The following is a 50,838-nucleotide window of genomic DNA, read 5'->3' on the forward strand; positions in this document are numbered from 1 at the left end:
AGGAGCTTATCTCCATGGAACAGCAGAGCATGCCCATGGTCTGTGACCTCACCAGGGAGGAAAGGGGGTGGTTCTCAAGCACCTTCGGTGGTGGGTGCCAGCTGCTATAGCTGGGCATGGGAAGAAAAGAGAACCTCTAGACATGAAGACCATGGGTATCTCATCACTGTGGAGGACAGAATCTAGATTCCAAGATCATAGCCTTTCCCTAGTTCAAGGAGAGACAGACAGGGATGCACAGGCATCGGTCCTAAATCACACTGCCCTGTGTTCCTGAGTCTTGTCAGACCAGGACAATTCTCTATGAATCTTCAGGGTGCTTGGGGAGGAATTTAGGGAAGCACCTGCTGGGTTTGTCCCCAGGATGCAACTGTTGAGTTCTCACTACTGCCTGGACAGGGAAACTGCACACTGAATTCCTGGCAGATGATCCTGGGTTCTTTTCACTGGTAGAGTTGGGCTATGTGTCCAGGTTCTGGCCCTCTCTTTTTCTCAGTGTCCAATTTTGGGACACTACCAAGGAGGGACGTGAATATTCCTACATTTATTGCAACTCAAAGTTCAGTCTCTGCCAACGTATTTACCAGCCTGACACCTGCCGTCCCACCCCAATAGCTGGATAGCAATGAGCCTCATGCAAGATGCAGAAATGGGATTTTATTATCAGAGGGAGAGGGAACAGCGTAGAGACTGTTGCTCCATACAGGAGAAGAAGGCTCCGGGAGGTTCTTCCAGCTGGGCTCAGGCTATCCCTCTGCATGAATGGCGGGGTGCCTTTCTACGAGGAAAAAAACCAGGAAGGAGTGAGGGGAAACACTGGGCACACACCTAGACTGAAATGTCTGAGGGGAGACATTTATAGCCATGGTAACATGGGAGCTGCAGGTGACTGGACATGCGATGGGACCCAACTGTCCTGGACACGATGCCCCTGATCTTTCCCTTATCACCCTGTGTGGCCTAAGGCCTTAGGATGGGGAAGTGACACCTAAGGTTTGATGGCTTTTCCTGACCTGTCACTGGTGCATCCTCATTCCCTCCCCTTCTTGGGAACAATGCCAGAGGGTAAAAACTCAGTAGAGCCACAGCTGGACCAGGGTCAGGGTGAAGAACCAGACTGAGATCCTGGATGAATCTAAGGTCACACTCAGAGTTCAGTGTCTGACTGCAGTTGGGTCTTAGGCTACAACTGGCATTTAATTCAGTCTACAACTTGGATCTGGACTCAGTCGAGGGGTAGATTCACAGCACGGTCTGGTTGTGTGATCCAGACTCACAAATCGGGGAGTAAGCAGAATCAGGCCTGAACCTGGAGACGAGGTCTTGGCTCACTCTGCTGCTGGAAAAACAAATGAGGCCCAGCCCCCTCCTCTTCCCTTCAGGTCCCTTGCACTGGCTAAGAGCCTGCCACTCACCACAAGGTGACATTACACAGGTGTCCCATCTCCATCGGATGTGAGCGAGGGCTGCAGACTAGCTGGTGACTGAAGTAGAGCTAAAGGAACAGAGTCAAGATCAGGCACTACTCTCTACCCCTGGAGAACGGAAAAGAAACCAACCCCAGCAACCACCTTCCCACAGCAGGTTAGTCTGGGAGTCAATGTCCTCAGACATGTCACACCATGTCTCTGAACCTCAGTTGTTCATCTGTGAAACTGTTACAAGTATAGTACCCACTCCATGGGGCTGCTGGGGGAAAGTGTACTCAGAGCACACAGTGAAGCCCTAGAGTCTGGATTCCTGGGCTTTTCATCTAAGAAACACCTAAGGGCCCTATTTCTATTGTCACAGCAACCCAGCACCTCAGTCTGGTCTGGGAAAGCCATGGAAAATCCCCAGGTGTCAGGAAAAAGTCTGTAGTCTTTCTGAGCAAGGTGGGTCGCTGTGCTTCCTCAGACCTCCCAAATACACCAGCTATCCATGTAACTGTCCATGGAAAGTACCCATTTCCCTTGTGACTTACAAGTGACTTCTGAAAGAGACTGGACTTCTAGGCCATTCAGTAGGATTCTGACCAGTGGGCATACCTGAGAGCCAGAGAGACAGGAGGGAGAAGAGATCAGGATACTAACAGCAGGTGCTTCTCAGATGGGGACACAGTGTATGCCACCCAGTCAGACTCCCTCCCAGGGTCCTGAGAGCGATTGCACCTTCAGATTTTAGCACAGTGGAATCCTACTGATCTTAAATCTGAGATTCCTAGGACCTGACATCAGAAATCTACAAACTCTGGACTCTGCTGTTAGCATCCCTAGGGACTTGGAAATGAATGTGGGCGCCTTGGAGCTTTAAAGTGTCTAGTGTTGCCCTCAACAACAGCAAGTAACTGTCTAAGGTCCCAGGTGCACACATTCCCTGCTGGACTCTGGTCATCAGGACTAGGATTGACCTAGGATTCTACATTTCTACAGAACACCTGGAAGGCCTGGAAGCTGATCCAGGGACTACACAGGAAACACAGGGGCTTTCAGTCAGCCAAGATGATTGCTTGTTTATATACCCAGGCTCCCCAGACTCTATGCATGTGGACTGAGTCAGGATCTATAGGCCTTTGGGCCCCAGCATCTACACACACAGGCCTATGGATTTGGGTGAGTCAGAGAGGGAGAAAAGTAACTTCCTGTTTATAGTTCTGACCTTCTCTCTTCTCTTAATTACATGATGTGATAAGTTATATTAGATTTCCATTTATAATAGTGATACAGTTGTTTATCAATGAATACATTTCAAATAAAAGTTACTTAAATGCTTAGGTACCTAAATCCTTACATGCTTTTAGGTAAAAACTACATGGATTAAAAAGAAAACGAGTTCAATGCCCATCGTGGCAGAGCACGGACATGGCAAAGGCCTCCAAAGTGGGACCTTGTAGTTTCGAATACTGTCGACTCCTTCGACCTTGCAGGCTGAGTTGTGGAGTAAGAAGAGTGGCCCTTTGGCCTCATAAAGGAAATTGGCACCTCACAAGGAAAGCTGCCCAGAGAACCCAGGTAGCCTGGAGAGCTCTCCCCAGCTGCCCACCAGGCTGACTCCGGGTCCAAGAAGTGGGAGACTCACTTGGTTCTGTATCAGCGAGGATAGGACATTATCCAGAGCACTCGTCACATAGTCTGCAAGACGGTTGATAGAGCTGACATTTCTGGAAGACAGGGGGAGATCTCCATGCAGTGGACTGGCTTAGGACAATACTGAATGACAGGTGACGCAAAACAGAGGGGACTTGCTCACTTCACACCCACCTCTGGATGGACCATCACCTACCATTCCACCTCTGACCAGTGGTTCATCCAGTGCCAAGGACAGTCTCTCCCACTCCTGATAACTCATCCATTCATTCTATCATTCAAGCCAAATTCCAGAGCACCAACTGCATGTCAAGGCCCAAGTTGGGCCCTGGGGTCAGTGGGATGAGCAAAGGACACGAAGCCTCAAGCATTGTCACTCATTATGAGACAAATTGTGCCAGGGCTGCTTCCTTCCACCTCCACTCACGGCATGAGCGTCACCTCCTGGGCAGAGCCCTGACGATTTCTCTCAGAGAGGATTTGATCATCAGAGTGCCCTGTTCAGTATCATACACTGCACACAATTCGCCTCTCTCTTAATGGATGTCATCAATGGATGGACTGATTATTCCTCTGCCTGCCTGCCCCTTGGGAGAAACTCCACAAGGAAGGAATCTTGTCCATCCTTACCAGTGAGCACCGCAGAGCTTCGAGCAGTGTTTTTCTGGCACAGAGCAGAGCTCAATACATTTTTAGACTAAAAGAATGACACAAGTAAATGTACGATTAAACATAAATGACAATCTTTGACAAGTACTCTGCAGGGGAAGAGTGAACTTTGGCATCAGTATTATCCCCAATTCACAGATGTTAAAAGGGAGGACAGGCAGATTAAGTTGTTCATAAATTCACAAGTTAGTGAAAGTGATACGTAAACCAAGTCCAGTCTGACTCCAGAGCCTGAACTGTCACACTACACTATTCCAGTTCTTGGGAACTGGAATGGGGCAGAAATTAGAGTCCTAATGCCTCTGAGACATCAGGTGCTCTGAGATGAACGAACCATACCTGTCTAGCACAGACAGTGAGATTGACGCTGAGTCAATGGCACAGGTATTCACAGCCACAGTACCGGTACTGGTATCAAGCCCAAGTCCAGACACCAGATCCACGCTCACATCCAGGTTTAAGAACTTCCCCAGCAAAGGCCTGCAGGAAACAGGGTTCATGGTGACCTAGGGCAAGAGGCTCACTGGGTTCCTGTACCTTTGTAGATGCTACCTGCATGTCCATGGTAAGGTCATCATTGCCTGGTGACTGAGAACATAGTCTATATTCATTAAGGGACTTACGTGTTTCTATTATGGCTTTTATCTGGACCACCCAATTTAGTTCATAGGAAATGTTTATTCAACATTATACTGCTGATTTAAGTAACTGTCAACATTTCCAACACTCAGCGTTTAGCCTGCTTCGGTTTCTTTAGCCATTACTGCTATGCAGTGAGGCGAATCATACTCTTGTTCTGAATGAGGAGATGTGAGAGCCAAGAATGTAAGTAGCTACTCCCAGATCTCACAGCTCGTGACATTATCAGAGCACTTCATTCAAGGATAATCTTGCTTCTATTTTTTTATATGTTCATGGTTGTGAAGATGGAACCCAGGTGCTCGGTCATGCTAGGCAAGCATCATACCACTGAGCTGCATTCACAGCCTTCCAGACTTTTTACACATGTCCTTTCCTGTCGCTTTCCTGTCTAAATTCATAAATTTAAAACACTTTAAGGTTATATTTCATGTGTCTTGTCTTTCTCCTATGATTCACATTGTTGTTTGCATTTGTCTTTGGCACTGCTAATTAGAGATAATTTTGAAAAACAGAAAAATGAAGAAATGTTACCAAAGAATTATGAATGTCCATGTCACCTCAATATGGCATATGCAATAATTAGATAAAAGTTACTATTTCAAAACTAAGCTGAATGCAGTAATCCTTTAAAAGAGACTGGGTTTTGGTGTAAGTTCACTAGAACATTTTAAAGACAGATACTAGACTTCGAAAAGTTCCCTCATTTACATATTGGATACTGAGGTCCCAGGCCACAAGACAGCCCGGGAAGATCTGGTTTCAGGGCTTGGGGGACCTTCTCACCCATGTGCACTGCCTGTTCTGTGTCTGATTCTTCAGATACTCACAGGTTCACAGTGGTATTGACTGGGAGCCTCAGCAAGGCGCTAGTGCCATCTTCTGCTGTTTGAAGTTCGACATTCGCAATGGCTGTCTGGCCTATTGTCACCCTGCTCAAAACCCAAAAAAAGCCACTTATGATTCCCCAAGTAGCCATCAGTTGAAACCTTCCCAGTGCCAGAGTCATGCTGTGCTTCGGCCCGCACAAGCCTTGCTCTCTTGGTCTCCCCTAGCCCAGGTCAGAACTGTGATGCTCCGCATTTTAGGGCTTAACAGACTGGGGTCCAACACATGTAACAGTTCCCAGTGAGCACAGAAAGCACCAGAGCCCAATTTCCACCCAATCCCATTCCAAATTTCCATGGGTCAAGCAAGAGCCTGGAGTTAAGTGGCATCGATTTTCCTTCCCTGCATAGGGATTTAACCTGTTATTCCCAGTGACATTTGGAGAAGACAGTTTTACTCTTTGAAAAGGGGTTTGAGACATGAGCAAAGAGTTACAGGTGAGAATGAACAGAACTTTCACTTTCATCCTAAAGTCACAGAATGTTAGACCTCAATCTACAAGATGCCCAGACTGGTCCTGGAGCCCTGTCTGTAATTTATTCAAGCTATGAGGAACGTGGCCTCAGACCACTTTGGCTCTTCAGATAGTAACAAGGATGGTCCATCTCTCTTTGACCTGCATGTTTTTGTTTTTTATTTTTAATTTTGTTTTGTTTCGTTTGTACCAGGGATCAAACTCACAACTTTGAACTTGCCAGGCAGGTGCTTAAGCCACTGAGCTAAATCCTCTCTCATTCTCTTTGACCTTCAACTAACCTCTTCTTTCTTTCTAAACACCCGCTTTTGTGGAGCAAAGATCACCAGTGAAGCACAAACGTACCCCAAAATACCACCCTGAGCTTGAGAAAAGAGACTGCTCAAGAAGTTTCTAGCTTCCAGGATCTTCTTTTGGGCCTGTTGAAAAACTTCGGAATCCTGAAGCACTCCCAGGTCTAAGTTCAGGTTCTGGAGGATATCTGCCAAAAACAATCCCATTTACTGTGTGCAGCACTTGAGAGAGAGTTTAAGCTCCATGCACCAGATGAAAGGGTTTGTCCAAGTTATTTCATTCAACCCCTAACAGCTCAGTGAGGCAGGAATTGTTTTCACCATCATTTACACTGATGAAACAAAAGTTGCAAAAGCTTAGGGAATGTGTCTAATCAACGAGGTCGGGAAAATGCCTTCCTTCCATGCGGTTCTAAACTCATAGAGACTAAAACTTATCAAAGTGATGTCGATTAGTCCAGTTGTCAAGAGCAATTCCAATGTCAGTTCATAGGAATCTTAAGGTCTATCGCTTGAAAAGAGAAGCTCACTTCAGTTTGAAGAACTTGGCCAAACAAATTTGGGAAAATAACCTTAAGAACTTGAAAGTCTAGAACCAAAGAAAGAAAACGATTCTAACTTATGAACATGGCAAACAAGAGTCCTGGAATGACAGCCAGGCAATAGGCCCAAAGAATAGTAATTTATGTGCTAGCAGGGGACAGTGTCCTAATAGTTGGTCTCAGGACAACAGCAGGATGAGAGAGAAGAAATGACACGGCAAATGTGAGGTGATACACAGGAATCATCAAGGATGTGTGGTGAGAAGTAACTCAAGTGAGACAACAAAACAACGACCACCCCGAGGTAAAACAGAAAACGTGTAAGAAATGAGATGAAATTTTACAATGCAACTTGTCTGTGCAATGGACAGTATACACCTAGGTACAAAGGTGCAGGGAACATCAACTGAAAGAAGATTGAAGGCATAACTGCATCTGGTCATAGAAATCACTAGCTGTTCCGGATGCTGATATTTTCTTCTCAAAGTTTCATTTTCCTAGCTGAGTCCTTTCTGCCTCTTTGCAAGCTGCCTAAAACTAGCATTTTTTAACAGAGAGAACGTAGTTACAGAAATACGGAATGAAAGAAGTTGTAGTCTTTGATCCATGAGACTGGGAAAGCATTGAAAGCTGTCCAGACAGTGCTGGTAATGGGGAGAGGAGGAAGCTGCTCCCCTAGACTGTGTGGGAGAGTGCCGACATGGGGGAGCTTGTCAACACCCCTGTAGTATCACATGTGTACTTCTTGACTTTTGAAAACATCTACTTTTGGACATTGATTCTACACATATATTGTAACATTGCTTGTTTCAAGAAAAAGTAGAGAAAGAACCCGGAATTGGAGACCCCCTTCCTCATAAAGCACTCCCGAAGGGCAGCTCCTGGAGGAAGCCCTGGGACTGCAGGCACGGGGATGGGGAGGGAACTCCAGGATCACCCCACCACCCACCATGGACTCACCCTTAACAGGAGCCAGAATTCTATTCTCGAGAAAGGGATTTGCCTGGCTCAAAATATTGTTCACCTGACTGGTAATGTCAGATATAACATCGCCAGAGGTGCCAGTGAGCAGGCCGCACAGGAAAAGAAGCTTCCAGAACTGAAACATCTTTTTTCCTGATACCTGCACAGGTGTGGGGAGAATAAGAATGAGACACCCAGAGGGGAGAGGAGGCTCCCCTTCGCACTGTCACCCTCCCTCTGTCCTCCCTACCTGACCTCTAAGAGCACATGGCCCACAAGGAGAATGAAAAAGTCAGCCTCGCCCCGCATCCATGCTCTTCACCCGAAGGCGCTTCCCACACACTGCCTGCTCTGCCCAGACTCTGTCACCTCAGTCAGGGCCTCCTAATTCTGCTTCAGCAAGACATTGCCTCCTCTGAGAGGAGGTGCTACCATAGAGCCTTCCCCAGTATCTAATTGAGGGAGCCACACGCAATTGGCAGCCTTTGTTTTATGATTAAGGCCCTGGGTGCCAATGACTTTTCTTCCTTTTGGAAATGTGAGCTCCTTAAGGGAAGAACTATGACTTATTTCACTGTTGAAGTGCCTGACTCCAATAAAAATCTCCACCTCTCAGTAAAAAGCCATGATAAAAAGACCCTCGTATAATAAAATAAAGTATGAACAAATCTGTACATGTCTTCTCCTGACCTGGCTTTGTGTATTTCTTTGATAGCTCTCATAATATAATCTACATATTTCTAAACTGGTCATATGTGGCTAACTTGAGCATCTTATCCCTCTGCTCTTGCCCACAATGCCTTCCAGGGCACCTGATGGGGCAGGGGAAAGCCCACTACTCACAGGTCTGGTGGAAGATCTTCACGAATGCCTAGCTTCTGACACAGTCCTCTGGGATTCTGCAGGTGGCGGTGGCCTTTATATATGCTGCTGAAGGGCTAAGAGGTACGCCCTCTTCCGGGACCATCCAAGGACACTCCAAAGAAAATAACCTAGGATGAGCTAAAAGACTTCCACCTCAAAGGTCACTGAGGATGCTTGAGTTGTAATGATTTGACATGGCAGGACATTGTGCCAAGGCTGAGACAAGGTCCCCATGGAGCAGTCAGGTGGAGTTGGGGAGAAGCCTGGGAATGGATGGATCAGACAGTGTTCTGGTGGGAGGACCAAGTGGTCATGCAGTCTAACTCTGCCATCATTTGGAATGGAGGCTCAGAAAGGGGAACCACCAGCCCGAGGTCATGCACCAAGACAGGGGTACAGTAGTGGCTTCTGCATCTCAGAGAGAGAGAGAGAGAGAGAGAGAGAGAGAGAGAGAGAGAGAGAGAGAGGAGCGAGCCAGCCTTGGTGAAAATCTTTGCAGCAGTGAAGTGCTCACTGCTCCCCAAGCCTGCTTGTTCCATCTGGCTGGCAGATAGTTTTCCTGAGCATGCATGAGTTCTGCTCCCCTGTCCCCCAGGTGTGGCCAAGTGAAATTCAGGGAGGTTAAGTGCCTTGCCTGAGAGTACAGGGAAACCCAGGAAATGTGCACCCCTGCCTTATCCAGGCCTCACTCTATGACCTCGCCCCCACTCTACCATCAGTACAGCTGGTGGAGGGGCTCTGAGGGCCTGGGTCATCTGCTCACTGCCTCTCCACACTCCTGTCTCACCTCCCTTGGGCCCTGATCTCCTGTTGACCTTTTTGCCACTCCAGAAAATGTCAGTCTCTCTTTCTCCCTGGACCCTGTGAGTTGCAACTCTCGGCCTGTACAGCTTTCCTCCTCACTGTGTCTGGCTCTCACGCCCTTCCTGCCTGCCCACTTGAGGTGGCACGTCCCCAGCATCCCTGACCTCATCACCTTGCTGACTTCTTTCACAGCTCGACTGTAACTGGACCTCTTGATTCTGCCCTCAGCAGAAGTCAGGTCCCATAACTTGGGTTGCTCCTTCTTAGAGGGCCCTGAGATGCTGGCCTGTCCCTACAGTCACCAGGCACTCTCTCTCCTTACTGAGAAAAGGAGGTGAGACCTATTCTCAGTTGCTCAGAACCTGGCCCAGATGTCATCAGGCTTCCAAACCATTGCACTCGGCGTTCCCGTGAGCTCTGAGTGCCGTTGTCAGAGTTCCCAGGTGTGCTCTTCTATGGCTCTGTCCTCACATTTCACTTTCTCCTTCCCCTCAATGCCCTGTCTCTTCCATTCGGCAACTTCTCTACCTCTCAAGAAAGGGCCGAGATGGAGTGAGAATAGCCTTTCAGGGCACAGGCTCGTCGGGAAAGCAGCCAGTCTTGTGCTTCTGCCGCTGGGCCCAGGTCTCAGGGGGTGCAGGTGGGTGCCTAGCAGCTGCTTTGTGTCTGATGCTTGCCCTGGTGTTTTGGGTACATGTTTGCCTGCTAGCTCTCAAGGGGACTCTAGGAAGCCGATTTGGGAAGCATCGTTGTCCAGCTGAGGAAACAGGTTCCGCGAGGAAGGTGGGTTGTAAGGGCCTCAAAGGACAGAAGCTGGGCATTTGTGTCCTCAGGAAAGGCCATTTCACCCACATCAGACTGAGGCCAGCTGGCAGGACTTGGATATCCTGTTTTGCTCAAGGCTGATGTTGTTTGAGTTGGTTGTCATGCCTGGTACGTTTGGCTTCTGTCAATCCGGGACAGCAAGACACTAATAGGTGCCCACAGGAGAGGGCAGCAGAGTCCTTGGGCCCCTGAGTCTCTGCCTCTTCTGCTTGTCCCTTCCAGCTCAGCAAGGGCTTGCTATGAGGTAGCAGGGCCCTGATGTCTGGGAGCAAACTAAAGGCTCCACCACTCAAGCACAAAGCAGATAGCTTGTGACACCCAGGTTGCAGAGCTCCATGTGGTAGGGCCCTGCTGCAGCCTTGCTGTGGCTTGGCCTGATCCTCAGAGTCTCTCCCCGGCTGCCTGAACCAGGTGCAGCAAATGTGTAAACCCCTCTTCCCAAGTTGTGGAAGACAGAGCCAAGGGCTGAGCCCAAACCTTGTGAAGACAGTTTTTATTTTGTTTATTTTTCAGTACTATAGATTGAACCCGGGGTCTTCTCACTGAGGTACACCTCCAGCCCATTTTTATCTTTCGATTTTCAGACAGGTATTACTAAGTTGCTAAGTTGCCCAGGCTGAGTTTGAAGTTTTAATTCTCCTGCCTCAACCTCCGAGAGTGCTGGGGTTACAGGCATGTACCACCAGCCTAATACAAGTATATTCTTATTGTCCTCCTAGCTTCTGGCTGTGAAAAACAGCCCTGAGACCTAAACTGGGTATGGTGAAGTCATGTCCAGGCTCAGTTGCTCACCTGTAAAATGGAATCTGTCTCTGGGTTTCAGTGGCCTCATGGTGGTCAAAAAACTTGGAAAATCAAAGGGGCACTGAGGGGATTGAGAGATCCTGGCCCTGTGTTCAAATCCTCACCGTGCTGGGTGCTGGCTGTGACTGTTTCCTTCTCTGTGAAGTGCACTGATGACTGCACTGGCCTCTGGGCTCTGCATGCAATGTGGACAAGTTGGAGAACATACAAGAAAGGCTCAGCACGAGGCAGGCCCTCCATTCTCTGTGACCGTGGTGGCAACAAGGACTATGCTACTATTACAAAACACACATAAAGAGATCTTGATGGTGAGTGGGGAGGTTGGTACTGTCATCTGAGTTCTGGTACGACTACTGTCAGTCAACTCAGATAGAAGAGCAGTGATAGCTCTGTGTTCGTCCTCCCCTTTCTTTTCCTCCTCTTCCTCTACGCATATAGGATGCCACGTTGCATGGAAGCACTTGTCTTTCCCAGAGGCCATAGGCAGCAGGGTCCTGGGATGAGCTAAAAATTATTGAAAATCTTCAGTGAGGCATTAAGGATTATGTGTCCAAGTCCAGGACATCCTCTTCCCCAGTGTGACTGCTAATCCCCAGCCACAGTGGCTTCCTGGTGTCATGGACCCAGCCCTTAAGCAACCAGCTGGTGTCTTTCTCTCCAAGTTCTTGGCTCCCTGACTAGGAACAGCCTAGGAAGGCATCTAAACTCTTGAGACCAGAGGAGGCACATGGTGCAGCTAGGGCTGGGGTGGGATGAGGTTCAGGGCTCCTGACTATGATTCTGAGGTTTGGCTCCCCTGGTTGCCAAGGGACTTTAAACATCTCAGGTTATAAGTTTACACTTCAAGGCCATCAGTTAAACAAGCATGGCTTACACAAAGAGACGAATGTTCTTTTATCAGGCTTGCTCAGAAGTGTTTGGTTTGGGCAGGCATTCTTGGTGGACTTTTATTTTTAAAACTTAAATTTTGTCTTCATTTCCCCCTCTTTCAGTTAGTCAGGAGAATCATTTTCAGAAATGTTGGTATTTAAGGTTGTATAGGAAGTACCAGACCTGAAGGTCACCCGGAAGCTGACACTGTTTATTTGTTTTGGAATGAAGCAGGTAAGCCAGTTTAATAGACAAGGTCTTACCATGCGTATAAGTAGTAGCACTGAGCTTCCCAATAGTGTCCCCAACCACATACTGCAATTTCCTACGGAGTTCCACCAATAAGTGTTTTTCTGCCTGTCTCAGAATGCTGGCTAATGTGTACCTGCAATGGTGAGCAGTCCTCTTGACCATGGGCATAATAGCAACATTGCCCCTCTAAGAACAGGCAAGTGCCTCCTTGTATAGTGGCAAGCCTAAAGTTCTGTAATTTTGGAGGTCCCCTGCAGCTAAGGAGTCAATTTGATCTTGCAGTAGGTGGTGTGATCCCTGCACTACTGTAAAGTCATCTTCGATTTGGGTACCTAATTGTGAATACTGTCATTGGCCCACACCTGAAACTGTAGCACTGAGGGCCACATTTGCTGCTATGGCCTCCCCTGCCAAGATTGATAATATCACCAAATCTTGCTTCCAGCAGGAATTGTGGGTATGAGTAGGCTCTTGTTGGACTGAGTAAACAGAGAGGTCAGGTACTAATGTACATAAGGACACAGAGACCCATTTTTGAACCCGAGAACATCCAGGGGACCCCATCCAAGCAAATAATGAAAGTTCCATGAGAGGTCACCAAGGAGCCTAAGCTGACAGCCAGAATGAGTACACAAGTCAACTGAGGTGTTTGGCTTTGTAGAGGTACCTAGAAGTCATGAGCATTTCCCCATACCTCCATGGGATGTGACTGGAATAACCAACCAAGGTTAGAGGTAGATTTTAGAAACTTTTATCACTTTGGGAGTGGTCAAAATACTTACATGGGAGCCTTTCCAGGTGGATATAAGGGTTAGGCCCAGGACGCAGTAGGAAAGAGTTACAAGGGATACACAGAGCCACCAGTCATTCCCTAGTTCAGGATCTAATATCTAGAAGATCCGGTGGGTGTTGTTAATTAGGCATCATAGATGGGTGTTGGCAGACCAGTAAGATTTGCTTTGGGCTCAGGGGCCAATAGTGGTGTACGTCAAGTAGTGAATAGTGGTGACGTCAAGGTAGAAATTTGGTGTGGGATGAAAGGACCTATATCTTTTCAATTGTCAAGACAGTTGTTGGGTCTTTTCCTCTTCCATCTACCTGGTCACTCATCTGGCAACCAAACACCCATTCCTGATGAATGGGGTCTCTAATATTACAGCCAATGAGACTATAGGCTCCCTGTCTACAGTTTGGGTCAGATGGTTACTGGGTCATCTGATTACCCAGTTACCTTTTGGCATATTCCCAGTGCGGACAGAACCATTTTCCCAACAAGTGCCCTGCCAAGGGACCTTTAAATGCAGGGTTGTCAATGATGCAGCAGAGATAATCTGATGGGGATAACCTGGACTTCTGATGCCACTCAGGGCAGGTATATTTGTTATTGGTACAATACTCTCCTTCCCATTTTAAGCCTTTGAATCCTGGGAAATAGGAATCCCAACTTGGGTTTTTGGTTTGAATCGGACATTCATCATAATACAGATTTACATTAGGTTGGTAATGATCCATTTAGTCCAACTGAGGACTGGGCATGTGCCACGAAATTGAGTTAGGAATTCCCAGCGCCCCGAATATGTCTGGCAGATGTGTAGAACAAGAAGCCTAACAGGAACAAATGCAGGTTACTAATGGCAATCATGTTGACCTTTCAGCTAAGAAAGGCAGTTTAGAGTTCACAATCTAACAGATACACCAATGTGAAAAAGAATGAAAGTGACCTTCTGGGGAAGTTTCCAGTCCTCTAAGGACACAGCGTAGAGCTCTAGGGAAAACACTGAGACTAACAAGAGGAGAGGGTTAGAAACCAAACTGGGTAGCAGAACATGGGCTAAGCAGGGCAGAGGCTCCAGTGTACGGTGTCTCTGGCTTCTACCATTTGTAGACCTGTCAGCTTGCAGAGTAACAGCAGCAGGGCTTTCACACATTGTTTCCTCAGAATTGTCTTCAGGGAGTTGTCTCATCTGAATGCGCTTTCCAGCAGTCTTCTGGCTGAGCTCTCTTGGTCTGAGAATGATGGATCCACTGCTGGACTGCAGAAACTTTTATCACTGTGGGTGCAGTCCAAATAATTACATGGGAGCCACTCCACGTGGATTGCAGGGGCTCATGTTTCCAACCTTTTACCCACACTAGGCTCCAGCGTTGAAAGTGCATGTGGAGCAGGAGAGTGTCCCTGTAGAGGTGCCTGGCCTTTCAGCTATATTCTCATGTATTTGAGAAAAGGTTTTTCCCAACAGAGATATTCTTGTAGTGTCTTGGTTACTTCTCTCTCATTGTTGAGCCAAAAATACCTCATACCCAAAATTAAGGAAAGAAGATTCACTTATCTTACAATTTTTGGACGTTTCAATCTATATTCAGCTGGCTCCAAAGCAGGGTGGCTTGGCTGAAGGGCAATTGTTCATGGTGGCTGCAAAGAGCAAAAGCAAAAAGGGAAAAAATAGGAAAAACAAGCCTTCTTCTCCCCTTTATATTGCATGCTGACTCTGCCCCCAGGTGGGTGCAGTCCTTAGTGCTAGACAACAAACCAATCACAAATGCTAGATTCAGCTGCCTCCATGACTGCCTGAAGCTTCGGGGGCCAGTTAGACCGAAACTGTGACATGTAGGGATATGTTTCCTAACTGGTGTAAGTCTCCCTGGAGATTCCCACTTATGGGAGGGAATCCCCCATATAAAACTTCAAAGGGTGTATATCCTGTAGGTTTTGGAAAATTTTGGATCTTGAGAAGGGCCATAGGGAATAAATCTACCCATGATGCCTGTGTCTTTTGATGATAGTTAGCATTGATCTTAGAGTTCTGATCATCCTTTTAACCTTTTCAGGACTTGTGCCTGCATGCCATAAGTATATTCCATCTGATCTTAAGTTTTTTAGTCAGATCTTGGGTTATTTCTGCCACAAATGTGCTCCCACTGTTGCTCCCTATGATGGGGGCAGCCCATATCTAGAATTAATTTTCCCAGTAGTGCACTACCAGATTCAGTGGCTTTTTCTGTTCTAGTGGGTAATGCTTTCCGACATCCAGAATAAGTAAAAACAAGCACCAGGAGGTATTTATAACCTCTGCATAGTTTTATCTCTGTCAAGTCTATTTGTAAGTCTTTGAAAGGGAAAGTTCAGCATGTCGAATACCTGGTGGAGGTTTTGGTCCAGATGTGGTTTCAGTCTTTGCACAGATGTGACATTGTACAGAATTGACAGATTGAGGCCAACTTAACGATGTAAAAATAGGGATTTAAAAGTTGATTCATAGCAGTTCTCCCCCCATTGATGATGTTGTGATGATACTGGACCAAAGCATAGGCCACACTCAAAGGGGTGATCATCCAATCATCTAGTAAAGTCCACACACCATTTGCTTCTTTCTGTTGTGCCCATGTGTTTTCTTCCTTTGATTATCAGAGGGGCTCACTCTGAAGGCTGAGGACAGTATCTGCGGATATTTCATGTCAGGTTTCCAGACTCTGTTTTAAATCCTCTGTCCCCCAGATGGAGCCCTCTGCTGCCAATTTGGCATCTTTCACTGAGAGTAACAGTGTCTTTTACTTTCTGGTGCACTTTACAATGGTAGACAGTGGCAGCCATTTTAGGCTTCCACATTGCCATCAGGAGTTGAAAATTTATATCTTTGTTTTCCTGCCACAGTGAGGAGTCCATTGTCCTTATTTAGCATTCAGTGAACATGAATAATGGTAGACACATACCTAGAGTCAATATAGAGGTTTACTTTTTTTTCTTTGCCCTGCTGAGAGCTTGTACTAAAGCCCACAGTTTAGCCCATTGAGCAGACTAGTTCTGCAGGACTCGCCTGGTTAGGGGCACCTCCTCTATGGTAAAAATAACGTATCTAGCCTGATGCTTTCCATCTTTAGCCAAGCTACTTTCATCAGGAAACAGGAGGTACTCTGTGTCTGTCAAAGTTTCACCATAGATCTGGTCATTTTATAAGGCAGTTCATCAGTAAAGGTTAGGCAGTCATGATCAGGAAGTCCAAACTCAGTGAGCAGGAAGGTGACAGTGTTTAGAGGTTTGATCTCTAAAGGAGAGTCAGGAATTTCCACAAAGTAGTCCTTGATAGTGAGTGATGCAGCTGTTCAAGTCATCAATGTCTTCAGTTGCTGAATAATTCTAAGATAGCGTGTAGCACTTGGACTGTTAGGTTTTGTCCCAAGGTCAGTTTGTCAGCTTCTTTGATCAAGAGCACAGTTGCCAGCAGGCCAGCCTTTAATAACCGAGTCCAGGTTCTTTGAAAAATATGCAGTGGGTCTCTCCCAAGGGCCAGTCTTCTGGGTTAGAACACATGATGCTTTGTGTCTTGGATCATCATCAACAAACAGGTTAAAGGGCCTAGTTACATCAGGAATGCCTAGTGCTGGGGCTGCTGATGGCTCCTGTTTTATGGTTTGGAAGGATTTAGTTTGTTATAAAGTTGAATTTAAGTTGTCTTGCATTTCCTTTTCCTGCGTACATATCATATAGAGGTTCAGTGAATTGAGATATCCAAATTCAACAGAAGCCTGCAACACCCAGGAGTTCTCCAAGTTGTTTTGTTTTGTTTTTTTTTTTCAGGCCTCTAGATGAAACAGACAACTTCTTTTCTTTCAGGACCAAGGCATCTGAGTTCTTTCTCTAAGTTAAACCTCAACTAGCACAATTTTTTTGCATATTTGGGCATTTTTCTAGAAAATCTTAAAACTGGCAGCCAGCAGACGGTGGAGAAAGGCCTGTGTTACCTTCCAACAGTCTACTTTACTTGAGCTGCTGATCATTATGTCATCAACATACTGTATGAAAGTACATTTAAAGTCTGCATGTGGAAATCTGGTCAGGTTTGCAACCAATGCTTCCCCAAGAGTGGAGGGGGTAGCTCTTGAAACCTCGTGTCAAACAAGTCCCGGTGAGTTGGCTTTTGTCCTGTTTCTGGGTCTTGCCATTCAAAGGCATATATTAACTGGCTGACAGGTACAACTCATAAAAGAAAGCATCTTTAAGGTCTAGACAAGTGAACCAGGCAACATCTGGGGAAAGAAGTCCCAGTACGGTATATGGGTTAGGGACTGCAGGGTTGTGGTAGCAGAGTTGACGGCACAGAGGTCTTGCACTGGCTGGTAGTCCCCACTGGGTTTTTCACCAGGCGTAGGGGAGTATTACAAGGTGATTTTCAGTCTGTCAGGACTCCAAACTGTTTCAGGTGAGAGGTGTGAGACTGGATGCCAAGTGAAGCCTCTAGTGGGATTGGGTACTGTTTAATAGTGATACGGTTTGTATTGGGGCAGAGCTCAACTGCCAAAGAGCCATGATTGGTGGTGAGCCCCGGGGGTGTGGCCTCTGTCCATACTTCTGGGTACAGGTTTCTTACAACCTCAGTGATAGTTATCGGGGTGTTTTAGGCTGGTATAGTCATCATACTTATTCTTGGGGTACAGTCGGAGTCAATATCAAGTCTAGGACAGTGGATCCAAGGATGAAGGAAGCAGGTTAATTCCCAATTTAGAGAGGAGACCATAGCCCAGGGAGGAATGGGGCACTCGGGCATGTATAGGAACTCATATTTGATAAAATGTCCACAAATCTCATACAACCTGCTCTGGCAGAACTTCATTTCAGTGGGGGCTCATGTGGCACACACTAGTTGGATCTTTTGAGAGGTTAAAGGAGAAACTGGCTGGGTCACAACTGAGCATTTGACCCCACTCTCTACCTTGATAGTTATAGGTTTCCCCCCATTTTGGCAATGACTGTGACATAGAGCCTGTGTGTGTCCTATTTGTTATTGTAGAGAACCCTTTCCTATCCTTTGGACATAAGAAAGGTTTTTATTTGTAATCCCAAAGGAGAAGTCCAAAAAGGTTTATATTTGTAATCCCAAGGGGAAGTTATTGGAATTCTAGTGAATTGATTCCAATCTCCCACTTCTAGTGCAACCCATGGTGAAAATAACATACTAAGACATATATACAGTTGTGGGGAGTTAAGGAATCCTTAGTCCAGCCAAGATGGTGGTTCACCAGAACAAAGGCCCTAATCCAGAGCCCAACCCAGGTTTTATCAATACTCCAGAGGACAGTGACTTTGGGATTAGTGACAGTGAGCGTGGCAGGAAATACATGACTGCCCTGACTACTGTGAGCTGGGCTAGGTAGGAGGTCTGAGAGCACCTCTACCACATGCAGAGGGCAAGAAATGCAGAGAATAATCTGCATAACACAACTGAGGCACTACCTGATAATTTTGGGCCCTTGCTTCAGTTCTGATGTATAATCCTTTTTGCCCTGGAAAGTCATATCCTCTTTCTTGAGGCTCAGTCCCAGCTGACAGTGTGAAGTATGGCTCTCCAACCTGCCTAGCTCAACTATGTATTTGAGGAGTCCCTGGGTGGGGTTACACTGACCTGTCACTTTGCTTCAGAGATGACACAATGGCTCCTCAGCCAGCCCCATTTACATTCTTCAAGCCAATTGAAGGGACAAAGAAATACCCTAGCCAGCTTTGTACATATCAATACATGGAGATAGGGACAAGTTTATCCAAATGGGGGTAGTTGCCCTTCTTTTCAAGAAGAGTCAAGGAGAGCCCTCTGCGTGGTTCCCCAAAATTATCATCAAAGAGAGGGAGGAGAGGGTCAGACCACGGTGGCAGTCCTAGTTTGTATGTACTTGGGGGAGGACTGTTTTTACCCAAATGTCAGAATCAACCTGAGTGGTGGGGACTTTTGACTTCAGCCAAGCTTGGGCCACAGTGAGGGCATCAAGGCTGGCTGGCAGCTTGGGATCCTTATATATAAGGAGGAAGCATGTCAGACTTGGGTTAGGGTTAGCTTAGGTAGGAGAGGATAAAGTTTTTTTGGTTTAGAGCAGACATGAGAGAGTTTCGGATGGTCTTAGGAATTTGTTTTGGTAAGCAAGATGGTCTTTTTCTTATGTCGTGCAGAGCCAAAGCAGCAGGCTTTGACATAGGTTAAGCTGGCAATTAATGTAAGGGAACTGATCAGGGCAGCAGGTCTTGGTGTCTGTTATATCATTCTGGATATGCCAGATGGTCTTTGGACAGCCAGTCTGGGCACAAGTTTGGCCAGTCAATCTCACAGAAAGTTTAGAGCCTCTGGAGTTTCATTGTTACTCTGTAGTCATCAAGGAATCCTCTTTTGAAGTTTTTCAGCACACAAGCAAGGATCATGGGTTTACTCTAGCTTACACCCGTTCTATTTCCCTGTAGTGTATGTGGTGTATCCTTGAACAGTGGCACAACAGACAAGCAGTCCTTTGGGTGAGGAACCAAATGCTAATCAGTTTTGGTCATTCCCCTCATGAGGACAAATGTCCATCTGGGCTTTGCTGTGTGTGTATAATCCCTGTACCAGATCAATCTTGAGCATTTCTGCCAAGTTAGACCCCATTACAGACTCACCTGTAATCACTTAGACATGACCATGGAACTACAGAGATCTGACCCACTTAAATTCTGTAGCTCTGAGGTCCCAGAGGGGACTTCACCATGGAGCACAGACAGAATGGCTTCCTGCTTTTTCCATTCACTACAACACTCAGCAAGCACTCAGAATTTAAGTATTTTAGCCTCTGCCCTCATGGGTGACCTTAAACTAACAAGAGGTGATCAGGCTCTCTGGCTCAAATCTGGGCAGGATTGACCAACAAACTGATTGGGGTGCCCCTGAGGATCTCCCCTCATCCGATGACCCTCCCTAACTGCATCTTTTCCCCCTCTGTTTGGGTCCAATGAGGGCCGTTATCACCAAGCATGGGCCTTTGGTATGGGCCTGTGAAAGGATTCCAAGAAGATCTGGAGGGTGTTCTTTTCCATCAGGGCATCTGGAGAGGTCCCTGCTTTGGCTGCCAGGCCTGAGCCAGTGACCTAAGCAATCAGCATGGCCTTCCAGGTCAGGAAACCAAGAAATGTTATGGGAAATGAACTGAATGCTGGAAGGAGTGGCACTGAAGAGGTTTTAGGAGGTAGCAGAGTATCACACCAGTGGGAACACTTTCCGAGAGTCCGAGTCCCACCTGGTGGGGTTTTGGGTTTTTTATGGAGAAAACGAACAGAAGGGAGAAGCAAATTTGGTGCATTCTGATTGGAGGATTAGGTGACATCATAGGTTTCCAAGGGAGTTTAAACATCTCAGTTACAAAGTTACATTCCAAGGCCATCGGTTAAACAAACATGGCTTACACAAAGGGAGAAATGTTCTGTTATCAGGCTTGCCCAGATATGTCCTTTTGGTTTGGGCAACAATTCTTGGTGGGTTTTTATATTTAAAACTTAAATTTCTTCTTCAATAGTAGCTACCATGAGAAAGAGCTCTGTGGCTTTACTGGAGACCCCTGTGATCTCTGGCCTTGACCTTTCCTCATTTCCCTCACACTGATTATTTTTAAAAGGCCTTTTAGATAAGAGATCCCAGAGAAAGGATGGGACTGGTAGAAGGTCTAAAGATAAAGTGGTTAAACTGGGATTTGAATCCAGGTTTCAGGACACCCAGCTAGGTGTCTATCTATCTCTTCTCTTTTTTCTGGCTTCACCATAACTGTGGGGAACTCCCAGGGAAACAGCAGAGGGCCTGAGATAATAAATCAGGTTCTTCTTGGCTCCCCCAGAAGACAATAGGCTACCTCCTCCTGTGTGAGGGAGCTCCATGGCTGATTGATGCTTTAGTGGAACTATTTTCTTTCTAAAGAGCTCAGGCTTATCATCTGTCAAGTTTCCTAACCTAAACATTCCTCTGAACATCACCAAGGGCAACAAGACCACCATGGCCACAGAGGCCTCCAGAGAACCCTTACAGAGCACCATCCGGGGCCAGGGAGCCCTGTCTTCAGGTCATCTTTACTATCAGGTGGTGTTTTGCTGCCCAAGGGGATGCTAAGAAGTCTGTCCTTGCTGTGGTTCATGCCTAGATGTCTCCTTAAAGCCTCACACAGTCATAGGTGGGGTTTTTTTCAGAGGTGACTGGATCTAGAGAGTGTGTGTGTGGTGCTGGATTGATTCATAGTGCAATGCTAGGAACAAGGCACTAGGATTAAAGGTATAAGTGCTATCCATCTTCAATACCCTGGGTAAGATATAAGGTACAGAAAAAGCTGTGGTTGTCCTTTTTTGCTTTGCTATCTTCTGCCCACCATGAACTGTTTCTCCTCTTCAAAACTCCTCTGCCACTCTGCCTTAGAGGCAGTTAACTATGAACTGAAACCTCTACAAACTGTGAGCTAAATAAAACTTTCCTCCTTTAACTTAAGGTGTCAGGTATCTGGTCTCACCAGTGAGAGAAAGGTAGCTAACACAGTCTCCCTCCCTAATAAGTTTCTGGCTATTGGGAATAATGGTCCCAGCAGTTTTCTTGAATCAGAAGGCCATTGTTGAGACAATTATTGACAACTATAGTGAGCCCTTCCCTGGATCTTTCACCAGTCCAGAAAGTTTATATTTGTAATCCCATGGAAAAGCTATTGGAATTCTAGCAAGCTAATTCCAACCTACCACTCCCAGTGCAACCCAGAGTGAAAATAAAAACTCTAAGACATATACACAGTTGTGGAGAGCCAAGAGGTCCTAAGTCCAGCCAAGATGGTGGTTCACAGGAACATGCCATGACTCAGAGCCCAACCTGGCTTTTATTAAATATCCATGAGGCAAGTGGCTTAGGGATTGCTGACAGTATGCCCTGGGGAGTCGCACCCTCTTATCTCTAGGCTCAGTGCCAGAAAACAGCATGGAGCATGGCTCTTCATCCCACCTGGCTCAACCATATATTTGTTTTTTTTTTTATTATTTAAGAGGAAAAAGAGAAAAACACAAAACAAACCAAAGCGGCGTAAGGGTACACGCAATACAGAACTACAAACAAAACAAAACAAAACAAAAAAACATAACAGTAAGAAATCACCTGCTAGTAGATTACACACTATCTTCTTGAAAATAGTTCCTCAAATCACAGTATCAAAGAACACAAGGTGGACATTCAAACAGGGAGACTGCAAACAGCTGTGTTCAATGTTCCAAAAACATTGATAAATCAACCATATATTTGAGAGTCACAGGGTGAGGAAACAGAGACTGTCACCTTGCTTTCAAGATTACACATTCAGCTCCTCAGCTAGCCCAATTTACATTGCTTAAAGCCAACTGAAGAACCAAGAAATGGCCTAGCCAGCTCTGTACTTAATGGTGCATGGAGATAGGGACAAGTTTATCTAAAACAAAGATGACTGCTCTTCTTACAAGAAGAGTCTTCCAAGTGGTTCCCCACAGGCGACCATCGATTTAGGGGCTTTTCCAGCTCCCTCTTTGACACCTTCATCTGAACTGTGATGAATCTGGGGAAGCAGAGTACTGTTGTCAAATGGACTTCTCTACAGGGAAATCCTGCCTTTCAGTGGGGTGCCTGTGAGCCCAGGATGCCCAGATGATGCTTGCCAAGTGGGACCCAAGGAGTCAGGGATGTCACTCCCAGGCTGGCCATGACCAAAGAATGACCTGATCTCTGACTTGCCACAGTATGACCAGAGATTCAGACTGATCACAACCTCTAGATGGCTAAGATCCAAAGTGACCATGACTGTGAGATGCACTATACCTGTTTTCCTAACCAGATGTCTGGAGATCCCCATTTGAGAGAGGGCTTGGCTGAGGACTGATGGTGCCACATGGGCTGCTGACTCTCAGCCTCAGGAACCTGCTCTTTTGGCCATTAAGACTCCACATTCAGGAGTGGGGAGGAGGCTCAGTGGAAAAGCACAAGTTTAGCATATACAGACCCTCGGTTCAATCCCCATCACCACAACAGTTATGCTACAATATTTAAGGGCCCATATTCACGTGGGTTTTAATTCCACTACCACCACCCCAATCTCTATGGTTTAAATTAGGAGCAAATGCTCTAAATTCAGGACAACCTGTTTCAAGTCTTAGCTCTGCTCCTCATAGATTGAGGGGCCTTGGAGCCTCTCTCTCAGAACACAGATAAGCTATCCTGATTTATAGAATCTGTAAGGAAGCTAAACTGTTCGATGCCACCGAGTTCTCAGATGGTTTGTCATCATTCTTAGCAGCAGAAACATTTGCTAGGTGCACTCTTTTGGAACTACTAGTTACTTGTCAACTACAATGGGAGTTAGGGCACTAGTAGAGGCAGATGCAAATTCTCATTGCCCATTTGCTGCTGCATAGAACTTCAAGTGGCAGGTCAATGGTAATTTCATCTATTTTGTCATAAGTAATAGGAGACAGCAGTGTGATCAGGGGCCTAAACTCTCTAGTCAGGCACTAATCCCTTCATGCCTCATGCCTCTTCCCCAAAGTCCAGCTTCTCAGACCATCTACATGTCTCAGACCCTCAAACCCATGCTGCTCTGCCCAGATTATAATCTGATCCATCTCTTCCTCTTTCCCTATTCTCTCCAATTCTTTGATTTCCCACTATTTAGGAATGCCGGGGCATGAGCTTTGACTTCAAAGAAATCATAACCAATGGGAAACTAAATGAATTTTTAATATATGTGCTGCTAAAGCAAGCATTTAAGGGAATTTTTATAACTCAAAATTGTTATCGAACATTGAAAGTTACTCTCAGACACTGACTAGCAAAATAAATGAATCTCATTAAAGAATGTGCATGAGCTTCAATGTGGCCAACAGGAGTTGATACTGGACCTGGGAAGAACCCCCTCCAGCAGAAGACCAGAGCAAAGTGGGGTTGCAGAAGGAAGGAGGGGAGACCCTGCGGGGTCCTATGGGCAACAGTGAAGCATCTGGATTTTGCTGAGTGTCATGAAATACCCATAGAAGAACTCCAAGCAGAGGAGAGAGGTGCCTAGATTTGATTTAATATCCCAACCTCTAGACACTAAGTGGGGAGTTGATAGTAGAGGTAGGCAGTGAAGAGGTTGGAGAACAGATCCAAAAGAGTGATGGTGGGTCAGGAACAGAATAGAGAAGAGACAGAAACAGATAGGCGAATTCATGACTTACGGAGGCGATTCTAACTGACAGGAAGGAGGAGGAAGAGAGGGCAGCCATGAAAGGGACCTTGGTCCTCTCCCTAACCCACCTTCTATGGCGGGGCTTCCTCCCCTCTAGCCCTTCCCCGTAAGCTGAACAGGATTCCAGCTGTACCTCTCTCTTAGCTCAGAAACTAGAGTTTAGGTTCAAACCATGACCTGGGATCCTGGGAGGGGAAGGGTAGGATGTGAAGGCCTCCAGAGACCACTCTGACATTCTATTTACTCCCCAAAGCAGAGCTCAGTGACCACCCATTTGTGGCTCTTCAAACCCTCTTCCTTCCCTTGACATGTGCTCCTGTTTACTCCCTGTACAGCCCTCAAAACAATCTCAAAATCACCTCTATATTTATTTATCAATGCTTTCTTAGACTTCAGTATTCAAGATATGTCTTGTGGGTTAGATCAACACTTCACAAGGTTAGAAACTCAATCATTTTTGTCAAGAGCAGAATTCCCAGTGCCACTCAGCGAATGAATGAATAATGTAAGCAGGAGTCAAATATTAAATCAGACAACTCTCTAGTTTAGCTTCCTGTTATTTTAAGCCAAAGAAAATATACAAGACAGTGGGGGAAGTACCTTTTTAAAGGACACCAAGAGGGGAAACTATCTTTGTTTTTGTTGTTTTTATGGTGCTAGGGATTGAACCTGGGGCTTTTGGCATGCTAGGCAAATGCTCTACCACTGAACTATTCCTCCAGCCTGGAAAAAAAATAATTATATGAAACAGACTTCAACATTTCTGCATTCCCTCGAGGCTGGAAATTGGGGTCTAAAAACTCCCCCAACTGCATTCTGTGCATCCCGCTTCTGCAGTGAACACGGAACTGTCTGGAGCGACTGTGTCGGGCTCTGGGAGGGTCCTCTGGGAACTGTGTTGGCCAAAAGACCTATCAGGTGCCCCCTGTGCTCAGCTCAGCTCTGCTCGAAGGCAAAGGCTCTCAGGACTTAGAACCCTAGGCTTAACCGATGCTGTTGCACATACTGAGCACCTGCTGTGCGGCAGCCTCAGAGCTAAGCAGAATCTCAGAAAGCAGAATCTCAGAAAGCAGAATCTCACTAAATATTGTCACATTCATCGTAGAGAGTAGTTATTATTGTCTACTTTGCAGATGGGGAGATTGAGGTTCTGAAAGGCTAAAGGCCCCATCAAGTCACCCACCAAAGTAACAGATGCAATTTGAACCCATCTTGCTAACGTCAAAGTTCTTGCTCCTCATTGACCTCCTGATGTCTCAGTTGACATCAGGGACTCTCTGTAGAATACTGCATGCTTGTTTTTAATGTGAAGAGACCGCTGCTCCCCTCCCTGCCCCATGGATGGGGTTCCTGAAAGCCTTGGGTGGGTTCCTAGGGGACATTAATGAGGCCAGGACCTGCTTTTCCTTGAATATACAGACATTGGGCTTTTCGTCTGAAAGCCAAGGACTGCTTTGGGAGCCTCTTTGCCCATTTTCTTGGCTGTGGCTGTATCAGTGCTCCATTGGCGTGAATTCAAAAGCAAGAGGCGTGTTGTGTTTTTGTGTTCACATTTCCCCTCGGCCGCCTCCCCCTCCCAGGAGAACCTGTGAGAGAGGCAGGAGGGGTGCAGCATCCCTGAGGTCCCCAGTGTGTCTATCTGTCTCTCCTCCCTGCCTAGGCAGGTCACGAGGACCCATAGCTTGCTTTGCCCAGCGAAATGTGCTTCTCAGTGTTGGATTCCTTGTGCTCTGTTTGCTTTCCTCTCCAAACTGTACAACTTTGGTGTCAAAGTCAGCCTATGGTGGCCCTGCAACACACAATGCTTGTGTGTGGTGAGCACTGGGCCATAGGTCTCTGAGCTGAATCACTGAGTGCAAACCTCAGCTGTGTGGTCCTGTGTCAGTGCACATCTAGTTCCTTAATTTTCCCATCTGTGAGACTGGGGCCATGCTGATAGGTTCCTTGTGGTGCTCTTGTGAGATTAAGTAAGGCTACGCCCCAAAGTCACAGTCCAGGCTTCAGTAGGTGCTGAGCACTCACCAAATAGGAGCTCGAGGGAGGAAGTGGCAGAAGACCCCTTTACCCCTCCTCTGGGGCCTGATATGTACCTATCCACCCTCCTAGATCTCAGCAAGTGGGGACACAAGAGAGGAAAAGAAAAGGGCAACTGAGAGCTGTGAAGGAAAGGGGACCCAGTCACAGTAGCACAAGGAGTTGGGCTCCGACAACTCCTTGCAGTGTGATCGTTTTGAATTTAGTGCCCAGAGTCCTGGTCCTCTCCATATATGAGTTATGGTGGGAACTGAGACAAGAGGGTCAGCCAAGGTAAGTGTAGAAGGAAGCCACCAAGAGCTGAATTAAAGCCCTCCTGCATCTCAGCAGGCTCCTGGGATGCGCCTGACACTTTTCGGTCACAGGCTGGACCATCCCCAGCTGCCAGACACTCCTGGCTCAGACACAGAGGACAGAAAACACCCAGACCCTGGAGGGTACTTCACAGAGACTCGCCCCAGCTGCAGGGAAGGTGGAATCTTTATTGAAGGCGTAATAGACTCAGCATAGATTCTACCTGGGTCCTGCAGCTCGGTTCCCAAGGTCACTTCTCCCACTGCAGGGGCTGATGCATTGTTCACCAAGGCAGTGGCTGGAACAATTTTCAGAGTGGGGACAGGTGGAGAAGAGGGCTGGCAGGGGCCTGTCATGGGCACCGAAGAGACCTAGGCCCGAAGACTGTGTGCAGGCCAGGCCTCTCCAGGGCTGGTTCTGGTTCCTTCTGACTGCATCTCTGCCTCCGTCACTCATGTGCTCAGCACCAGAAGGTCCTTGGAGGGTAGAACAGAGAATGACGTGAGCAGGCAGAGTGGCTCTGGGACATCCTTGGCCAGATACTGGCCAATGGGGTGTGTGTATCTCTGGGCAGCAGACCTCTGAACAGCCATGATGAATGGGCTCACATGGGCCTGCAGATCCCTGGCTGAGCCATTATCTTGCCCAGTACAGAGGACTTTGGGCAGAACCCTTCTCTCTTTACCCCTCATCTTCTTCGTCCCCATATAAGAGTAAGGCTCTAATCTCCTCTCTCCGGTCTTCCAAAAACCCAGTTCACATGATTTTTAAAACCTCTACAATAATGAAAGTAATAAACCCATAGAACAAAATAAATATCCATGAGTCCATATAGATATAAATGATTGACTGAATATAGAAATAAATGGAGGTCAGCTCTTCCTCACAGAATTCCAACCAACTGTAAAAGAATTACAGAAACAGAAATTCCTCATTATGTATGTCGTGGGCAAGAACTATTGGAGTGCACCATACACAGTGCAAGCAGGTCTGGTGAGAAGCAGAACCTGCGCGTGAACTCAGCGCACCTCCTCGCAAGACACTTACTAGTGACAAAGGGAAAATAATGCCTTTATGGTGGAGAAACAGGGCAGGAACCACCTTAAGCAAGTGACAACCGTCAGGACTATGTCACATGGACATTATGCCCTGGATATAGTATGTGGAGAAAGGCACACACCCCACTCTTTTGGTATTCTTGCCAAAAAAAATGCTATGTCAATTAAATCATGAGAAAACATCAGTCAAATCTACCTTGAGAGGCATCCCACAAACAGGCCAGGCTTTTTGGAAATGTCAAGGTCATAAAGCACAAGGAAAAGGTGAGGAGCTGCCCAGATGAGAGAACTCTAAGGAGATGTGACAATGAGATGCAAGACAGAAGCCTGCTCGAGACCCTGAACTGAACACAGGACATGGTGGGAGAGGCTGGCAAAGTTGTGTGGATTCATGGCCATGGCTCAGTGTCTGGCTTTTAGGGCCTGCACTCTGGTTACAGAAGATGCTACCATTAGAGTATACTGGGAAAAGAATATTTAGAACAAGCTGTTCTGTTATATTTTTTGCAGCTTTTCCCTAAATTTGAAATCATATAAAAATAAAAAATAAATGGCTAGATCCATATAAAAATGACAAGATGAACAGCCACCATTCACAGGGCCTACAAGGCCAGGCCCAGGGCTGAGGTTGCGAGAACTTCAGACCCAAGCCTGTCTTACATCTTCTTACAGGTACTTGTGTCATCTCCTTTACTGTTCTGAAATAAAACTCATAGGTTATATAACCTATTCATACAGATATATTTTAAACCAGTATGAGCTCTTGCCAGACTGTAATGGGGAAATTTTAAAAAATCATTTATAATAAAATACTAGTAAGTTTGAAAATAAAACTCCAGAAAGATTGGACTAAATAACTACCACAGTGCCCCAAGGTAGAATTGCTGAGATGCACATGTATCTAGGAGGATACCCATGTGTTTCTCTGACCTTTCCTGTGTTTTTCAACTTTCAGATGCTGAGCACGTGTGGTTTTTATAATGGAAACAAGCAACACTGCATATGAATTTCAAGGCACCTGCCATCATCATAATGAGTCAATTATTTCGAGAATATTTACCCAAAATCCTGTGTCCCCAGTGGGCTGGGGAAACTTCACAAGGGCCAGGACTGTACCTATTCATTTCTGTATCCCCAGTTCTTTTGGCACAGATATAGTAGGTGCTCAGCAAAAGTTCATTCACTGTACTATGTTGCATTTCCACCTTAGATAAGCCCATTACTGCTCTGAGCCTCAATTGTCCCCTCTAGAAGATGGGGACAGTGACATCTGTGATGAGCTCTCAGTAAGACTGTGGATGTGAGAGCTTGCTTTAAGGCTTCTTACCAACTTTGTTCCTATTCCTGGCCCTGTGCTTCAAAGAGAGAGGCTCTGGTCCTTCCCTTTCTCTTCTTCCCAATTGTTGGTCTGATCTTTTGCAGTGACCAAAGGTGAAAGGAAAGGGCAGAAGATGAGGACAGCATTCTGTCTTCCCTTACCTCCAAGACATCAATGTCTGCTTTGCTGAAGTCGATGCTGAGGATTTTGGGGAGAGGGATCCCAGAGCCCAACACAGCTGTTTAAAAAATAAAAGGCAATCAGGCACAGTCGACTCAGTGGAGAAGGGTCTGCCCAGCCAGAAGACCCCTGTATTTGCAAGAAGACCGGCCACCTCTGTCCCTGCTTAGAAAGCATGCTCTTGCCCTAGCCTTCCTAGTGAGCACTGAGCTGTCCCTTCCCTGAGACTCCTACGTCACCTCCTTATCAGGCTTCCTGGACCCCAACCCTTAGTATCTACTCCACCCCACCCTGACTTGGCCACGAGGGAAATAAATCAGAATGTATGAGCTTCCTGTTTCTGCATCTGCTGCTCCTAATCCATGGTTCCTTGCAGGTAAGGCTGTCTTCGCAGCACGGAGGAGAAGACAAAGGTTTTCTGAGTGAAGGAGACAAAGATGCATGGGAGGCCCCAACACATGGCTGCCATGGATTTGCCATTTGGTTTCAGGCTGAGCCTAAGTAGACCTGCTGACTAATGCTCTACAAAGAAGGAAGCAAGGAATGGAGGATGGGGGGGAGTTGATCGAGTGAAGTTAAACAGACTTCTTGACCCCTCAAGAACATTTTAGAGAGCAAACGGCATTGTGAATCTACCCTATAAGATTATCTTCAGCGTTTCCCAAGTCTTGATTGGCCAAGGAACTCTTGCTTCAGAGTACTGGTTGGCCAACGTTTTATAGAACTCAGTTTGGGAACCACAGATCTAGCCTAGTCTCTCACTTTTGAAAGTGATGGACTGCATTTTAGTGAGATGGGAGAACTTTCCCCAAGTTCATGCCACATCTTAGTGACTAAGCCACGTCAAGAGTCTCAATCTCTTTCCATCCAGGTCCACTAGCCCAGCTCATGGCACCATGTCACTCCTGGAGAACATGCACGGGCTTTGTGACCAGCCCTTTCTCTGCCATTGAGACTCAGCATCCCTTGGTGGTGAGTCTCACAATAAGAGTCTGTCTGACATTCATGTCTCTCCAAAGGTATGACTGGTGCTGTCAGTTAAGAGCACCAGCCTTCTCTGTCCCCTCTTTTGTGAAGCGGGAGAGGAGAGAAGGAATTTGGGGCTGACGTCACTAATCATAACAAGGTTGGCCAGCTGCTCAAGCAGCAGTCCCAGCCTCCAGATGACCCCCTTACTTCAACAAGAAGCTCTGAGATCACACTCGTGAGACACCAAAGAGATAATAAAGCACACCAGTCTGGACCACTTGGAAAGTTGACAAGGACATCTTCTCACCCAATAATGTAACTACCAAAGGGGCAGATTCTGGTTAGGAAGTGGGGGATATTAGTCAAGTCAACTTTAGTTTTATCTGCAGATTGAACTTTTTATAGTAAGATGAAGTCCCTGGATAATTAAAAGTAAATTTATGGTTTTAAAGGAGCGAGGAAATATCTGGACCATAAGAAAAAATGGAGAAACAGAAGGAAATACACCCAAACATTCAGATCAATTGCCTCTGAGGGGTGAGGCATTTTAAAAATTGCTCCAGACTTTCTAAGATTTGTACACATAGCCTTTTCTTAAATAATCAGGAAAGAAAGCAAAACAATTAGCTAAACAAGAGACAAAGAAGCAAATACAGGAGCTGGTCAACACCTGGAGGCCAACATCAGACTATGCTCCATAAATACACACAAGCATTATACCTTAATTAAAAATAATTTTTAAAAACAGGAAGTACTTAGATCAATAAGCTTCAAATGAAGTTCTCAGGAATGGTATTGAGGTAACATTCTCAAAAGATACGGTCAAACATACCCAGCAAACCTGATCCCTAAGCCATGTGCCCTCAAAAAGCCAAGGATGTCCACACTCACTATTCATCGCAGGCATAAAGGCCAAGTCAAAAATCTTCTCAACCAGCACCACCAAAAGGCTCACCTGTAGAGAAAGAATGAAGGTTGAATCCAGGAAGGGGGTTCACTCATCTGGAAAGGGGCTCTTGGGACCTGTACTTGTGGGAGTGTCTAAGATCTCTGGCCAGCAGAGCCTGAGCCCTAAAACCTCTCAGCTGACAACCAGTGGCACCTCGTCCACCTGGCACTGTACAGGTGGGGAAGCTAAGGTTCAGAGGGGTGTGGCACTGGCGCCAACCCTTTGGAATTCATGCTGTGACTAACGCAGCCAGCCTTCTATGGGGGTCCCATTCCCAGTAGATCTTCCTGGCCTCTGTTCCAAAGGGAGTTTTCCCTATGGCCTGAGAGTGGTACTTACATCAAAGTTGCCTACATTTGAGGTTCTGAGGTTGAGGTTGGCCCTATAGAGAAAGAAAACAGCCCTTTAGAAGCAGTGATTTCTTGGAATCACAAAGCATTTGTATTTCAGCAAACTATCAGAAGCTGTCTACCAACATCTTCTGGAAGACCCACGTCCGGGGAGAATTCATGGAACAATGCTGGTTGCCATCTACTGAGCACTAAATACATGACAGACAGGATGCTAAAGGCTTTCTATGTAGGTAAGGCTGAAATTGTAACCACTAGCTGTGTGGCCTGCCTGGAGTCAACAGTCTCTGCTGCCATGCTATTCCCAGAGGGGAGGCCTGACCCTGATGTCTTGTGGCAGTCTCACTGTGACGTCTCAGGCTCACTGCACTTGGACCTCACCAAGATGCCTACCTGAGAGGCAGGACCAGACTCAGCGAGGGTAGAAAGCTATTGGGGTCATGCAAAAGGATCAGTTCAGTGTCCAGCCAGGAGGACACAAAGGAGCCTCCATTTCACATGTATTTCACTCCTTCCTGAATTCTCATTCCTTTTCCAAGCTCCTTCCATCTCTGCTAACTCTGTTCACACCGTTCTCCCTGCCAGAAACCACAGCTCTTCCTGTGGTTGCTCCTTCTCCTCTAGGCCTCAAGCTGTACACTGCTACCACAGAACCACCACCTCCTCTTCCTCCTCCTCCTCCTCCTCCTCCTCCTCCTCCTCCTCCTCCTCCTCTTCTTCCTCCTCCTCCTGTGACAAATACCATCTCATGAGTCTCCTCACTGTTGGGCTTAATAAACATTTGTTGTGAAAAGAAGATCTCACAATCCCTTAAGAACATGCCAAATATTTGACACATGGTCTCATTAACTGTGAAATGGAAATAATAATAGCACTTCTTTCCACAGTCTAACGTCAAGAATTGAAGCAACATCTGGAACGCAGCTCCTCCGTGCCTGGCACATAGAAGGCATCTAATAAATAGTAGCTATTATTTTTATGATTCTTATGAAATAGGAGGTTTTGTCCCCATTTGTCCCTATATTATCTCTCAGATGAGTCAGCCAGAAAGTCACTTGGGCAACATCACACAGCCAGTTGGTGGCCACATCAGGTTTGAACTCATACTGCCAGACTCTAAAGCCAGTGCTGGTAGGCATTCAGTGCAGCACCCAGACCCGGATCAGCTCCCAGCCCCTGTCTGTGCTCGCTGTGTGGCCTGAGTAAGTAAACCCACCTCCCTAAGTCATCTATTCTGCGTCTTCAAAAAGACAGCAAAATAGCCCTGACTTACAGGTCTTCGGGCAGACACAACATATGACCAAGACGGAGAAAAGTATCTGGTAAAGCAGTGTCACCAGCATCACAATTATTGTTGATGCCACTGCTGCTGGCAGGAAATTCTTTCTGTTCAGTCCGCAGCTTGACCGCGGTGGCTGGCTCCTGGTGCGGTGTTAGCAGGCACAGGTCATTTTCATCTTTGCAGCCCTGACAGCCTTTCAGGAGGCCTCTCATACCTCCCTGATGGCCCTCTAACCCTGCCCTGGGTGTGAGCCAGCTACAGCCACAACAGGACCCAAGACACCTTTCTAAGGACCCTAAGGCAGGAACCCAAGGCAGAAAAGCCCTTACTTGTCCAGCTTGGTATCGATCAAGAGCTTATCCCCTTCCACAGAAAATGAGGCCAAGAGGTCCGTGTCCTGTACGGAAGAAGAAGGAGAAGGAAATGTCATTGCCACCACCCAAGGTCATTTCTGCTGAGCCTGTTGCTGTGTGCCTGTTGCTGAGCCTGAGTCTAGAAAGATGTCCCTTGAGGCATTGGTCACCCCTCCTTATACTTGTATTAAGCAAGGGGCTTTCAATAGCACTCGCCATGTGCCATATCTCTCCACCATGGGAAGCAGTCAACAATAAGAAGCAGCCAACATTAACCACTGTTTGCAAGTAAATCACAGAATAGGGTGGGTAAATAAACATTGCTCAGGAAGACAAATGCTGCAGGACTCCCATGCTTGGTACTGGTGATGTTTACTAAGACTCTCTGAGATGCCTTAGAGAAGACAGGAAGGTATCTTGCAGTCTATGAAACTTTCTCTAAGTAAACCATTGAAGGTGGAATTGGACATCATAGCTGCCAATCATAACTGCCCCACCTCCTAGGAAAAGACATAAAAAAATCTAGACTCATTCTTGTCTTCCAGCAGAAATTTTGTAGGAAAATTCTTTTTGTTTCCTTGGTCCAAATTTTGTGAATTTAATTTAAAAGCCTTATGAAAATAAAACCAAGCTCCCAACAAATTCAAAAGTGGTATTAGTAACAACAATAACAAAGATTGGTGTGGTACAGAAGAGCTGGGCTTCTGGGTGCCTGTGACAAGAATCTAAACTGGTATTGGAAATCATCTTTAGGAAATAGTGCTGAATAGAAGATAGAAGGATGTGTAGGAGTTGACCAAATTAAAAAAAAAAGGGGGGGAAGCAGTAACAGGACAGGACAGAAGAGGCCAGAGAGCGGACTGTATGACACTACAGTGTAATGGAGCCAAACCATGCAGAGATGTGGGCTCTGTTGCCCTGGGCCAATGGGAAGTTCTGATGACAGGCTATCAGCTGGCTCAGAGCTTGGGCTGTTGATGGAAAGACACACAAAGGGGCTGATGGATGGTTACAGAATGAATAAGAATTGGCCCTTCTGTTCTCTCAACTGATGGTGCAAAAAAACCAAACACACACACACACACACACACACACACACACACACACACACACACCCACACACACACACACCCACACACACCATGGCTAGCCAAGAATACCCACTTCAAGCCAGAAGTCACTCATTTCATCTCAGCAGGGATGGGAAAGACACAGGAGATGAGAGGAGAGCCTCAAGCATCTGGCCCTGTAGACTTACACAGAAGAAGATGGCACTTACCGCTTAACACATGATAACGTATCACTTAACACATGACATGTGTAGTGAGCCCTACCACATCCTGGACCCTGTGCTACGTTCTGAGGAGCCCACAGTGAGGAAGATCGTCCAAGGCTGGCCAGCAATGAACTAACAAATGTGTTTGATAATGTCCGATCAAGCAAAGTAAAAGAGAAAGAGACAGACAGACAGAGACAGAAGAGTAAAAGACTAAGAATATTTTAGACAAGGGACCTGAGAGGGTCTCTCTAAAGAGGGACTTTTGAGAAGAGGTCCAAAGGAAATGAGGGAGTGAGCCTTGCAGGTGTAGGGGGAAGAGCATTCCACACCTAGCAAGTGTGAAGACTCTGGAGTCAGATCATGCCTGACACAGTGAGGGAACATTCAAGAGCTGAGAAGTGAGCTGAAGATGATCTTGTGGGATTTATGGGACATTTTCAAGAGATCATCGCTATTTGAGAACTGAAGGAAAGTAGGGAAGTAACAATTCACATTTTAAATGGATCCCTCTAGAATAACTTCTACTGTGCTGTAGCATAGTTGACTATAATATGTTATATATTTCAAAACACCTAAAAGAAAGAACTTTGAATGTTTTCACCACACAGAAAAATGTCTGAGGGGATGGATACTGCTAATTAACCTGATTGAGTCACTACACATTGTACAAATGTTCTGAAAAATCTCATTGTATTCCAAATCTAGGGACAGTTAAGAGGCATCAATTAAAAATGTAAAGAAAGAAGATCCTTCTCCATGAAACAATTGTGGAAATTGATGTGTCTGTGTCTGTTCCCTGTTAAGTACCATGGACAAGGGAGCAAGTACCACGTGTCTTGTTTCTCTTTTCCTTGCATCCCGTAGGAAGTGCAATCCTAGTAGGAAGTTGTTATCCAGTAAATATTGCTGAATGAATGACCCAAGTCAACTCTGCCAGGCACCACAGTATATAACCCATGAAAATGACAACAACCAACACATGGGGAGCCTTTATAGAACATTTGAGCATCTTATTAACACAGATGACCTGCTGCCAAGCCCAGGTAGTAGAGCAAAGAGCAGGTCCAGAGATGGGAAGTGACCTGTCAAGGTCACACAGCTAGAAATGGTAAAGCCTGGGTGTGAATTATCCTGTGGCCCTGAAGATGGACAAGCATCACTACAGTGGAGACAATGGGGGCCTGGGGTTTTCAGGAGAGAACATGACTTTGTCTTGAGGCCCAACTGGGGGCCAACAGCACCCCACTTACCACATCAATAAGGCAGATGGTGGTCTCAACATCATTGGGCTGAGAGACCACAACCTCAGAGGTGGCAAAAACCTTCACCAGTGCCTGGTCCTTCTGCAGTGTCACCGTTGGGGGGTTGGGGACCTGGATCTTGATGGTGAGTGGGCGGGACTCAGGGTACTGCTGGAACACCTATGGGCAGGCATTGGGCCATGTAAGTGAGGTTGTTGGCAACAGGGGACTAGGATGCTCTCAACCAATCTCAGGGAGGCCCAGAGCCCAGGGCCTCTCTGAGTTGCTTCAGAACCAACATTTCCAGAGGACACAGGCAAAGCCACCATCCACTGTGGTACCAGAGAAGAGGATGTAATATCTGAGCCACTCACAGGGCTGTTGTAAGATTGAATGTGACAGTGCTGACAGAGCTCTGGGCTCAATCCTTGACACTTAAAAGCCCAACTAGGATCTCACAGGCTGCTGACCCAGGACCTGAGCATCAATCTTGACAAATTTGGAGATATTGTTTCTCCAGGCTACTGATGGGAAGACTGAGGCTCAGAGGGGAATGTCAGGGAGCCTGTGCATCTAGCCAAGTCTGTACGACACAGAGCCCCAACCCTCTCCACCCTCCCTGGAGAAAGTCCATGCTTCTGGGCATCTCGCTGTGATGTCCCCAGCCAAAGCTCGAGTCACCCATTCTGCTTGAATTTACCCATTTCCTGAGACCCACGGGGAAGGGAGTGGAGCCTGTTTGCTGCAGACCAGGCCCCAAAGCTAGATCGCTAAAGATACCAAATGGCCAGTTTGTCATATTTACTGATAACTGATTTACCACACAACTGAGTAGAAAGAAACAATTCTACATGGAAACTCCACCTTGGACAGCAGTGCTGCAGAACAGGGCCTGGCCCTGAGACTCTGTTCACTTTCCTGAATTCTTTGGCTCAAGCTCTTGGCCAGAGTAAAAATCTTGTAATTCAGTCATTCGATCACTCCATGAATTTACTCTTTAGCAGATTAGCTTTCAACAAGTCAGTTATTTGATAAATTGTTTTTTTCTAAGGTGATTTTCAGTACTTCCTGGGAGGTGCCCAGTGTCCCAACCATGGCAACCAGAGCGAGCAGTCTCGCCTTCTTCACGGAGATCCCCATCACCGAAACTGTCCGCATAGCAATCACCCCATCAGCCCCAGAGCTGATCAGGCCTCTCTGGGTGACTCTCCCTGGCCTGACTCCCCAGCAGACACACCTCTGTGTGTAGCCCAAATCTCCTGAGGCTGACATACAGCTGTCCCAAGGCCTAAGTCCCTGCTCTAGCCCAGCTCTGCTACTGCCTCTGAGCCTCTGCTTCCCCATTTATTTTATACTTTAATAAAATGGAGTGCTTATCTCTCCTTGCCCTGTGAGAGGAGCTATCAGGAACAAATGAAAGGGTGGATTCTAAGAAAATTTTATAAGCTGTAAAATGTAGTGTGCACAGGAAGCGATCCAATAAATAAAAAGTTCAGTGAGCAAGGGATCCCTTGGCCTCCTGGAGCGAACCCTGCTTAAAATAGCGGAGAACGGTGCACCTGCCATTCCGCTCTTGGACACATGAGGGCGATAATGACCACTTGTTGAATTTGACTTTGCTCCTTCAGACTTTGAGACAGGAAGCTGGAGACAGGGCAGGTAGAAAGAAGGCAGAAACACCCAAACCATCTGTGGATGTGGCTGTCCTTCACTCTGAGACTACTTCTTGCATGAAAAGCTCTGGCACAGGGCACAGGACCACAGGCCTGGAACAGGTGCTGGCATCAAAAAGGCGTTTGTTCCATCTCTATGTGGCCACTAACTAAGAGTGTGCTTGTTCCAGCACTTTAAAAATTTTTGTAAATAACAACAATAATATAATTAAATCTGACAAATGTCTGTTCGGTGCCTAGATTCCAGTCTCCAGGTCCACAGCTACCCTGAAGACTGACCATTTTGCAGATGAGAAATCAGAGGCTCAGAGTGATAAGGTCGTTTGAACATGGTAATGTGACTGGGAAGGGCAGGGCCTTACCTGTCATCTCCAAGGTCTAGCTCCACCCCTGAAAAGTCCCACAGGTCCGTGTGCGGCTCTTTTCCTACATCATCCCCTCCACCCTCCCACACTGTCTGAGCCCGAGGGACCACGTTAGCGTGGTTTCATTGACCAACAAGGACACTAGGAGGACTCAGAGGTGTTAGGACTTGTGTCAAAGTCACCAGCAAAGGAGTGGCCAGGCTGGTCCACTGCCTCCCCCCGTGGGCCCCTCCCATGCGGGCTCTGTTCTCCATGCCTTTGTCACTGCACTGGGTGGGAAGCAGGTGAGAGCCACTGCCCTAGAGCTGAGCATCTTTCCTTCCAGCCAGGTCAGGGGAGGGAGACCGCGGACAGTGGCGCTGCCCATCTTACTTACGCACCTTGGGAATCAGGGCCCCCAGAGTGGACGTGGTGAGTGGAGGAAGCTCATCAAACTGTGGGATGAGGACAAAGGTCATATGAGTGCTGGGGTGACAGGGGCATGGCCATCAGACTCCTGCCTGCTCTGAGGCATCAGTGGGGCATCTTCTTTCCCTGAATGACCCCCAGGGAACTTCCACCTCCCAAAAGCGGCCACTGTGCAGTCATAGAGTAGTCCACTGCCAAGTGGGCACCAGCAGCTTAAGCTCACCACAGACCTGACTTGAAGAACAGGAGGTGAGGTGAGTGTGATTCTTTGTTAAAGCAAAGTGCATACCATGAGTCCATGCACAACCCAGTGTCCACCAAACCCTTGACTTCTACCATGGCCCCAAACCACTTGTCCTGTTACTTGGTTTTGGCTGATTCAGTTTTAAGACCTAAGACACTAAAACAATGGAAAGCCAGTTCCACTCGGCAACCATAAAATCAGTGTGATGTAATGAAGCGTGGCCGCTACCTCCTTCCTGGCTGTGGAAGCGCTGGCTGACAAATGTTGCTCTCCCGCGAATAAAATGGGGATGCACAGCAAAAACAACAGCTAACAATGCCTATTGTTGTCTTCAAAGTAGGTATCCATTTTGTTTTGTTTTTTCCATAAAATAAAAATTTTTAAAAGAGAGATGCTTCAAACTGCAAGAGAGTTAACTAAATCCTGGCACTAAATGGACACATTCTCCGTGGAATCGAAGATTGACACAATTTGTAAATGCTCTTTTGAGAACACTTTGTTCTTACGGGAAACAAAATGAAGTAAGAAGGACAAAACAACAGGAGCAAACTGTCAGGTGGGAGGGAGGGAGGGAGATGAATAGATAAGCAGATAGAGGGGGGAGGGAGAGGGAGGGAGGGGGAGGGAGGGATCAGTGAATGAACAGCTTGATGGAGGTGCAGGTGACCAAATGACGGATAAATGGACGGTGGAGGCTGGGTATATGATGGATGGATGGATGGATGGATGGATGGATGGATGGATGTGTAGATTGGTAAGAAGATGGATAGATAGACAGATAGATAGGAACTAGTGAATCTGGGTAAAGGATATGTGTGCATGAGCTGTGCTATTTGGCAACTTTTCTGAAGGCTTGAAAGTTTTCAAAAGAGTTCAGAGAGAAAATGACTCTAGAGCACATATGAAGACAAAGTTATGTTCTTAAGTTACCTTTTTATATGGGTGGCATTGGGGAACGAACCCAGGGCCTTCGCAGTGAACTTACATCCACTCAGCCCTTTTTATTATTTTATACTTTAAAACAGGGTCTCTCTAAGTGACTAAGTTGCTCGGGTTGGGCTCAGACTCACAATCCTCCTGCCTCAGCCTCCTGTATATGCACCACCATGCCTAGTTTCTTGTCTATCTTTTAATTACTTATGTCCTTAATATAAATGGAAGAATTCTAAATACTTATACTGAGGTACATATAAGCGAACATATGTTATAACACTTTTATTAAAAGATTGAGGTGAAATCCAACAGACTTGAATAAGAGCAACATGTGCCTTGCAATGGGACAAGGTCAAGTCTGTGAGCCAGTGGAAGCCCTTGAGCACAAGCTTTGGGCAATTGCATGATACTGGCGCACAGCTGGGACCTGGAGATGAGCCAAGGGGTGGCCTGTCCACAGCTGGGGACTGACCGGGATTAGTGGAGGCCCAGGACTCACCATGCCGTCACTGATGTCAATGTTCAGCGCCCCTTCCTTCTGCAGCATAGTCAGCACCTTGCCCAGGAAGTTAGCCGAGATGCCCAGCTGGGAGTTGGTGTTGTCGCCCATGGGGGGCAGCTCCGGCATAGGTGGCCTGGGCGAGATCTCAGGCCGGCCCAGGGGGTAGTCAATGAGATCTCCTCCTGCTTCCGAGACCAGTGTCTGCAGTGGCAGAAGAAGGGGACACGGGGTGCAGGGAGGAGGGAGGCGGAGGCTGAAGTGAGGCCAGAGTGAGGGCCTGGGTGTCTCTTTTTTATGGCCCCAGCTCCACTTCAGGCTGTGACAGATGGGACAGAAGGGACCTCTTACACCTCCTGTGCATCCATGGCACAGCTTCTCTGATGTCCAGCACTGCCATCTGACAGCATGCGGGTGCTGCTGTGTGGTACACACTGGCACCTCCCCTCTGTCAGGGCCACAGTCCTAGTGACAGCCCACAAAGCTCTGTGGGGCTCATCACGGCCCCTCAGCTGGCACCTGCCCTCTGCAATATGGCTATTAAGACTGTGTCAGTCCTCACCCCTCACCCCCTCGCCCTGGCCCTTTCCCAAAGCTGCTGTGCCCTGCCAAGCGCAGTAGTCACCCCCTCCAGGAAGCCCTCCTGAACCAGGGGATCCCATCCCTGTGATTCCGGCTCTCATACAGCGCTGGGTTGATCACTGTGTATTTATTCCAGTGACGCTTCGTGGCCTGGTCCCTCCAGGAGATCGCCATCTCCCAGGACTGACTGTCTTGCTTATTGCTACTCTCCGAGTTCCCAGCCCAGGCAGGGCAGCCAGCAGGACCAGCAAGTGTCTGCTGTGCAGAGTGGGTGATTGTGAACACATTACATGTGCACACACATAGGCAAGGTGTGTTCAGCCCCTAGCCGCAGGTCCCCAGGGGCCTTGGAGAGTTCATTCCAACTCATATGTCTCTTCCCAAGTTCATTTTCAGTGATGTTGCACTGATGGGTAGAAATTGCCCTTGACAGGAGTGTTTATGCCATGGAAATCAGCAAATGTTGCTAATCATGACTTTATTTTTAGTTGTAGAGACCCAGTTGTTAAATGCATCCAGCGAAACCGGCCTCTAGCAGCAGTTTCAGAAAAGGAAGCTGGATTGTCTGGGTTCAGAGTCTGCGTCCACATTTACTAGATCTGGGAGAGTGGTTTAGCACCTCTGTGCCTCTGTTTTCTCAATAAGTGCGCCCCTCATGCTGTAGTTTTGAGGACAGACTGACTGAATCTCCAGGAAGCCCTTACAGTGCCTGGTGCACACTGAGCATTGGTGCGTGTCAGCTAGGACCATATTTCTTGGCATGATTCCTAGTGCTCTTAGTCTAGTAGCAAAACGGCCCTGTTCCCATATTGCAGGGGCCACCCTCATCACTCCCAGGCCAAGATGCAGGACTCACATTGAGGTCCAGCTCCAGGAACTCGCCGGTCACCAGCGGGAGGCTGGAGAACGTATACTGAACGCTTCCCAGAATGCCCAGCGGAATCAGAGCTGTGGGCAAAGGAGAGGTTGCAGGCTGTGTCCTCGGCTGCCCAGGCACCTTCCCTCTGTGCCATCTCAGAGGAGAGGAAGCTTCGAGGCTCTGAGTGCACAGCTGTGCGGGCGGAGCCAGCTCACACTGTCCTTCCCCAGGCCAGGGTGGATGTTTAGGGGCAGAAGGAGAGGACAGGTGGGCACATCTCCCCCCGCCACCACACAGGGCCCTCCTCCCAGACGTAGCATGTCCCCAAGCCTGGCCCTGAGCAGCCATTAGCAATATCAGCCCAGTGCTGCCAATCAGGAAGGACTTACAGTCCACGAGACCCAGCTGGTCATTGACGAGACCCAGCACCACATCCACAATGGGGCAGAGCTGTGGGAGAAACATCACGAGTCAGGCGACACTGCAGCCAGCAGGAAAGTGAGGCGCCCTTAGCAACAAAGGCAGCTCAAGTCTGATGCCTCTAGGCCTGGCTCTGTCCTCACCGTGTCCCCATGGGGAGCCTCTGTCACAATTCCCATCCTAGAGACAGGGACCCTAAGATACAGGTGATGTGACTTGTCACGTGACCTGGAAGAGTCCAAGCTGAGAGTGGAACCCAGAGCTGTGTGAATCTCAGGCACCTTCCCCTTTCCATCTTTGCACCGGTCCCTCCGTGTCCCCAAGTCATTCCCAGACCCCAAGAACCTGTCCTGACCCTGACCCCCTCCACCCTTCTAGGACAACTGCGTGCCTCTGGGGATAAATGTGGGACTGTGGTCCCTCCCACCTGCTCTTACCAGGTCAGGGAGCACATTGGCCAGGACTCGATTAACTAAGTTGTCCACGAGGTTGGGGAGAAGCCTGGGGAGAGAGGGGCAGACTGAGGAGCAGATCTGTAGCCAGGGAGGGCTCCCGGCAGCTTGCCCCAGGGGCGCCCGCCCAGGCCAGACGCTGCTGGTTCTTAGTGAGGAAGGTTGCTTCCTCCTTCCCGTTTCACCCTCGTTAGGGCTGTTGTGCCACCTGCAACTGCAAGAAACCTTCCCTAAGGGTGAGGGAGCTGCTGTTTTATCCAAGCACACAACACAGTACCCAGACCAAGCCAGGGTAATGGATCTTTGTACGCAACAGAAGGAAAAATACTGGCCAAAACATGTGTTCTCATGGCCCATATTAAAGGATAGTTTATTGCTACTGAAATGATTGGAAGATGTGATCCGTTTTATAGGCAAAGATGCTGAGGTTCAGAGCAGTGACTGAGCAGGTTCTAACTAGCACCCACTCCCAACTACCCCGCCTATCCAGCTAAGGAGGGGTCAGTCACTGATGCACAGAAAGACACAGAGGTGGACAGACAGACAGGCTTGGATGCGAGGGTTTGTTTTCAGGGCCCTGAAGCATTGGGCAGGTGAGGGGAAATGTGACCGTCCTAACACAGTGTCCCTGGTGAACTCGGCCCTTGCAAACTTTTCCCCGTCCCTGTCAAAAACATCTGGGTTCCTGCTCTGAGGTGGCAGCTGCTGCACTGTGCCAGGTTGGCAGAGCAAAGAATTCCTCCAGGCAAAGTCCTGACTGGAAATTCTCCCCTGGAGTTTACCACACATCATGGGCCCCTTTAGGAAGACTCACACTGGATCTGGTTCCCCTAGGCTGGTGAGGCCCCAAGAACTCACGCACAGATATATTCTGTGTGTGTGTGTGTGTGTGTGTGTTGAACAGCTTGCCATTAACCTGTGATTTGTGGGGTTTTTTTTGGTACCAGGGATCAAACTCATGACTTTATGCTTGCCAGGCAGGCGCTTGTGCTGCTGAGCTAATGACATCTATTAAAAACAAAACAACTTGTTGCCACAGCAGCAGGAAGCTGGGCGCATAAATGATGGTTCATCCAGAAGATGGAACATAATGCAGCTGTAAACAAAAAACAAAGGTGTGTTCGGTATTTGGACACAGAATTCTCTGATAGAGTAAAAAGCAAAGTACAAAGTGAGCTGAGAGCAGGCGCCCATTTGCAATAAAGGGAATGGGACTGAGAACTGGGGTTCATATTTGCTGCATTTAAACAGGGAAATTGGAGATTTAAGAACTGAATAACCAAAAAAATAAATTCATTAACTAGTTAATTAATTTTTAAAAAAGAACTGAATAACCACAGCTGCTTAAAGGCAAGGGGCAGAAAGACAGGGTAGAAAGGACCTCACTCTGTGTCTTTTTGTCATTTTACATTTTAAAATCATACTACTGTCAAATATATTCCCCAGTGAAAAGATGTGAATTGAAAAGTCCGTGAGACTTTTACATTTTGAACCCCAGGACCCAATTTTCTTTGCCCTCATTCACCCTGACACAGAAACAAAGACAGGGAGAAGCCCACAAGAATCAGAAGGTTGGGTTCATATATCCAAGGAGTTTTTCTGCTCCCCAAGTCTTGATAAGAGGAGGGTGGGTGCAGCGCTGGGCTGAGGGGTTGGTAAGACAGGAAAGGCGAGGAAGCGACCCCAAGGGGCTGGAGAAGCTCCTGCCTGCTGGGAGAGAGGGACTTGACTCTGTTCTGAACGTGTGTTTATCCCGACTACCACACGGGGACAGGGGGCTGGCAGTGCACAGACACTTGAAATCTCTCTGGACAGAGGTGGGGTCTTGGTCACTTTGTGGGGAGCACACAGTAGGGGTGCATTGGACAGAACAGCTGACAAATGTCCCCATGGAGTGGGACACTGGGGGACAGATAACCGTTCTGGGACGTGTGCTTTGGTTTAGATCTAGAATGTTCCCCCAGTGTGTCACGTGTTCGGGGGATGGTTAGGAAGGTGACCAGATTTTGGGGCACAATACTCAGCACTGGATTCATCTGCCAGGAGCTCAGGGCCTTAATGCACTGTTCAGAGGTGGGGTCAGAAAGCCTTTGTTCTCCTGGCTCCCCCTCCTCTCTCCCTGCTTCCTGGATGCTAGACAGCTTTCCTCCACCACGCTGCTTCCGCCTTGGAGTCAGTCCACCAGAGACTGAATCCCTAAATCCTGAGCCTCCTTTAAATGGTGAGTTTTGGGTTTTTTATCCCGGTTACATCAAAGTTGACTAATGCACCATATATTTAGAAACTCTTAAATCATGGCAGTTTATGCACGTAGAGCTTTACATTCATCATCTCAGTTACCAAGGAAACAAGAATTTATCTTCATCTCACAGATGGGGAAACTGGAGCCCAAAGAGGTCAACAGAGTTGCCCAAAATGAAGAACAATAAAGAGTAAAACCGAGCCCTAAATCTTCCTGGCCACGTGGATAAAGTCCTGTTCAAAGGCCCAGAGCTGTGGATTATAATCATTCCCCAAGTTGGCTGAAGCCTACTTTCTGGGTTCAAAGCACAACCCTTGAATTCCCATCAGGTAAGTGCCAGGCCAGGGCATGGGGAGAGTGTAAATAATTCTGTGTGAGTCTTCGCTACTCCTGGGTAGCATGGCTCTGCCTGCCCCCGGTCACAGGGAGAGGAGAGGCACCATTTTGTTTGCCAAAGGCAGACGTCTGCCAAGGCACTCCAGCACTTGCTGGACTCACCCTCGCAGCAGCTTGACTTTGATGCCCCCAAGCAGGGTGTCACACCTCTCGATGACCAATCGTGGATAACCGGTGCGGTCCATAGTCAGCCGGACCTTGGCTGAGATGTTCACCTCCACTGAGATGTCCAGGAAGCCAATGAGACTGAAGGAGACCAAGGGACCATGGGAACAGTGAGTCACACTCCAGCCACCTGCTGGCATCATTCAGCTCAGGCTTTAGCTCTGGTCTTCCCTGTCAGGCATCATGCCCCTCGCTCATCTCTAAGAAGGCCAGGAACAGAGAACAGTATAAATCCTGGCTTCCAAGGTAACCACCCAGTCACCTAACTTTGGAGATGTGACTTCATCCTTGGGATTGACTGCTGGAAAAATTCACCTCTGGGGTCCTGTAGGAAGCACCTACTGCATGGAAGGACTCTCTGAGGGTGGCCACATCCAGCTGGGAGGGGAGGTGGCCTTATAGCCCAGGGCAGATGAAGACACTAAAACTCAGCAGCAGTGTGACCCGAGGTCTTTCGCTTATAAGAGTCAGGAATCCAACCCAGGCTCTCCCTTGACTCCAACCTCCCAACATGCTAAGTGGATGCAGAGACCAGGTATGGTGAGGGGCAGGGACTCGCCAAGCTCCCCCTGTGGGGACACAGTGGCAAGGGCACGCACCTCTTCCCACTGATGGCCACGCGGGTGTACAGGTTCAGGTAAACACCCACGCCAGGCAGGAGCCGCACGGACACCCGGGGCAGGGTCAGCTCCATGATGCGCAGCCTGCACGGGGTGACAGCTGTGTGACCTGAGGCACTGCCTGTCACAGCCCCCCACAGTGCCCTACCGCTCTGCTCCTCCCCATGCCCCAACTCTAAAGAGACGTGCAGTTCACAGACAGCTCATGGAATCGGGGGAGAAGTTCAGACCCAGCAGCCGGGAGCCCGCTGTGCCTTTCTGTGTATTTCTGCGCCAAGGTGCCATTCTCTCTGCCTCGTGTGAGGCTCCTCCTGTCCAAGCTTCAGGCTCCAGCTGAGCTCCCCTCCAGGAAGCCCCTCAGCCTCTGGCAGGTGAGCTTGCTTAGCCCCCTAGTCTCTATGCCTGCTCTAACTGGCAGCTTTCTGCAGACTGTTACCCAAGCGCACATAACCTACCAGTTCACAAGCCCCTCTGGCCAGAACTGACCACTACTGTCCTTCATGTAGTACAGGTTCTACACATTTGTTGAATTAAAAGACTATGAGAAGGAGCCTGGGCGTGGTCGCATATATCACATATGCATTACACTTCCACCTAACTATATTACTATGACCATTATACAGATGAGGAAACTGAGGCTGCAGAAATGGAAAAGCTAGCACCAAGTCATACACAACTGCTTAAGACAGAGCTGAGCTCAGACGCACTATTTCCTGCCAAGACCCCAAACTATGTAAAATGGGTCTCTGCGACATCCTGTTCCAAGATCCCTCCCTGAGGACACCTCCCCCGTTGATTGGTTCATGGGGAACTTGATAGGAAACCCAGCAACCTTACCCTGTGATGCCCTGCACGGTGCTGAGGAGGCCGCCTTCACCAAACATCCCCAGGACGCCACCACCTCCGAGCAGGCCTTGCTCGCCAAGGAGACCACCTCCGCCGAGCAGGCCACCTTGGCCCGCCAGAATGCCCTCATTGGCCAGTAGGCCCCCAGAGCCCAGCAAGCCGCCTGGGCCCAGTGCCCCAGTGGCCACACCAGGAGGAATCTGCCCTGGCTGCAGCTCACGCCGCCCCCGGAGCCTGCCCTCCTCCGCAGACCGGTACCGGCCCCGGTGGCCGTGGGCAGTACTGTCCTCTCCACGGGGCAGGTCCCTGATGCTGCCGTCGGACTCCAGGATCTCACCATAGCGATATTTGCCCCCCAGCTGAGCAGTGTTGTCATTGGTCTCAATGTGACCATATCTGTAATTTCCACCAAGTTGTTTGCCATTGGTGTATTGGAGGGGGCGCTCCCGGACATGGAAGTCATTGTAGGGGACACCACCAACACCTCGAGGGAATTCAGCACTTCTGTAGTCATTATCCCGGTGCCGACCACCACCCAAAACGCCACCACCACTACCACCAAGCAGCCCCATACCATTGCCACCCAGCAGCCCCACACCACTGCCACCCAGAAGCCCCCCACCACTGCCACCCGGGTGCCTCGAACCATGGTTCCCTCCACCACCCAGCAGCCTCTCACCACTGCTTCCTCCATCACCCAGCAGCCCCCCACCACCCCCAAGTAAGTTTCCACCTAACAGGTCACTGCCACCCCCTCCACTCCCACCACCAAGCAGGCCTCCCAGAAGACCACCGCCCCCACCACCACTGTTCCCACCACCAAGCAGCCCTCCTAGGAGAGGCCCGCCACCATCAGCACCGGCTTTACCCATGGGCACCTCTCTCAGGGCCGAGCGGAAGGCATCACTCTGCTGCATTGTGCCCGAGATGGCTGTGGAGAGACACGGGGTCAGTCGGGGTCTGCACTGTCCCTGCCCAGCACTCCTCAGAGTGCAGTGTGGCCAGCTCTCTGGACCTCTGCACTCCCACCCGGCAGGGGTAGGGCAGAAAGATCCTTATGGCTGGGTCATTCTCTGCTGGGCTATGCCTGTCCTCACATTAACTAGATTTCGACCCGTCCAGCCACACCTAGCTTGATTTCCATTGTCACTGTCCCATTCCAAGTCCCCTACACTTTGCAGCTTTAAAAAAAATGTTTTTCACCCATCATCTATTCTGGGAAAATAGGAGCAGAATAACTGTCCTTGTTTGCCAAATACTCTGGGGTCTGTGCGGTGCCAGAAACCACTCAGATTGGAGATGATGGGGTCTTTACTCCTGTGATGGCTGGCAAGGACTGGGGTAGGGGGCGGGGCCCTCATTTGCCAGATGAGACAGGGATAATTACATCCACTTTTCAGATGAGGAAAGTGAGGCCCGCAGGACTCAGACCAAGAGTTTAAGATCATGGAAAGCAGGATTTGAATCGCAGGAAGGCTGATTCGAAGGCCCCAATTCTTAAACACTGCTCTCTGCTGCCTCAAGAAAATGAGAATACAGTCTCCAGCACAGTGCCGGGCACATAGTAGGTGCCTGGGTAGATGTAGCGCTCCCCAAGAAAGGGAAAGTTAAGGCCTGAGGAGGAGAAGTCACCCAACCACTTGAGGTGGACTCTGCCAGGGGGATCCTTGGGCGCTTGAGTTGGCTGGCCCAACCTGCCAGCTCTGTGCCACCTCAACCCCTTTCTGGACTGGACTCACCTTTGGTCAGCACATCCTTGGTAACCCGGAGGACAGTGTTTGTCTCTTGCAGGCTGCTACACACAGCCGCCATGCACAGAGCAGCCATACACCATGCCGTCCACATGCTGCTGCTGCTTCCCTGCTGAGAAGACAGTGAACTGGATGACTGTGGCCAGGCATGACCATCCCACCAGGCAGAGCTAAGGACCCTCAGCAAGAACCATATCAGAACTCTGAGACATCCAGGCATGGTGGAAGCTGTGATTGCAGCTACTCAGGAGGCTGAGGCAGGAGGATTTCAAGTTTGAAGTCAATCAGACCTACATAACTAGACTTTGTTTCAAAATAAAACTTGGAAAGGGCTGGGGATGTGGCTCAGTAGTGGAGCAATTCCCTACACTCATAAGACCCTGGGCTGAACCACAGTCCTGGGGAGGTGGGGGTGGGGCTGTGGTTCTGAAAAGCACCTTTTGAATTTTTCAAACTGCTGTGAGGCTGGTTGCCACAATGCAGCCCTATTAACCAGAATGTCCCGTAGCACAGTTGCCTGATTATCTCTTGAGATGAAATTTATAAAATGGGCCACCAGTAGAGGGAGAACAGGAATTCCAACAAAATAGCAAACTGATAACAGGCAGGCTGTGGGAGATCTTCTGGCACCACCCGCCCACCATCCATCCTTCTCCACGCACCATTGCTCTTTTACCCACTCTGCTGGCCCATTCATCCTTCCACCCATCCATCTATCCATCCACTCATCCTCCATGCCAACTATCCCAACTACCCAGCACCCATCCAGCATCCCAGGAGCCATCAACCAGTTATGCCAGCCACCTGCCACCTGTCCATCACTCATCCACACTGCATCTGGGCGATCTTTCAAACCTCCAGTCAGCAAACACCTCCCTGCCACTTTGGAGGACTCAGTTCTGTACCGGGAGCTTCAGATCAGGCACCTTGGATTGGAACTGACTGGGTTCTACTCCTTGGGCAAGGGACTTGGTCTTTTTTAACCTGATGACGAATGTGCTGTATCTGACACATGTAGACACTCAGTAAACTGAGGCATAGTTATTGTTTGGAGACCAATATTTCAGGCCATCAAGAAATGCATAGGGAAAGCAAAAGACCAGAGGGGTGAAGTGTGTATTGTGGGAGACTAGTGACCTCCTGGGAACTCCTGCTGCCTCCATGCCCGTGCCCACATGTCCCACTCCACCTTTGCAATCTATTCATTCACCAGCCTCAGAGTCAGCAGAGGACAGTCACCCATCTGAGCCAAACTGAAATGGTTGGCTTCATTTTCTTCCACTTATGCAACTTCTCTTGAATTTCATAAAGCCTCCAAGCTCCCCAATCCCATCTGCTGCTGTGACAGGTTTTGAGGCATTCACTTATACTAGGCGATGAAGGACTAATTACATTGAAGAATTTTTGTTTTCTGGCTTCCTCACCTCACCGCGCCCCTGTCCCCACTGCCTAGAGAACTCTGTGTTCAGACAAGGGTCACTCCCTTCAGTTACAAAGGCAGGCACCAGAGGTGGGATTCCTGCGTCAGCAAGCAGCTGAGGAGTGTCAGGGAGCTCACGAAGAATGAAGGTGCTCAAGATCCCTGTGAAAACACATGCAGCCTTGCTGGCACACGTAATTGGCATGACTTGGCCTCTGTGTGGATCTCCTTGTCCTGGCAAGGCCTGTGTGACAGGCAAGACACCCATGCTCAGAGGGCTTGCCCTGGTGGCTTTCCAGCCAGGCTGTCTCCTCAGCACCTCCCAGGCCTCAGTCTCCCCTGCTGGTCTGGACACAGAACAGGGAGGGGCTCTTCCTTACCCCTAGCAGGTCCCAGAAGCTCAGTCCTGAGAGGTTCCGCTCAGCAGCCCCTCGGCTTTGGCCTGAGCCTGGTCACTATCAGCCTTATATAGCAGCTTCAGTCTGAGCCCGGACCCCATGAGGGAAACGCCATGTAATTATGGAGATCAGAATTAGCAGAAACCGGAATCAGGATTTCTCTGCTAATGAGCATTGAACTCCAAAACCACAAGAGTTTGTGGTTTGTAGGTAATTCTAAGAGGTGTACACAGCCTTTGTGGTGACACATGAGCTGGGCTTATCAGTCCCTGGTCTGGATATGTTCCTGGAGACCCCTGCTAAGCCCCTAGGTGGATGCATGTGGGGGCCTGAAGCAGACACTGCCCATGCCAGAGGATCTGAGGGACAGACTAGAGTTGTCAGGGACCAGATTCAGCATCAGAAGACCCAGGTTCAACTCCTGCTCAACCCCCAACTCAATGTGTGACCTTGGGCTAGCCACTCCACTTCCCTGAGTCTCATAGTATTTCCAGGTGTGACATGAGTATAATGCCTGCCTTATGGGGTGATTTAAGGGGGATGAATGGGAGATGGATGTGGATCCAACACCTCCAACTTGGGGCCAGTGCACAGCGGGCTTTTTAAGACCTGCCTGTCATGAGATTTTCACACATAAGACAAAGCTGAAACATTTATACAAGGAATAAGTATATGATTCTCAGCTTATGCCCAAAACCTACATCAATCATTTGCATTCTGCTGTATTTGCTTGGCCACACAATTATCCATCCACTCACTGCTTCAGAGTAAGGTGCTGCTGCTGCACTATGGTGAGTCCCATGGCTGCGCAGTGATGGTGAGAGCAGCTGACACCTGCTGAGCTCTTGCTGCACACCAGACACTGGATCCAATGCATCTATCCATAAAGCACTAGCTTCATAGCGCCCATAACAGTGAGCATTACCATCTGATTCCACAAAGAAGCCACTGAGGCCCAACCTGACAGCCCCTGAGTGGCAGAATCAGAATTCAGAACCAATGCTTCTGGCCCCAGTTTCCAAGTCCAGGCCTCTCACTCGATGCTCTGAGAGTCACCTGGACTACATGGGTGGATCAGATCCAGCTCCGAGTACTGTGGTATGTTAGGATGTCAGCCCGAGTTGGCCCCGCTTTCTAGACAGTTTTTACCTGTAGCCTATAGTTAGGAAATTGAGGCACATAGAAGTTATGTTATGTTCCAGTCATGCAACTTAGGTAGTAACAAAATCAAGATCTGGACCTTGCTGCCCTAGCACCCAGCTGCAGGCTCTGAACCTCTTCCCTTAGACTGGGACACCCCCATGA

General features: G+C 48.1%; 1 protein-coding gene across 1 annotated transcript; it reads right to left on the reverse strand.

The window, feature by feature from the left end:
* Positions 1-26,553: 26,553 nt before the first annotated feature.
* Positions 26,554-47,809, reverse strand: Bpifb4 (BPI fold containing family B member 4). Its single transcript, XM_003476768.2, has 16 exons — positions 47,704-47,809; positions 46,833-46,895; positions 45,956-46,448; positions 45,098-45,202; positions 44,436-44,579; positions 41,681-41,744; positions 41,213-41,273; positions 40,821-40,912; positions 39,383-39,586; positions 37,679-37,732; positions 35,270-35,440; positions 32,717-32,784; positions 31,095-31,137; positions 30,698-30,761; positions 28,819-28,895; positions 26,554-26,757 (listed from the first exon to the last, which is right to left on the reverse strand). The coding sequence occupies exons 1-16, from the start codon at positions 47,807-47,809 to the stop codon at positions 26,734-26,736; spliced, it is 1,833 nt and encodes a 610-aa protein (XP_003476816.1). The 3' UTR covers positions 26,554-26,733.
* Positions 47,810-50,838: the final 3,029 nt, after the last annotated feature.

The sequence above is a fragment of the Cavia porcellus genome, unplaced genomic scaffold (genome assembly GCF_034190915.1).
Source record: "Cavia porcellus strain 051 isolate PalLab524CR breed Dunkin Hartley unplaced genomic scaffold, mCavPor4.1 scaffold_5, whole genome shotgun sequence".
In the NCBI taxonomy this organism is placed as follows: domain Eukaryota; kingdom Metazoa; phylum Chordata; class Mammalia; order Rodentia; family Caviidae; genus Cavia; species Cavia porcellus.

What these genes read in the sequence shown, in the direction of transcription:
- Bpifb4 (XM_003476768.2), bottom strand. Translation starts at nt 47,809, where the DNA reads ATGTGGACGGCATGGTGTATGGCTGCTCTGTGCATGGCGGCTGTGTGT. An exon ending in AAAGTCAAGCTGCTGCGAGG is followed by an intron (nt 41,745 to 44,435) that starts GTGAGTCCAGCA and finishes CTCTCTCCCCAG; the next exon opens with GCTTCTCCCCAACCTCGTGG. An exon ending in TTGACATCAGTGACGGCATG is followed by an intron (nt 37,733 to 39,382) that starts GTGAGTCCTGGG and finishes CTCATCCCACAG; the next exon opens with TTTGATGAGCTTCCTCCACT.